Raw genomic sequence first — 70411 nt, forward strand, 5'->3', positions numbered from 1 at the left:
TAAAACATAAATTTTATTGTCAAATATTTTACAAACCAAAATAACTGTAAATAAGATTTTGTGTCATCATTAATACGTGGTAAAACACAAAATAATTCATTGAATCAATGTTGACAAAAATAACATTTCTTGTGTGGCAAACGAAGTTGTGGTGGCCGAAGAAGACGTAGTGGTTACAACCATTAGAGAATAGTGACAACTGACAAACATTACTCATATTGAGCCATTCTCATATGGATTTGAGTCTATGACTATGTGTATGTGTATGCCTATATTCCAATATACTTTCAAAACTATATGATTCAAAATATCATATGTTCTACTTGTTACATTTATATATTAACGCAAAATTGTTTATAAGTAGAAAAAACGTTTCTTGTTCTTTGGTTGAGCGCATAAATCTTAGTCGTTTAGGTTGCATATATCCTAGTCGTTTTCATTAATAATTGAATTGTTCATTTTTTTTTTTGAAATTTACAACTTTTGCTTAACGCATCACAAAAATGGAACCGTATTTTTGGATGATGATAATCTGCGTATATTAAAGAATATTTTTATCCAAATTTTTCTATAATCTACTTTTTTATTAGATAAATGAAATGCTTTGCCTTATTAAATAACAAAAAAGGTTATTAAATATAAAAGTGCTATCTCACAAAATTTTCTCTTGTTTTAGTTTTTTCCATCTATCTTAATTTTATAAGTGAGGATGTTAGGAAAGGGATAATATCAAATACAAAAATTTGCAAAACTAATTCAGATATTCTTCAATTATGATGAGTTTTGTTTATATTCAAATTTGGAAAGTTGTACATCAAACTTGACCAAAAGACTATAATTGATATCATAATAGTAAATTCAAACAAATGGTTAATATAGTGGAAAATTGTTGTACTAGTACATGATGAGTACAACATCTTTTGTTAAAACATATTATAGCTCAAACGGATATAAGCTCAAACATCTTATGCTAAAATAGATCCTAAACTCTAATTTATCTAACAATTTAAGATATTTATGATAATGTGTCGCGATTGATAATGAAAATAAAAGAAGATTCAAACTTGAAAAGGTGATATTACTTTGTAATTTGGCAGCGTCTACTTACTTAACCTCATCGTAAAAACAATGTCAGTCCTTGAATTAGTTCGATTATTGAGTTTTCATTAACAAATGAATTGTTCAATTTTCTAAAAAATATAAATTTATTGTGTCTCTAAAAAGTATTTTTCTCGCATTTTATTTTATAAACAATTTTATCAATAGATAAATAAAATTTGCTTTAGCTAGTTAAATAACAAACAAGGTTATTAAATACAAAAGTAAAACATTACACTTTAAAAAGGGTATATTCTAACTTTATAAGTGAGGATGATAGGAAAGAACAAATATCAAACACAAAAATTTGCAAAACTGAAATTAGATATTCTTCAATTTTATGATGAGTTTTGTTTTCTTTTTGTTAGGAATTTTTATGATAGTTTTGCCAAGCTTCAAAGTAAACGAAAATAAATTGAAAACTGAATGGTAGTAAAATCACTAAAATGTAAAAAATTTAATACAGAAGCTGACTCAGCATCCACGTAAGCGAAACAAAACAAATTTGACATTACCATCAGAGTTGACTCCCGAAATCGTCGTCGGCGACTTTGAACTTTGAAGCAATGGTTGAATCGGAGAGAACGAAACACACATGTCTCCGCCTTGAAATCTCCGGCGCCGATCCAATTTTCATCAAAGGCACTTGGTATCATTCTCGTTTTGATATCTCCGTCACCGATGGCTCCTCTTCCTGGATTTGCAATGGTAATATAAAACCCCTAAATTCATACTGTCACTAAACTTTTCTTGGATTTGATGTTTTTTTTCCGGGTTTTAATCGGAATTGAAGCAACGGAGGAGGAGGTTGCGGAGCGAGCGGTGCAATGGGACCAACCTGTATCGGAGTATTTGGAGCTCGCCGAGCAGTACTTAGGGTTTCAACAGCCTGATTCTGTCTATGGTTTCTCTGATGCTCTTGAGGGATCTAAACGGGTCAGTTCATGAAAAATGTTACTTTCTTTTGATTAGAATCAAGTTAGCATTGGATCTTTTTGGTTTGGTGAAGAAATGGTTTGTTAAATGTTTGAGTAAGTCTGAGGATTTTGTGATGTTGTGTTTTGGTTACAGCTCTCTTGGACGTTTGAGAAAGAAGGGACTAAACTTGAGTGGAGGTGGAAGTGTAAACCATCACATGATAACAAGAAGATCACTGTTGGGGTCTTGGATTTTCTTATGGAGGCTAATATAAGGCTAAGTGTATGACTCTTCTTAACACTTTTGAGGATTTCTTGTTATGTTTGAGAATGAAATAGCTAAGGATTTTTTCGTATTCTGTTTTTGCCAATGAATGTGATGGTGATCTTAGTTCTTATGAATATACTTTATAGGAAGAAGTTGTGAACAAGACGAGATCTTTTGGGAAGATGAAAAGTGAAGCTGAGAGATGTATCACGCAAGGTGAAAAGCTCTGCAAAGAAAAAACAGAGTTTGAGGATGCAACTTATGCAAAGGCATGTACATTATCTAATATCTATCACCTTCTTCTTGTTTAGATTCGAATCGTTGGCTTTTGTAATCTCTTAATTGCTTTATTTTTAGTGATGAGTAGTCTTTGTGAAAGGATATTTTCATGTTTAGTATTTGATATTATACCTTGTCTATGCAGTTCCTTTCTGTGTTGAATGCAAAGAAGGCAAAACTGAGAGCGCTAAGGGACAAAGAAGATTCAGGGAAGGCAGTTGAGGAGGAAGAGTCGACAGACAGAACTGAAAGCTTTGACGACAGTGGACGAAGTGACAATGAGCAGGGCGAGGAAGTAGCCTCAAAGAAGGCAACAAGCAGCAAAGCTCGTGGCCAAAAGAGAGCTGCACGGAGCTAAGAGATTCCCCTGCCTTGAGATTTTAGTTCAGAGTTTCCATTCCAAGTTTTGTCGAGCTCATAGGTAGGAAAAGATAAACATCTTTTCGTTAAAAATTTGCTAGAATCTGTATTGCTTATGAAAGTAAATGCAATTGGCTTGGAGATGAAATGATTACTATAAAAGCTTCAAGCCTCATTTTCTTGTGCCGCCGTGGCCAAAGAGATGCTATTTTGGAGTTAAAAAAGGAGTTACCAGTCCATAGTTCCATACTATGATACGATTCATCATCGTATTACATAAAGAAGAAGAAAACTAATATCTTGAGTAGGAGAAGGACTGTGCCACGTGAGAAGGAAGTAAGACTATCCTCATCATCGTATTACATAAAGAAGAAGAAAACTAATATCTTGAGTAGGAGAAGGACTGTGCCACGTGAGAAGGAAGTAAGACTATCCTCATCGGTGGATTTATGTTGTTTCTTAGTTCATTTCTTAGGGGTAGATAGTATTAATTATTCAAAGCAAAGTTAAGAAATGCAAGATTCGTTTCTAATTTTAGGATTGCAAGAAACGTCTCTTGCTGGACAGGTGTCACAAAATTAGTGGGTCGAGTCTTAATTGAGAGGAAGGGGTTTTTTTTTTTTTTTTTCATCTCTCTTTCACTTTCCTTTTCTCTCTTTTATCTCTCTCTCTCTCTCTCTCGAGACTTTTCGCGATTTCAGCTTGAATCTCTTCTCTCTTCGATTTCAGCTTGATTGCTTCTCTTCCAATTGATTCCCACGGCTGATTGTCCATGGATTCGGCGGCGATTTGGTTCCGGTGAAGCAGGAGACATGTGATTCCGGTGGTGATCGATCCGTCGAAACCCTAATATTTGGGGAAGATTCAAGCAGTTCAATTTGTTCAGGTAATTGTTCTGCATGTCTAGTAATTGTTGATTGTTTATTTGAAAAATGTCTCAATCTTAATTTAATTAAGTCTTTCGTTTGTATGCCTTGCGTATTTTTAACTGTTCGAGCAGTTCGATTTGGGGAAGATTCAAGCAGTTCGATTTAATTAAGTCTTTCGTTTGGGGAAGATTCAAGCAGTTCGATTTGTTCAGGTAATTGTTCTGCATGTCTAGTAATTGCGTATTGTTTATTTGAAACACTAGTAGTCCGAGTTTATTACAATCAATTGTGTAATCAGAAACCAGAAACACTAGTAGTCCGAGTTTGTTTTTTGAGTGTTGTTGTTCATAATCAATCAAAAATTGTTGTTTCATAGTCGGATTGAGTTGGTTGTTGGTTGTTGTGTCTTTAATGGATGTCTTTACACAGTTGGTATTAATTAAGACTCATGTACTTGTAGTTATGCTTTAATGGATGTCATGTCTTTACATAGTTACTAAAACCATTTCTTGTTTCTTGTTTTGTGAGTTTCTTTTAGTTGAGCTCAAACAAGTCACACTTAAGGCGACAAGGAAACAACATTTCAACCAACCGAAAGAGGTAAATATACACCTAACTGGTTTAGCTACAAATTGATTGCTTTGTTTGTTTGGTAGTATCTATTTTGGGGTAGTGAGTTATAGCATGACTGTTTATTTGTGCTCCTATGTGTACTTCTTTGTGACTAGGTTGTCATTATTCTTAATTGGTGGTTGTTCTTTCATTAATGGAAGTGACTAGGTTGTGTATTCATTGTGTGTTTGGTGTCGAGAATTAATTGTAACTCCAATATGCTTCACTTTAAAAACTAAGCTTTTCTTGATCTTAAACCACAAACCCGAACCATAAACCATAAACCATTCTTCTTTTCTACACCTCTCAAGCATAAACCACTCTTCTTTTCTTCTTTGCTACTATGGAGTCAGAGCATGAGCTAAACCAGTCCACAAATTTTGTGGGACTTATGAATAGTCAGCAGGGGGGTGGCTATCCTCAAACCATTTCTTTTGATTCCCTCTACCCAAATATACCTACTCTTTCGTCTCCAGTTCCTCTCTTTAGTTCCCAAGTCAGTTCCGCAGCTTCCCCAAGTGAAGACACAACACCTTCCCCAAGTCAGTTCCGTAGGGAGAGAAGGAAATGGACACCTTCTGATGACCGGATTCTCATTAGCGGGTGGTTAAACACCAGCAAGGATGCTGTGAAAGGCAATGATCAGAAGGGCAAGACCTTATGGAATAGGGTTGCTATGTATTTTTCAGATAGTCCTCTTTCTGATGGCAATGAGAAGATAGGGCCAGTTCAGTGTAAACAGAGATGGGCTAAGATCCAAGATACGGTGGGGAAGTTTTGTGGAACGTATGCTGCTGCGGTGAGGGCTAAAACTAGTGGTCAGAATGAAGATGATATAATGAAGACAGCGTATGATATGTACTTCAACATTTATCAGAAAAAATTCGTTCTTGAGCATTGTTGGTTAGAGTTACGCTACGACCAAAAATGGTGTGAGAGTGTTAATGGTAAAGCACCTAAAGTAACCAACAAGAAAAGACTCTTTGATGATCCTGCACAATCTTTAGCTTCTCAGACCGGCGGTAATATAGATGAGCCAACAAACACAAGGCCTACTGGTAGAGACGCAAGTAAGGCGAAACAGAGGAAGACTCATACAAAAGCGAAGGAAGAGAAGGCTTTGAAGGAGTACCAAGGCATGTGGGAAATCAAGAGGGAAGAATTGCTGCTGAAAGAGAGATTGTCAAAAATGCAAATTCTTGACAGTTTGCTGGCCAAAACTGGACCGCTTACTCCGAAAGAAGAAGCTATGAAAGAGAAGCTGCTTGACTTAGTGGATGCTTAGTATTAGAACAAATCTGGTCGAGTTGAGTCTTGTCTAATTATAAGTTGTTGTGTCTTGTTGAGTCTTGTTGTGTCTTGTTGAGTCTTGTCTAATTATAAGTTGTTGTGTCTTGTTGAGTCTTGTTGTGTCTTGTTGAGTCTTGTCTAATTATAAGTTGTTGTGTAACGGATGTCTAATTATAATTATAAGTTGATGTTTTCTGTGTACTTCTTATCTGTCTATTAGTTTCAAATGAATGTCTAATTTCTTAATTATAATTTGCTTTTGTTTACAGAACAAGGAACACATTGGGCGATATAGCTATAGCCAGCCGTCGTCATCTGACTGTAATGGCTATCTGGTTGACGAAGAATCTAGCCAGCCATCCGAGTCAAGTGCTTACAACTATGCAGACAGTGAACCTGAGTTGGGATTCCCCAAGAAGTGTTATTGTGGTGCTGAACCTATCATTGACACATGTTACTCGAGGAATGATCCAGGAAGAAAGTTCTTCTCTTGTGGGAACAGAGACGATGGCGAGTGTCATATATGGAAGTGGTGGGATGTTGCGGTGATGGAGGAGATGAGAGCAATTGAAACAAACTATGGGAAGGTTGCATCAAAGATAGATACTCTTACTCAATATAAAATTGAGCTGAGCGAGATCAAACACTTGAAGGTTGAAACTGATGAGAAGATCAACAAGCTAGAGAAGCTGGTTGCTGAGTTGAATACGAAGAAGAGAGTGTACATATTCAGTTTGGAATTGGTTCTCGGTGTCTTATTATGTTTGATTGCTGTGTTATGTCTGATTATGTTTAAGTAGGACAGTTTAATTTGATTATGTATGGTGTTGTTTAAGTTTCACTCGTACTGGTTTCGTGTACTTGTTTTTCCCATGTGTATGGTGTTGTTTAAGTTTGTTTGATACTCGGTCAGCTGTTCCCATGTGAAGGATCACATGTACTTGTTTTTTTCCTACACAAGAATACAACAAGGATCACAAGATATATGAGAACAAAAAAAACAAACACAAAAATACAACATATAAACCTACAACCAAGTCTCACAGGAATTGTGAGAAGAGAATCACAAGCTACACAATTTAGTTCTATATATACACAAAACTTCTACTCATTCATATCATTCACATCTCTTCTACTCATTCACATCTCTTCTACTCTTCTAAAGTAATTTAATTTTTTTATTCAATGGGTTCTTCTTCTCATTCACATTTTAATTTTGCAAAGGATGATGATCCACTTTTTGAGTCTTATTTTGCAAATTTTTTTGATAACCATGATATTCATGGACAACATTTTGTGAAAAAGAAAAAGAAACGAGAATTCATTGAAAGAAACCGGGAAGAAGGCCACAACCGTTTGTGGAATGATTATTTCAGTGAATCTCCGACATATCCTCCCCATGTATTCCGACGACGTTTTAGAATGAACAAGCCATTATTCTTGCGTATTGTCGACCGTCTTACTGCAGAAGATCCTTATTTCCGACAAAGAAGAGATGCCACAGGAAGGCTTGGTCTTTCTCCGATCCAAAAATGTACTGCAGCAATTAGGCTACTAGCATATGGTGGCGGGTGTGATATGGTGGACGAATATGTCCGACTTGGTGAAACAACTGCTCGAAAATGTTTGCAACATTTTGTCAGTGGAGTTGTCAATTTCTTTGGCGATGAATATCTAAGAAGACCCACACCAGATGATCTTCAGAGATTACTATATTTTGCAGAAGAACGTGGATTTCCCGGGATGGTTGGAAGCATCGACTGTATGCATTGGGTTTGGAAGAATTGCCCAAAAGCTTGGAAAGGCATGTATACACGAGGATCCGGCAAACCAACAATTGTTTTAGAGGCGGTCGCATCATATGATCTCTGGATATGGCACGCGTTTTTTAGGTCTCCAGGTACTTTTAACGATATTAATGTTCTTGATCGATCTCCCGTCTTTGATGATATACTTTATGGTAAAGCTCCACAAGTTACCTACTACGTTAACGGCAGAGAGTACAATTTGACTTACTATCTGACAGACGGTATTTATCCGAAATGGCCAACGTTTATTCAATCCATACCACTACCACAGACTCCAAAAGCATCTTTATTTGCTGACCGCCAAGAAAGCTATCGAAAAGATGTTGAGCGTGCGTTCGGTGTCCTACAAGCTAGATTCGCGGTCATTAAAAATCCATGTCTTTTATGGGATAAAGACCAAGTGGGATTGATTATGAGGGCGTGTATCATACTCCACAATATGATTGTCGAAAATGAACGAGATGGATACAGTCAAGCTGACGTTTCTGATTTCCCACAAGCAGAGGGTGTGGATCTTTCATATTCTATCAATATGAATTCAAATATTAGCAACGTGCTGAATGGTCAAATAATAATCCGTGATAGAGAAGTGCATGACCAATTGAAACTTGATTTAGTTGAACATTTATGGACTAAATTTGGATATTAAATATGTTTCATGTTTTAATTAAATATGTTTCTATGTTTTATTTCATGGTGTGTTTTATGTTTTTGTTTTTTAATGTTTTGTGTTTTAATTTTAAATGTTGTATGTTATTTTATGTTTTTATTAATAAAATATATTTCTATGATATATAAAATAATTTCAAATATTTTAAGATATTAATTATTATTTTACTATATTTATTACTAAGAGACCCTTAAATTTGGTTCTACCAATAATCAACAAAATTTTCCTTAACTTTTACTAAAGTTTTTTCTATTTTTTTTATTATTAAAAATGTCTTAAAAAACAACTAAGAAACTAAACCAATGAGGATAGTCTAAGTAAAGAACATGATGACGTGGACCAGAAGAGAGGATAGACTCTGATTGTGGAGGAGGCTTGGCCATTACGGGATCAGCTTAAAAGAGCTGTGAAGCTCTTCTTCTTCATTATGCTGAATATTGAATATTGTGAATGTTATCAAGCGATGTGCTTGTGTCTGGAGAGGTGAGCTAGTGATGTGCTAGTCTCTCTCTTATGGTGTGTTGGAAGCTGAGCTAGTGATGTGCTAGTCTCTCTCTGTTCTTATCAGTTAGTTTGTAATCGGTTAGTTGTCCAATTGGAGTTAGCAATATCGTAAATCTATCATTGGTGCGGTGAAACTGTGATCGGAGCTTCAACGCGACGATGAAGACGATGGAACCTGTGATATATGACGATGATGGTTGTATGGATACGCCTATGTTCACCGGAACAGATCCGTCGCTGTGGATTCCAAAAGTGGAGAGGCTTTTCAATCGTGGCTGTTTCTCAGATGATGCGAAACTTGATCTAGTCTTCTTGTTTTTAGGCGGAGTTGCATTGACATGGTTTATGCGAGAGATGAGTAAAGAGAAAATGATGGATTGGAGTGTCTTTAAGCAGAGGTTGTTGGCACAATTTGATCCAGTGAAGAGTTGTTCTTCACAGGTGCCTTCGGCAACTGATTTGATTTCAAATTGTGAATCAGAAGTGGAATCAACCTGTCCAGTTAAGATTTGTTCTTCATCAGAGGCAATTCTGGCGACAAAATCGTTGGGTGGAGGTGAATCTATTGTCACCGATTCATCGATTGTGGAGATTCACTCAAGTTCAGAGAAGGAATCTGATCATGTCTCACCTGATATTGAAGATATTCAGGTCTCTGTTTCTAACTTGGAACCTAGCCTTAGTTTGTGCAGTGAACCGTTGAATGTTTTTGAGGCATGGCCATGTGAAATTGTGTGGGGAAATCAGGAACATCCACAATCTGTTTTTGGAAGTGTCAAGAACAGAAACTATGCACACAAGGTGTTTGATGGATTGTTCCTTAGAAGCCATAGACTTCAGCGAAAGAAGAAACTGAGTTTGTCACCGAAGTCATGGAAATTTAAGTTCAAAAACATGACTGTGCCAAGAAACATGTCACAAATGGCTCTGCTTCAAGTCATTGAATCAAGTACTATCAAGTCTCGATATCATTGTTCTAGTGTTGGCGTTGGATTGGTGAAGAAGAAGGGAACACTTCAGCGCCTGAGACTGAAACATAATGCTCACATGTCAAGGGTACTGCATAAAATGAGGATGATGCATGATCCAGGTGGCATGAAACCACTTCTACATGGTGAGCTACAGATTACTCTAGTGCTACAGGGTGATATGAAGTCCATGTTCTTTTCTATCACGGAATCAAAGAAAAGTTACCGAGATAGTGATGTTCAACCTAGACTACAAGTTAGTCTTGCTGAGATAGAGCTGCAGCAAGGACAAGGTGTCAACATTGCACTTATCAGTACCATGTCCCAATTACATAATTTTTTGGGTTATACTTTGGAGAAGAAGTTTGTGACTTGGTTGCAGGTTGCATATGTGTTGAGCAATATCGGATCTCTGCTTGTGAGGCTGATGGAAAAGAGTTCAAACTCTTGGAAATTTGCATCCTCCCATGAGTCAGAGGGACTACAACAACATAACAATCAGTTTGGACCTAGAGCGTTGGATGATGATACAATTTATATTGCTGAGAAATCAAGTGAAGTCATTATCATGGTCTTGCACAGTTACAGGAAACATAAGTTTGTTAAAACCTGGAAATTCAAGTACAAGGATACATTCGCATCAAGAGATTTCAAATGTTGTTTTGAAGCCACAGAGTTAAGAAGAATACATCAGTTTGAGTGTGGTGCTGTGATGTTAAACTTGATGAACAACTGTAGTTGGGTTTCGGAATTGTGGAGGAGAAATTTGTGCAAGAATTGGTGGTTTAAATTCAAAGCTATCAGCAGCAGTAATAGAGCTCTTGTTTTGTGGGGAATTAAGCAAAAGGAGGTTGCAATAGAGTTTCAGTTTCATAACACACAGCCTGCAGTTTCTCCAATTTGCAGAAGTCACAAAGAAAACATGTTGTTGTGGATACATGTATCCAAGCTTGAGGACAAGCTTGTTCTCAACGAGGGAAGTAATGAGGAGACTGACACATGTTTGGGGAATGGGACGTTGAGGTTTCTCCAATCACATGACTTTTACTCATTACATTTGTGTAACACAAATTATTTTTCCTTGTGGCACCGTTGGAAAAACAAGGAACCTCTGAGTTTGTGGGTGTTGCTATAGGAAACATGCTTTGTGATTGCTGCGAATCATGGGTGTCATTCTTTTTTCTGAGAGAGAAGCTGTTGTCTGGCAAACAGTTTGGCAAACTAATAACATGTTGACAGGGAATCTGCTATCTCAACCGACAATTAGGGAGCTGGAGCATGATTCAGGTTACAAATGGTACAATTCGTTACAAGTCTCTTTACAAGAGAGGGAGTTGGGTGCAGATTATATGATACAAAAACAGAGAAGGGTTCCTAAAACTTGGATGTTCAAGTATAAACAAGAAGCTTGAGGACAAGCTTGTTTTCAAAGGGGGAAGTATTGATACGATTCATCATCGTATTACATAAAGAAGAAGAAAACTAATATCTTGAGTAGGAGAAGGACTGTGCCACGTGAGAAGGAAGTAAGTAAAGAACATGATGACGTGGACCAGAAGAGAGGATAGACTCTGATTGTGGAGGAGGCTTGGCCGTTACGGGATCAGCTTAAGAGCAAATCCATTGGTCATCTTAGTTTGGAGTGTCTCAAAGTTTTTTTTTCTAATATATATATATTATTTTATTATTTAATTAAATTTATTGTCTATGACCAGTAAAAAGAAGACAGCTGGACGTTTTTTTCTCATCCCCATCTCTTGAGTGTCTCTGCAGAGACATTTGATATGAAGATTTAATCTTCTCTCTCCTTATTTTTATTTTTTATAATTATTATTTTCTGATACCCATCCCCACAGTATGTGGGATGGGAATGCTCTAAATGAGCTGTGAAGCTCTTCTTCTTCATTATGTTGAATATTGAATATTGTGAATGTTGTCAAGCGATGTGCTTGTGTCTGGAGAGGTGAGCTAGTGATGTGCTAGTCTCTGTTCTTATCAGTTAGTTTGTAATCGGTTAGTTGTCCAATTGGAGTTAGCGATATCGTAAATCTATCATACTAATGCTTTTACAACTTCTAACACCAACAACTTTTGATTAAAAACCATAAAATAGAAAACTAAAAATAACAAACACTTGACGGAGTACGAATTGAGAATACGCAGCCATTTCGGGAGAGTACAAATTGATATCACCTCTCCCAACATAGCATCACACGTGACACCATCCCAAGAATAGCAGTCAACGCTCTTGTTCCATGAAGTTGTTGGTACATGGAACTCTTTCTGTAGCTCAAAAAGAGCATCTCTTTGGTCGCGGAGGCACAAGGACTGTGTGTGAGAAGCAAGTGTGTTTGGTAAGGGAAGAAGGAAAAAGAAGAAATAGATAGAAATAATACCATCAAAACAATAAGATTGGCTTCGACTCATGATCATATTTTTTGGAAAAGACGATTTGTTTGTTAAACTTGTATGTGATACACATGTCTTGCTTATGCACTTCTCTTTATATAAGGACATCCTCCTTAAGGAGCTTGACTTGGCAAGTCTTCCACTGGAAAATGATGAATAGATTACTTTTGTGGACAGCTATAGAAACGTACAAACGAAAAGACAATTTCAGCAGAAGACAGAAGGAGACACAAACAAATACGTAAGGATTGATTTAGGTTTTTTTGTAATTCATGAAACTTTCTTATTTGCTTATAGCATCAATACACATATAGATGAATGGACCTATCAAACTTTCTTAGTTACTTTTCTGCAAATGCTGTTGTAGTACGTGTTAAATTGATCTCGAAACAGAACACCAACAAAACCTAATTTTGAGTTTATAGATTATAGACAAAGAAAAACAATAAGGTGTTGCAACCAGCATTTAGAGACGCGTGATCATTTGTTCTTCACCTGCGATTATGTTTCCCCAATTTGGGCTGCTCTTGCTAAAGGTTTATTCCACACACGGTATACCACTGATTGGACAGAGGTAGATAGATTTCTTGTCTGTTATGTGTTCCAGGCTGTGCTTCATACTGTCTGGCGTGAGCGGAATGGTAGGCAGCATGGTGAGCCATTTCATTCTGCTGACACTCTTATCGGTTGAGTGGATAAGCAGGTAAAGGATCAGCTCACCATGATTCAACGTTTTGGGGACTATCGTCTATCGCTATGCAGAAGGCTACCAAAGGTGGCTCTTAGCCCGATCTCAGTCTTAGTTTTTGCTTTCATCTCAATTTTTCCAAATCTACAGTTTTCATAGCAAATGTTTAAAACAGTTATTTTTCTTTTGAATATAATTTAACATTAAATTCAAAAAAAAAGAAAAAAAAAAAAAACAAACTGAATTTAGTTTCAGGCCGGCTTCCAAATACATAAGGCTCTCAAAATCATCCAAACAACCCCTATAACAATCATCCAAACACATAAGTCATAACAGTCGTCCGTAAAGAGCCGCGTTTAGAGAACATGGGTAATCGTATTAAAAGACAAGGGGTTTTATACGATGCTTCTCTAAATTGATATTTTACTCTAAGCTAGTTCCTCGAGTGTTTCTTCTTTGTAATTTTCTATTTCCAATAAATATTTGTTGGTGTTATAAGTTGTAATGTTCTTACCATTTATGTTTATGGTTCATGGGATTGTATATGTTTGTGCTATCAATCTTGAACAAAAGTTCGCCAAGTGTTGTTCTCTTTTGCCTCAGATCGAATGTTCTCTATCATTTTGTGTAACATGGTCCATGTTGGTTGCTTATGTTTCTCAGTTATAAATTAAGTCTTAAAAATCTTCATTGTAGTTTATTCAATGCATATATATTATGATTGAGTATTTTGTGGGAATTAGGAGGAACAAAACGGATGTAGGGTCTCTAATTCTGGAATGAAACAACAGAGGAGATTTGGAAAAAGGTTTGTGCAACAGAAGGTTTGAGAAATAAATCATTTACATATGATCTAGTATAATTTGTGAGAACTTTGGTGGAACAATCTTCACCAGTTACTTTATAAAGCCAAATCTTTGTGGGAATTTTTGATCGGCCACAAGAGTATTTTTCACATGAGAGTTATTGTTGCAGCGTGCTATATACGTTATCGTAGGAATCTGTTTGAGTAAATTGTATAAAGAATTTATTTTCGTTTGACGAACTTAACGAGAATTCTCAATTTTAATGGCGTTCATTTTTTTAGAGTTTAGGCAAACAAACAATATTGTAACAAGCAAAAGGCAAAGACGACTATGAAAATGTTCATTTTTGATGAATTCAAGCGTAAGAAGCTCCGAAGTTATATCGGATCTCTTTCTTCATCATCACCTGGTGGTCGTATTTGCTGTCTCTGTTTGGTTACAGCTCTCTTGGAGTTTTGAAAAGCAAAGGACTAAATTTGACTAAATTTGACTGGCAGTGGAAATGTAAACTATTTATAAGACCAGCTCTTGTATTTACTTATGGAGGCTAATTACTATAAGGCTAAGTGTATATAATTCGAAATGCCTACCTAACGTAAGGAGTTTGAGAATGCAACTTATGGGCAAAGGAATTCATTATATATCTGTCACATTCGGTTTTATGCTTGTAATCCATACAAGTTTCACATTTGTAAGCGACCCCTTGTGTTTTAATACAATTACCTATTACAATTATATAAATACTGGCTTGATTTAGATTTTTAAAATTAGAACAAAATTATACGTCGGTCTGGGTTTACAAATAAAGTGATTAGAGTTTAGATTTTACAATTAAGGTGAAATTATATGTCGGTTTGGATTTACAAATGAAGTGGTTAGGGTTTAGATTTTACAATTAAAACGAAATTATATATCAGTTTGGGTTTACAAATAAGGTGGTTAGAGTTTAGATTTTACAATTAGAACGAAATTATATTTTGGTTTGGGTTTACAAATAAGATGGTTAGGGTTTGAATTTTACAACTAAAGTGAAATTATATGTCAGTTTGGGTTTACAAATAAAGTGGTTAGAGTTTAGATTTTACAATTAGAATAAAATTATATGTCGGTTTGGGTTCACAAATAAGGTGGTTAGGGTTTAGGTTTTACAATTAGAACGAAATTATATATCGGTTTGGGTTTATTAAAGAACGAATTTAAATTTTTAATTTTACAATAATGCATACAGATTTTGTTTCTTTATTTTGTAAGAGGGTGATTGAACAGGAGGTGAACCCAAATATTGTTTAAAAAACAAATACATTATTAAATTTAACACTAATTTCTTGAAAAAAGTAGACATATAATCCTGTCAGCATTCAATCTATATAGCAAAAGAAGGAAAAAAATTGACTAAGTGTAATCACATGGCATTTTAGCAATATCGTGTGGTAACATCTCAGAACATTGTATTCTTGTTGTGTAACCTTTTAAATCTTAAAAGCTTTGATTCAACGGTACCTCAGGCTTAAGAAGGTTATATATGAATTACCTCCATTCATTTTGTTAAGATTTAATATTTTAAGTATTATTTTAGTTTTTTTTGTCATTTTTTCAGAGGATTACACAATTGACTGCCTCGATTGCCTTGAATACTACGGGTGGTGCAACATACTCACATGGACAGCTAGAATATTGGAAGAGAGATCTCACGTCTTGCAAAATAAGAGTGGCAAATATAGAATAAACAATTTTCAAAAACCCAAAAAAGTTTACAATTTCTAGATATGCATCATTTTTTATCTTGATAGTTTTAGAAGTTATTAAAATATGAAAATTGATTTGATGATTCATAAATTTGAATTTATATGTATCATGTGTACAGGTGAATTTGTTTATAGTATTTTAATTTGTAATTTATTGTCAATAATATTTTCTAAATATTACAAATTCAATTCTAAAACCAGAAAATTTATAACATTCAAAATTCTAATCTTACGTTTATTAAATTATCTTAATTCATATTTTTTTAATAATTTAAACAATTAAAATATATATTTATCAATTTATAATTATTAATAGATAATAATAAATATCATTATAAAATAATAAAATGTTGTGGTTCCAATATTATTAATTAATAGAGGTTTTACTGTATATGTAGCAGCAATATGACATTTGAAAGCATATATTATACATAATTATACTCTCTTTATTTTATTTTTATTTTCAAATCGGGTTGATGGAATTTCTAAACGTGAGAGGAAACACGATCAAAGACACGTTTCCATTTTGGTTGGGATCTCTACAACACCTAACCGTTCTTGTGCTCTAGTCAAATATATTCTATGGTCCAGTCTATAACCCCTCTGCGTATTTAGGGTTTCCAAGCCTGAGGATCATGGACATATCCAACAACAACTTCGTTGAAACATTGGGGCGGCTAGCAGTGAGACTAGCAGAGTCCACAGACGGTCTGTTGGGGCAGCTAGCAGTGAGGCTAGTGGGATCCGCGGGATAGGTTGTCACAGCAATATCCCACCATCATTGGCAAATATTACAAAGCTCGAGACATTAGACCTATCACGAAATAACTTTTCAGGTGAAATTCCCCGAGGACTCGGAAAACTCTTGTTTCTCTCCACCATCAACTTCTCCCACAATCATCTACAAGGATTGGTGCCACGGAGCACACATTTTGGAAGTCAAAACTGTTCTTCGTTCACGGGTAACCCTGGACTCTATGGCGTCGAAGAAATTTGTGGAGAAAAACATGTCCTGTTCCTACACCACATCAACATGATGAGTCTACGTCAGAATCAGAAGAGCCTATGTTGAGTTGGATAGCAGCCGCGATAGCTTTGGACCTGGTGTGTTTTGCGGATTAGTGAGCGGACACATCTTCACTTCATACAAACACAGGTGGTTTATGGCTGGTTAATCTCAATGGTTTCGTCAAGTTTGTACTACGATAACTTAGTTGGTCAAGTGTTTATAACATTCGAAATTCTAATCTTATTTTTCTTAAATTATCTGAATTCATATTTTTTAAGAATTTAAACAGTTAAATATATATTTATCAATGTATAATTATTAATAGTTAATAATGAATATCACTATATCGTGGTCCAAACTTATTAATTAATAGAGGTTTTACTGTATATGTAGCAGCAATATGACATTTGAAAGCTTATTTTATACATAATTATACTTTTTTTTTTTTTTTTTTTTTTTTTTTTTTAATGCCTTGGGTTATTTTCTTTGTTTAGTTTGTAGAGTTACTATTGTCGTAAGCTACATTTTGGCAAAAGAGGTCAATACTTCCTAACCTGCTTTAATTTTAAGATCTTGGTTTACAAATTGGCATGGAAATGTGGGTTGTATCTCATGCCTACTTACCTATATTAGATGTCACAGTAAGAATTAACCCAGACTGATGCCTTCTCTGATCATTTCATCCTATAAACTCTGCAGATACCTCCATTAACTTTACAAGCTTTTGACATTAAAGTAAATCAAGTTCAACTCATAGCAGTCCTTTCCCTTAAAAAACACCTCATGTCCCCTCCTTGTTGCTAAGCCTCTTATCCGACGACGGGCTCAATACCATTTCCACATCCTTAATCCTATCCAGAGCCTCTACAATGTGATCCCTTCTCCTAGCAAGCTCTTGAACGTCTCTGAAGCCTCTTTCAAATGGCCAGATTTGACGTTTTGTATAAGTCATGGTTGTTGATGATGGAATCAGTCACAATTAGTATATTTAGTTCGGTCAAAGGAGGGTCGAAGTTCTCTTATATTATATTGATGTCGAGACACAAAAGACGGGCTTTAACACGACTTAGACGAGTTACAAAAGTAGGTGAGGATAATAGACGAGCTGTTGTCTCGCCGATTCTCCGAGCGATTGGTTCCAAATCCGTTGACTTCTGCTTGGACGAGCTGAGGTTCTTGTACTTACTGTATTACCTTTCTTCCTTTTTCTCTGACCCCCTTTTTACGCAGGCCGTACGTCTGTATTTATAGAGAGTCGTGTCGGTTCGTCTATGTAAAAGACCATAACACCCTCCCTTCCCTTGGGGGTTTATTATGGGCTTTTCCTGAGCTGGGCCTTTTGTTTGGGGTGTGGATCCACCCCCAACAGTAGTCCCCCCCCTGGCCTTTAGTTCGTAGTCTTTAGGCGAAGAACAACCGTGAAGGAGCGAAGAGTCGCGCGTGAAGGAACAGTTCCCGACTTTTGAGGTCGAATTGTTGTGTGCGGTAATCGACACGCGTGAGATCCGGAAATCATATCGTTATTGGGCGCGTGTCGTAATGATGACCCTTCCAGATCCTTCGTCCTTCTCCTATAAATATCACTTCTCCATTTCTCTCATTATCTTCTTCTCGCGTTTTTCGGCGCTCATCGTTCAGGTATTCTCCCTTCTTCTTATCTCGTCGTTATTTTGCTTTTAGTGTGTCGTACTTTTACTATGAACTCCCCTCGATCTCAATCGTCCGATCCATCCGTCGAGAGCCACCTTCGACGAGCGACGACTTCCGAATCTGATGGCTCTAATAGGTCCGTTCGCCGGGAGGGCCGTTCTCGGAGTCCCTCTGATTCGTCTTCGGCGGGTTCGGACATGGCTCGATTTGAAGAGTTGAGACGTCGTCTCGTCCCAGGGTTGGCGGTTCCAAGCTCGTCGGGTCTGCCTTGCAGGATTCCTTCCCTGATAGACGAGCCATTGATCAATGACCCATCCTTTCCCGAGTTGGACAACGTTCCTTTGCCAACCGCGAACCTCTTCTCTCATATGCCTCCGTCGACGTTGAAACCGGGAGCGGCGGCTGATGCAGTTCGCATTGGGAAATTAAACACCGAACCGAGAATTCTGATACCATAACCATTTCAGCGTCCCTGGGATGCTCCTTCCGGCTTTATTTGCCTTTCGGAGAAGTACTTCACCGAGTGCGGGCTTACCTTCCCTTTGCCGTCTTTCCTGATGACATATTTTGCTCGTCGTGAGGCGGCCATTTCTCAATTTGCCCCGGCGACCTTTCGAAACGCTGTTGGTGTTTCGATTATTGCCGAAGCTGCGGGGGTTAAGCTCACTTGTGACCATTTGGAAGAGTTGACGTGTCTGAACCCGTCGAGCCGAGACAAAACTCCTGGAATTTACTATGTAGCGTCGGGAAGGAAGACGACGCTCGTCGAGGGTGCCAAGGGCAAAACATATAATTGGAAGGGCTCGTACTTCTTTCTTGAAGTCGGTGAGGGGGTTTTGGAGGATCCGTCGATTCCTTGGTTTTCTGGGTGGAACCCTTCACCCGGTAGCCGACCCTTCTTGCCTAGTATATTTTTATTCGCACTATTCTCTGGTTGTGCTTAACCTTTCCCTTTTTTTTTTTTTTTAGTTGTTGTTCCAAGGTGTTTGCTCCCATACCCTTCTTTGTTTCAAGCCGAGATAGACGCGATCAAATTTTTCTCCCCTTACGTTTGGCCAGGTACCGAGTCGAAAAAGGGTCGTTCAAGGAAGACATCTGATCCTCGAAGAAAGACAGGTACACCTTAGTGTAGTTGAACCCGTTTTTTTGCTGCTCCTTGAGTTCTCCAATTAATTTCGTTGCTTTGTGTTGTAGCCGGGACGATGGGTAAGATGAACTTGAGTGTTCCCAACGCGTCTGCTCGTTATCGCCGAGCTCCGGAGCCGTTGCCTCATTCCGCTCCCCGTCATGATGCTCGTCCGGGTGCCAATCCTCCAAGCTCTGGCTCGTCAAAAAGGGTTTCTCCTTCCTCTCGTCAAGTTGTGGACGACCCTTCGAGGATGCGTCCAAGATCCCTTCCCCCGAATCGTCACATTGGTCCAGAGGAGACACTTCCAAGGAAGAAGGTGGTCGGGACTCCTGGTCGCGTCGCCGAGGTGGCGAAAGATTCGCAGAAAAGGAAGGATGGTCCTGAACAAGAGCAGTCTGCCCCATCAAAGAAGTCTAAGTCGGTCGACTTCAGCTGGAATTTTACGCATTCCTCTGGGGCTCGTCCTTTTCCGGATGACTCGAGGTCTTGTGCCGAGTTATTTCGGAAGATCCACTTTGGTGAAGGTCGTCTTCCTGCAGTTGAGAAGATGAAAGAGGCCGACGCGGTTACCGACGTTGCTCAAGCGTCCTTTGAGGTTTGTCGGTTAAACCAACTTGCTTTTAATCTTCCTTTACTCGTTTTTCTTATGATTGTCATTTCCTTTCATTTTGATAGTTTATTGCGCGTATCAATCGTATGGCTTCTCGCTATGAGCGTCGTGTTCGGAACTTGGAAGGGGAGCGTTCTGGGGCGTCGAGTGAGAGGATCGAGCACCTCGAGGCGCAATTGGGGGAGGCGGTGCGGTCCAACCAGAGACTTAGCGACCTTGTGGCCAAACTCGAACATCACCGGAGCGGGTTGATCACAGAACGAGACTCCCTTATGACGAAGCTTGAGGAGTCTGAAGTTGCCTGTAACGGTCTGAAGCTCACCCTTAACTCGGAGACGAGGAGGCTTAGGGATCGACGTGACGAGTATGGGCACCACGAGCGAATCAACGCTTTCCACGAGGTGGCTGGTCGCGTGCAAAGGCTCTTATCGAAGCACAAAAGCTACGCCGAAGCGGTTGAAGCGTCGCGGGAGAAGTTTCTTGAGTATAACCAAGCTGTTGGGAACGTCCAGATGCTCGAAACGCTCGTTGCCGAGGGTCGGATTTCTTTGCTCGATGAGGGGATTAAGGACCAAGTTACGGCCGTGATGAGCCAACTGAAGAGCAAGGTTGAAGAGGTCGATCTGCCGGATATTACCGAAGCTGACTTCGACATGTCTCAGATCTTTGCCGGGCCTCTTCCCCCAATTCCGACTTGGATCGCTTCCCCAATCAGCGGGAATACCGAGGTCTGTAATGACGAGGGTGGGAGTGATGGGTCAGAGAGTGGGGAGATTGGGGGTGAAGAACTGGACGATCAGGAGAAGGTTGACGATCGTCCTTCTGATGGAGCTGAGGTGCAAGCCGACGACCACCCTTCTGATGGAGTCGAGGAGCAAGCTACGGATCGTCCTGCCGAAGAACTTCCACGTCCGTCAACTCCCGGGCATGAGTCGCCGGTTGTTGGCTTAGTTTCGTGATTCTTCTGTTGTCGCCGTGTCGGAGGGTCGGCTCCCGCGTACTATCTTTTGTTTGCCGTATTTTTGGGGTTGGCTCCCACGTACTTTTGTGCGCCGTGTTTAGGGGTCGGCTCCCTTGAAAAACTTTATTCCTGCCCTTGGGGCATTTATTCCTACTCTATTTAATGCCTTATTTTTCGAAACATTGCTTACTGGTCATTGAATGCCTGTTGGGACTTGCGCTTTTCGTTCTATAAATAGTCTTTGCTTTTTACTTCAGTTTAGTCTTGGGGAGTTTCCTTTGTCTTTGTAGGGAGGAGGAAATTATTCCGATGCCAGTGACGACTAGAGCGGCGTGGTTGCGTAGGGCGCGGGAACGACTCGGCGTTAGGTCCGACGAGGTGATACAGTCGGAACTCGGCTACTATAATGCTCGCATCCAGCGGCTAAGAGCTTACATCATCTCCACCCGTCGTTCATTCGAACGCTATTATGATTTCTGTCGCGTTGACGGGACAGTGGAATGTCTCGAAACGCTGATTGACGAAGGATATTTCGTTCCAAAGTGGCGCTGGGATCGGCTGCTGCACGAATGTACCCGGCGCGAGAATCTTTTTGCAGAAGTGGTGATCCCTACACTTGAGCAGGGTGACCTTGATTCCCTGGGTCGAAGGCCGTTTGAAGATCGGGAGGAAATCGAGGCCTGCCGAGCTCGTAACGACGTGCTTCGTCGTTACATTTCGCAACTGGAGAGCACAAGTCACTACTTTAGTGAGAGTAATCGCGTCGAAGGGATCTGTGCGTACCTCGAGGATATGATTGGACGAGGTGCGGCTGTCCCGATGGATCTGCTGAAAGATGTGAAGGACTCGTGCCGTCATTGGCAAACCATAATTGGCGGGTTAGAGTTCATTGAGCCTTCCAGTGCCGACCTTGTAGTTGACTGACTTGTTATCCTTTGTTGTTTTTTTTTTGTTTGTGCCGTAATGGGGTTGGCACCCGCATCAGACCGTTGTATCTTTTTTTTTTAATAAGTCAAATTCTATGCTACTCTTGAGAGTTCTACTTTTTACTTTTCTTTTCTTTTTTTTAAAGTGCGACTTGTGATGGTCGGCTTATCTCTTTTATGTGAGCTAGGCTCGGCTTGATATAACCGGGGGCGACCGTTAATAGTCGGCTTATCCTTTTGTGCGAGTTGCGACTCGGCTTGATATAACCAGGGGCGACCGTTAATAGTCGGCTTACCCTTTTATGCGAGTTGCGACTCGGCTTAAAGTAATACGTCGAAATGTCGGGTCATTACCGGGCCAATGGTAACGACTAAAATAACTTGCAAACGACAACTCACTCTTGTGAGAAAGAAATTTTATATTATTGGCGGCTGTGTCCCGTAGAGTGGGACTGCCTACGTACCCTCCGATCAGGAGGGATCAAGCCGATCGTAGTTCACATTTACATGTGTATTCAAACTATAGAAAGGACGAGCTGGATATAGCCGGGCTCGCTTGGTGATTTTTAGTAGTAGTAGCGCTTGAGGTGCATTGAATTCCAAGATCTCGAGACTGGTTTGCCGCCCATTGTTAAGAGTTCGTACACGCCGGGATGGACGACCTTAGACACTATATATGGACCTTCCCAATTAGCCCCCATTTTTCCGGCGTCTGGCTTGGCAGTGTTTTCGAAGACCTTACGGAGGACGAGATCACCTTCGTCGAAATGCTGATTGTGGACTTTCTTGTTGTAGTATTTGGCCGCGGCGAGCTGATAGTTCTGGATTCGTAGGAGTGCTTTGTCTCGTTCTTCTTCCAACTCGTCGAGTCTATCCATTTGCATCTGACTGTTGAGCGCAGTGTTGTGGACGAGCATTGTTCGCCGGAGGCTGGAACTGCCGACTTCAGCGGGTGCCATTGCTTCCATCCCGTAGGCTAAGGAGAATGGGGTTTGGTTGGTGGAGGTCCTTGGTGTTGTTCGGTAGGACCAAAGTACTCCGTCTAGCTCGTCGGCCCAGGCACCTTTCTTGGCGTCTAGCCTTTTCTTTAGGCCATCGAGTATGGTTTTGTTGGTAGCTTCAGCCTGGCCGTTTCCTTGTGGATACCTCGGCGTTGACTTGCTTAGTTTTAGTCGCCACCTTGCGCAAAAATTTTCGAATTGCAGGGAAATGAACTGCGATCCGTTGTCAGTGACTATTTCATACGGGAGACCGTGGCGACAGATTATATATTTCCAGACAAAGAGTTGGACGTCCCGCTTTTGTATGGAAGTTGGCAGTGGGCCAATAATGTCCATCGCCCAGCGCATGAAAGGGTAAGGAGCTACTCCGGCTCGTAGGAATTCAGTCGGCTGGTGGATAATGGGGGCATGTCGCTGGCATTTTTCACACTTGGCAATGAACCTTTCGCAATCAGATATCATTGTTGGCCAATAGTGACCATGCTTCTTGATTCGTAGCGCTAAGGCTCGGCCACCTGAGTGATTTCCCCCGGCTCCTTCGTGTGTCTCCATCATGACGCGGTCGGTGTCGTCGCCGTGTTTGCAAAGCAAAATGGCTCCTGATGCCGTCCATCGAAGCAAATGATCCTTCATCAAGGTGTAGCGGGCGGCTTTGGCCTTTAATCTCCGTTTAGCCCATTTGTCTGCTGGCACGTCGCCGTCGGCTAGGTATGCTCGGATCTCGACTCGCCAATCTGTCTCGTCGCTGTCAGATGCAGGTTCGCATCCTCGGCCTGACCTCATCGTTCGATAAGTGGTCCTGATTTCGTTGGGCTGGTGGAGTGCGAGGCAAGTCTCGGCATGTGTTTCACCTATGCTCGGCGTATCGATGCTTTCTACTGGGATGATTCGTCGAAGATCGGGATCCGATGTCGACGCGAGTGCTGCCAAAGCATCGGCCGGAGCGTTGTCTCCTCTGGGGATTTTGATGAGCTCGAATTCGTCAAAGCGTTTTGACAAAATCTTAACGACATTAAGGTAGGCGGCCATGGGTTCACTTTTGGTGTCGTATTCGCCGCTGAACTGGTTGGCGACGAGCTGAGAGTCGCAAAAAGCTCGTATCCGCTTGATCTGCATTCCGTTGGTGAGTTTAAGCCCGACGATGAGTTCTTCATACTCGGCGACGTTGTTGGTTGCTTGGAATCGGAGACGGAAAGATTGCTCCAAAATTTCTCTGGTCGGCGAAGTTAGTCGAATCCCAATTCCTGACCCAAGATGGGAGGATGCTCCGTCCACATGCAGGGTCCACCGGTCATCTGACGGGTCAGTGGGTGTTGGTTCGGCTTCCCCAAGTGGTAGCTCGATCAGAAAGTCGGCGAGTACTTGGGATTTTGCAGCCGGACTAGTTCGATACTCGATGTCGTACTCGCTAAGTTCGATTGCCCATTTCGTTAGTCGACCCGATTGGTTCGGGCTGTGCAGTATTGACCGTAAAGGTTGGTTGGACAGGACAGCGACAGTATGCGACTGGAAATATGGTCGGAGCTTTCTTGCGGATGTGACGGCTGCCAGGGCAACCTTCTCGACTGTCGGGTAGCGAGTTTCCGCGTCGTCGAGTGATTTGCTTATGTAAAAGATGGGTCGTTGCTCTCCTCGATCGTCTTTAACGAGTACACCACTGACGGCCGACTCTGAGACCGCAATATAAAGAAATAAGATTTCACCGAGCTCCGGCTTCGCTAAGATCGGTGGGGTCGATAAATAGTTCTTTAGCTCGTTGAATGCGCTGTGACAGGCTTCGGTCCACTCGAACTTGCCCTTGGTTTTGAGAAGCTGGTAAAATGGTAGACACTTGTCGGTCGATCTGGATATAAAACGATTTAGGGCGGCGATCCGTCCGGTTAGTCGTTGAACTTCTCTGGCATTCTTTGGTAGTGGCAAATCGATGATTGCCTTAATTTGCTTTGGGTTCGCCTCGATGCCTCGTCTGGTTACCAGGTACCCAAGGAATTCGCCGGACTTAACTGCAAAGGTGCATTTGGCTGGGTTCAGCTTCATCCCATACTTGTTTAGGGTGTCGAAACATTGTCGGAGATGAGTGATATGATCCTTTGCACGTTGAGATTTGACGAGCATGTCGTCGATATAAACCTCCATAGTCCGGCCGAGTTGCTCGGCGAACATTTTGTTGACTAGCCGTTGGTACGTCGCTCCTTCGTTTTTCAGGCCAAAGGGCATAACTTTATAATAGTAGGTCCCTCTATCCGTGATGAACAACGTTTTTTCCTGGTCGTCCTTGTGCATTAGAATCTGGTTGTAACCAGAGAAGGCATCCATAAAAGTTAATAGTTCGTTGCCGGCGGTTGCCTCGACGAGTTGATCAATTCTTGGCAATGGGAAACTATCTTTTGGACAGGCTTTGTTAAGATCGGTAAAATCGACGCAAACTCGCCACTTTCCATTCTTCTTTTTGACGACCACCGGGTTAGCTAACCACTCGGGATATTTCACTTCTACAATTGACCCGGCGCCAAGGAGTTTGTCAACTTCGTCGTTCACTGCTTGTGATCTTTCGGGACCTAACTTGCGCCGTTTTTGCTTGACCGGCTTATGCGTTGGATCGGCATTGAGTTCATGGGTTGTGACACTTGGATCGATCCCCTTCATATCAGTCACGCTCCATGCAAACGTCGAGATATTGGTTTTGAGGAAAAGTATCAACTCGTTTCGCATGGCGGCTATTATCTCTGTACCGATATTCATGCATCGTTTCTTGTCGTTTTCGTCTAGGTTCACCTCCTCGACCGCGGCAACGCCCTGTTGGACGGCAGTCGGCTTTCCGTCTGTTGGTGACGCGCTATCGTTGCCAACCCGCTGCTTTGATTGCTATAATTTCTTTCCGGTGCGAAGCTTATGCTCGATCAGGAAGCAGGCCCGTGCGGTTTGCTGATTGCCACGCAGTGTGTATATTCCTTTCGAAGTTGGGAACTTAACGCACTGATGATATGTTGACGGGACGGCTTTCATCTTGTGGAGCCATGGGGTTCCAAGGATGACGTTGTAGATTGTCGGCTTGTCGATAACCGCGAACCGGAAGTATCTGGCTATCCCCCCAATGAAGATTGGTAAGGTGATGGTGCCGACGGACATAAGATGATCCCCGTCGAAGCCCGTTAAAGAGTGACATTCTGGCATAATGTCTCGTTCGCCGACTTCCATTTTGGCCAATACGTCTCTGAAGATGACGTTGACCGAGCTTCCAGTGTCGATCAATATTCTCGTCACCTCGCTTTCGCTGATCAAGAGCTCGACGACTAATGGGTCGTTATGCGGTAAATCCAAACCTTCTAGATCTTTTCCGTCGAAAGTGATTGGCATGCTTTCAGCCTCGAACCTTGACAGCCAAGATTTCGTCATTTCAGCTTTCTTAGTATAATCTCTGATCGCTCTGACCGAATCGTTGCATCCGGCTAGCCCGCCCATTATCATGTTGATTCGTCTTATCGTCGGAGGAAGTTGGTCGGGCTTGCGGTCTGTATGCGGTCGTTTTTCGTGACCGCTGTCTTCACGTCATTCGGCGAGTAGGTTTTGAATTTCCATCTCGTCTTCGCTTTGGTCGGCTAGTACCTTTGACTCCTTGACGAATTTTCGAGCGATATTTTCGGGCGCGCTTGGCGTCGCTTCGTCCAGGTCGGGCTGTCTTGCTTCTGTCGGGCTCGATGACTATTGCCCCTTTCTTGTATCGCTCCATCAAGACCTTCTGGAGGTAATGACATTCGTCAGTTGTGTGGGTGGTACTCTGATGGTAGTCGCAATACGGGGTTGCACTATTTTCACCTCCCTCTTTCCGGATATACTTGTTTTCGCCGATCGCAAAGGTTCGGCAAGTTCGATCTTGGTTTTTGATGAAGTGTTGTCGAGGCTCGACGTAATCAACTTTTGGAGCTGCGGCTACAGGCTGTTTGGTTATCGCACTTGCCTCCGAAGAATGCTTCTTAGCATTGATAGCTTTCTCTTCCTCGAGCCCAATGTGTTTCGCAGCTCGGAGTAATGCCTCGGCTACGGTCTCAACATGCGTTAAAGACAGCTTTTCCTTGAACCGAGATTCATACCAGAGCGTATTTCGAAGTGCGACAATTGCGGCAGCGTCCAGAATTGAAATGTTGACGTAGATTTCCTTGAATCGCCCTATAAAGGACCGAAGCGATTCACCCTTGTGCTGAGTTAAGGCATATAAGTCGGCATGGGAATTCTTATCCTCGATCAAAACAGAAAACTGCTTCAAAAATTCGGTTATCAGCTCCCTGATGCTATCGATTGATCCGGGTGGGAGTCTCGAGAACCAGCTCAATGCGGTTCCTGTTAGATGCTCGGCGAAAACTTGACAAGCTCCAGCATCGTATTCCGTCGGGCTGAACTGTAAAGGGCCGAGGGCTACGCCAAAGGTGAGTAAGAAATCTCGCGGGTCGACCGTTCCGTCATAGTGACCCAACCGTGGCTTGACTGCCCGTCTGACCGTTGTTGTAGCGAGTCTTCGAGAGAACGGAGTTCGTTGTGTTGCTTCGAGCATAAGTCCGACTTCGGGTGCCTTGTCCGTTGCTTTTTGAATCATCGCTGCCATTTCTTTCATTTGCTCTTTGATTTCTTTTAGCTCGGCGTCCTTCGTTAGATCAGTCACGTCGTTATTTCGCTCGATAGGGCGCTGGGCAGGATTACGTTCTAATCCGCTGGTTTGCACATACGACCCTGGCGTTGTTCTTACCGAGGTGAAGTTCATTGGGTTGAGCCGAGCGTTGTTGAGATGATTGATTTCATCTTGTGAGTTAAACTGTGCCGCGGTGAGTGCATCCAATCGGCTGTTGGTTCGCTCTTCTTGCTGGTCAAGGCGTGTTAAGATTCCGCGGAACAGTTCGTCTATGCTTGAGACGGGCTGATTGCTGAGCAAAGTAAGCTGCGTTGGGGCCTGTGTTGGTTCTACGGTCGCCGGGGTCGTCAGGTTTGTAGCTATGACAAAAGTCTCCGGGCTTTCCACCGTCACGACCTTTCTTGGAGCGTCTGGCGTGGGGAGGACTGCCTGGTCCGTTTGTTCCATTGCCGGGGTAGTCGTCCCCCCCGACGAGCTTCCTTCCTTGCTCTTTTCCTTGTCAATTATTGTCATCTCGTCTAGTCGGTGTAGGTCCGTTCTTAAATGCTTCAGAGAAATTCGACTTGGCTCCCCCTTCCTGGCGCGCCAAATTGTTGATGATGGAATCAGTCACAATTAGTATATTTAGTTCGGTCAAAGGAGGGTCGAAGTTCTCTTATATTATATTGATGTCGAGACACAAAAGACGGGCTTTAACACGACTTAGACGAGTTACAAAAGTAGGTGAGGATAATAGACGAGCTGTTGTCTCGCCGATTCTCCGAGCGATTGGTTCCAAATCCGTTGACTTCTGCTTGGACGAGCTGAGGTTCTTGTACTTACTGTATTACCTTTCTTCCTTTTTCTCTGACCCCCTTTTTACGCAGGCCGTACGTCTGTATTTATAGAGAGTTGTGTCGGTTCGTCTATGTAAAAGACCATAACACCCTCCCTTCTCTTGGGGGTTTATTATGGGCTTTTCCTGAGCTGGGCCTTTTGTTTGGGGTGTGGATCCACCCCCAACAATGGTGTTGTGTTGTAAGTATAAAATCAGCTCTAGAAAACATGTGAGTCCACCTTGTTTTCTTTCAGGCTCAACATCTCAAACGATTAGTCACACCATTTCTTGAAATAAAAGCTTCTCTGCTTTCGGAAAAAGTTGTACATTATATTTGAGGAACAACAATGTTGTAACACTTAGTCAAGCCGCATCACCTTTGCTATAAACGTCAACGAGAGTCCCAGACGTTTTGTGACAGGATGGAGGGAATTTAATTAATACACGCTCTCGGTAAGTCAGGCGTTTCGTTACACAAAGATTTGACATGGCTCTGCGAGGTGGTGATATTCTATATACGTATTTAATAATTAACTTAGTTCATATGTATTCTAAGAATTAATGTGTTATATTTTTGTATTTAACTTCTCCATCAAGCTAACCAATGCTGATCACAATTCACAAGGATCCTAGTGGCACAATGTGTTGTCAATAACTTTTTCTCGCAACAAATACTTTGGCTTTAGTTTTTCTTTATTTATACAAACTAGAGGATGATTATTAAACGTTTTAAGAAAATTAATTAAAACACCTGAGCTAGGTTTTGAGTTTGTTTCAGTACCTTGGAACAATAAAGCCATCAATTTGACAATGGGACACGAAGGGAGTGGTGCAAATACACAATAGAAACCCAAATTAATTTTTCTAAGAAAGAGATTGCAACGTATCATTGACCTTTCAAAGCTTCCACAATCCTTGCCGAAGGAATCTCCTTTCTAATCAGATACGGGAAGGTTCCTCAACAATCAACAACATTATCTACATGAGTCTCATCAGGGTCCGGTCCGTAATAGCTCCCATCAAACTTGCATTCCCTTATAAAAAAGCCTTATCATGTCTTTAACTTCACCCTCACTTGTTCTTCACATCAAGCCTCTAATAAAACAGAGCATTTAAGGAATGTACATGGAGCTCTCTCTCTCTCTCTCTCCGTAGCAGTCATTGCTTGCTCGTGTCTCCTCCTTTAAAAATAACCTCGTCTCCTTGTTGCTAAGCCTCTCTCATCCCACAGGCTCAATTCTATTTCTCTGTCTCCATGTCCAAAAAAAAAAAACTCTTTTCTAGTAGCAAGAAACATTATACTTTTAAAGAGGATATATTATATAACAAATAAAACGTGAATGTTAGGAAACTATATGGTTAAAGTGTCGCCGGAGAATCTCTCATACATTGCCGGAGATGAGAGTTTACCATATAAAATAAAAGTTACGTTATGAACTCAATTATGGTCACGCCAGTGGCGTTATATAGGTACGTTATCAGCACCAGACATTTAAAAAAAAAAAAAAAAAAAAAATTGTAGCGCATTGTTTTCTTGGTGTTCTTGATGTGTTAGAGCCTATTTTAGATATGAGCACATTATTGCGATATCAATCATATCAAGAGGGCTTTTTTGGATAGGTAAGTACTTCGATTTGATGATATAATTGAGCATCAATCTCTTTTGTTTTTAGAACTGGCTTAGTTCATATGTGAGGTTGGTTTAGTCTGTGAACAAAGTCAGTACTTCTCTCGTGCTTCACTGGATTACATTGCAAAATCTGGAAAGCAGCCTGATATTTTTTAAAATCCAATAAACACTTTTTTCAGTTGGTTGATGATATATCCTTACCAAAAAAAAACCTTACCAAAAAAAAAAAAGTTGGTTGATGATATATTATGCAACAAATAAAATATAGTAGTTGCCAAACAATTTATCGTATATCCAAAGTAATAACAATGATATCGCTCGACGCTAAGGAAACAATTAAAAAAAAACAAAAAAAAAAAGATTTTGGATATGGGCCTTTTGGTCCTCGGCCCATTTTTTAAACTTGAAAGAGTGTAAAAAAAGAAAGAAAAGCAGTTACAGCGTGAAGACAAAATAGTTGTACTTTCGATTCCTTAAAAAAAAAAAAAAAAAAAAAAAAAGGTAAGTTGAGTTCTGTTTTACTTTTTACTCTGTAGAGAAGTACAGAGTACCTAACTTATTAGGGCCGCCGGTTGTCATTGTTGACAGAAGAGATCTGTGAACAAAAACAGAAGAGATGTGTATCAGGCTTGGGAGAGAGGTACGGATATATAACCTCACCACCAGGCAGCTCTTGAGCTTGCCCATTGTAAAGTCCAACATGTTGGAAGGTGATTCTCGTATGTGGAACTATTTTGGGCACGATCCTATTAGTGAATACAAAGTGCTGAGCATAGTTTGGTCGGTCAGCAAGGGATGGAGGAGAGTGAGGTCCGAGACTCAGGTTTTTGTTCTTGGAGCTGGAGCTTCATGGAGAAACCGTCGGACATATCCCTGCAGGATCCATTGGTCTATAAGTTGTAAAAGCACTGGTATGGTGATCAAAAAGGCCTTGAAATTTCACATTGGATTTTTTTATATTACTATTGAGGAAATGAGGCTTGAAGCTTTTATAGTAATCACTTCATCTCCAAGCCTATTGCATTTACTTTTATAAGCAATACAGATTCTAGCAATTTTTTCAACGAAAAGATGTTTATCTTTTCCTACCTATGAGCTCGACAAAACTTGGAATGGAAACTCTGACCTAAAATCTCAAGGCAGGGGAATCTCTTAGCTCCGTGCAGCTCTCCTTTGGCCACGAGCTTTGCTGCTTGTTGCCTTCTTTGAGGCTACTTCCCCGCTCTGCTCATTGTCACTTCTTCCACTGTCGTCAAAGCTTTCAGTTTTGTCTGTCGACTCTTCCTCCTCAACTGCCTTCCCTGAATCTTCTTTGTCCCTTAATGCTCTCATTTTTTTTTTGCCTTCTTTGCATTCAATACAGAAAGGAACTGCATAGACAAGGTATAATATCAAATACTAAACATGATAATATCCTTTCACAAAGACTACTCATCCCTAATAATAAAGCAATGAAGATAAAAGCCAACGATTCTAATCTAAACAAGAAGAAGGTGACAGATATTTCGATAATACATGCCTTTGCATCCTCAAACTCTGTTTTTTCTTTGCAGAGCTTTTCACCTTGCGCTAGACATCTCTCAGCTTCACTCTTCATCTTCTCAAAAGATCTCGTCTTGTTCACAACTTCTTCCTGTGGAGTATAATCATAAGAACTAAGATCACCATCACATTCATAGGCAAAACAGAACATGACAAAATCTTAGCCATTTCATTCTCAAACATCACAAGAAATCCTCAAAAGTATCAGAACATATAGAGTTAAGAGTCATACACTTAGTCTTATATTAGCCTCCATAAGAAAATCCAAGACCCCAACAGTGATCTTCTTGTTATCATGTGATGGTTTACACTTCCACCCCCACTCAAGTTTAGTCCCTTCCTTCTCAAATGTCCAAGAGAGCTTTAACCAACAGTGATCTTCTTGTTTTGTTTCGCTTACGTGGATGCTGAATCAGCTTCTGTATTAATTTTTTTTTTTAAACTCTCGTTCGTTACATATGATAAGAACACGAGGGGTGTCAATAAGAGGTTTATGTTCTATGCCATATTTCTGTGAGAGACTAAAACATTTGTAGAGAGATAGCAAATTTTCCCAATAGAGATTAACTTTCTGGTTTGCAGTAAAGCTCGCCTTGGCACTATTTGTGTAGGTCACTGATACTAACTTACCATTTGATCTTGGCATCGATGTACTTTTCAGAAAAGGTTCAAATTTAATGTCTTTGCGTTTGCTTCTTATTTCTAAATTGAGATCTAGTTTCCTTATCTACGAATCTCATCTAAACTCCTTATAAGAAAGTTTGAATGCTTTTTTTTTTTCTTATTAACTCACAGTTTTGTTCCTTTGATCAGAATTGTGTGAGGATGTTGAAGCAAAAGTAGGATGCAATGAAGGTTCGACCAAAACAGATAGACTCTCGTTTATGCCCAATCCAAAGAAGAAAAACATGGGCCAAATGCCTATAGACAAGTCAACAACAAGAGGAAGATGATAAGCCTTCATCAAGCTCTGCTCACTCCGTATGAACGCGTGAATTAATAAGAAAAAAGCATTCAATCTTCATCTCTTCTTCCTTTCGTATTCTTTGTTTTCACTTATAATTACTACACAATTTTTTTTTTTTTTTTTGTCTGATAAGATATGAGGGAAGGATGTGGAAGCACTGGCTGAAGCAAGTATAGGGTCAAGGTTCGACCAAAACAGAGCTAACATATATAACAAAAAAGACCTCGAGAGACTCTCGTTTATTTGCGGAGGCTTTCAAGATTTCTATTTAGTTGTAGTGACAATATTGTAATTGCATATGGGCTTTGTTTGAACGTATGATTTAATAATTGGAGAAATCGGGAGAGTTTTCTATATTAATCTCGAAACATGGGAAAGATTAGTGGTTTTGATTATTTATTACAACTAGAATTTATTGGTAGTATACCGCGAGACAATATTTTTAATTTTAAAAATTTAAAATTTATATTACATTTATTTGTTATTTTCTTATTGTTTTATTAATTTTTAGATTATATAGTTATAAATATTAATTGGATTTTAAAAATATAAAATTTTACAGGTATTTGGTATAAGTATTCAAAAGTATAGAATTTTTGTAGTGTTTTCAAGGTTTTAACCCGTGTGGTATATGTATATAATACATTTATCTCCCGGTACACATCTAAAAGTATTTTTTAAAAGAAAACAATTCCACTTAACTCCTTATATGAGATTAATGCCAACCTGTCTCACCAAAATCAAAATAAGTTTTGCGTAAAAAAAAAACAAAATAAGTTTTTTTATCAAGTTTGATTATGTTAATTGTTTTACCAAATTAGCATATTTTTATAGTTTATAATTTTCCTTGGCAATATATATATTTTATGATAATTAATAAAATTTTAATTTTTTTGGTAATTTCTCAAAAGATAAAAAAATAAACCAAATTATATGGAGGATTTTCAACATATTTAACGTGACATTTTATAGAATAATTATTATCATTATTTTAGTCAATTCTTAAACACAAAACAAAAGAAAAAAAATAAAGTAAAAAGAATTCAAAAACGTTTTTAAGAAGAATTATTGATAAAAATCAAAAACTAAACAAATACCATTCAAGATTATTTTGCAAGAACTATAATCTATACCAAAAATAAAAACTAAAAATAAAAACTAAAAACCATAAAACAAAAAATCAAATAAAAACTGCAAAATAGTTGATATGTACAATTTTTTTCACATTAAAGAGTATATAGACATATGGAAATAATTATTATAAAAAACGCTTAAATAAATAAGGAAGGGAAAGTGGATTCATAATTGAGTGCTTTGAATAGTTGAGGAGATTCTAGCATCCATAAAAATAGTTTTGGAGATTTAATGGGTTAACACTTTAATGGGTAGCGTTGTTTTTGGAAAAATCGGAATGTATAGATGTTGCTAAGATTTTATGGCAATAAATGTAACAAATGTTGGTTAATTTAAGAAAGTTTAGTATTTGAGTTTCTCTGCAATGTTATTTATGGAATTGTTTTAGGGGTTAATGTTGTAAAAAAATAAATAAATAAGTAAAACTTAAAGGGCATAAACCAAAATGTACTTCAAAAATGTTAATATAGATAGTAGTGGTACTGTAGCTTCGAGTCATCCTATATGTCGATATTCATTTCATGACGGAGGTGTCAAACCTTTCTCTGGCAAGATGCCAGCTCCCTCTTCCAGTGCTCCATTTGTCCAGCAGAGCATTCCCCACCACCTCCAGAGTTGAGGGCGATAGACGCTTGAAGGGCTTCAATACGGCTGGTCTTCCTAACCATGGTCTGTTGAATGTCTTTCCTGCCAATGACATTGATGGTCTTCCTACGGTTCATGAGCTGTAAAAATGCCTGAAGGTGAGAAGCAAGACAAGCGGATATTGATGTAGCAACAACGCATAATAGATGTTGATGTAGCCAGGGGATATTGATGCTTGAAGGTGATGCATGCATATTGTTTTAACTATGCGAACAGAAAGAATAATATCATTAAAAAGAGAAAGATGGGTCTGTACCTCTCTTTCATGGTGCATCTGTGCCATGTAACCTGCAGGCATGACAGCAACCTCTTCAGCAACCTCTTTAGCAATCTCTTCAGCAACCTCTTCCGCAACCTCTTTAGCAATCTCTTCAGCAACCTCTTCCCCAACAACTGATTCATGCTAAAAAATTTCAAAATATAGCAGAGATTCGAGTGTGAAGTGACTCAACAACAACCGAACAAAACAAGTACCAAATACTGACACTAATGACAAGCAATTCACAGAAGAAACAAAGAGCAATTCAAAAAAACACAAAGGATTCATGCTCAAAAATTTCAAAATAAAACAGAGATTCGAGTGTGAAGTGACTCAACAACAACCGAACAAAAAGTTCCAAATACTAACACTAATGACAAGCGATTCACAGAAGAAACAAAGAGCAATTCAAAATAAACAAAGGATTTCAAATACTGATTCATGCTCGACATAGAGATCGCATACCAACCGTTTGATAAAATGACTGAAACAGAATCAGATCATAAACGTCACCAAATCATTTACAGAGTATAAATCGAAATCCAAATCAGAGGTATATGAATCGACACAAAGAAAAACTTATATCTAAACAGTTTGAGTAGGAATTGAAGTGATAATCGAGTTCAGATACCAGATTATTTACAAAGTATAAATCAAAATCCAAATCAGAGGTTTATGAATCGGCTTAAGGAAAAACTTAGATCTAAAACAGTTCGAGTAGGAATTGAAGTGATAATCGAGGTCAGATCTTACTGGTTTCACTCGCTCGCTTCAGATGAAACGTCGACTTCATCAATTTCATCTTCATCAAATTCTTCTCCATCAACGAGCAGCATCGGGACTTGCTCTTCAACTATGTGATCCAGCAAACAGAAGAAGATGATGAGAAAAAACACAGAAACAAAAACAAAAACACAGTAAAACGGAAGCGAGCTTACTTGGGAGCACGAGTGTCACAACCCGCTCCCAAACCCTTTGGGACTACACTAGTGTTCTTACTAAAAGGTTATTTTAAACACATCTATATAATAAAAATACTAAGTTACTCATATTTCCAGAAAATCCTTACTGAATTAAAATAAAAACCTTAATGCAATATCTCAATAGTCTTGTTAAAAAGAAAAGAAAAGAACGTCATAAATAAAAAGAAATCCGAACGTAAAAAGAAAGATAGAGAATAACCGGTGAAAATATTAAACCTAACGTTCCCAAAAACACACCACAAAGCGAGACGAACTTGTGCAACTACTCGAGATTCTCACCGTGACCTGAAGAGAAAAGATTGGGGAGTGAGTAATTAATTACTCAGTGAGGTGGTCAACACTGCCCACCGAAACATAACCTTACAAATATACTTTCACACAACTTCCAAACACTAGCATAAAATCAGACAACAAGCATATAGCTTTCACTTACGTGAAAGACTACAACGTTCCACAACAAAATATTTTTCATAATATATTTAAGTATTTTACTTTGATTATAGGTTTGGCCATTAACACTTTTTATGGCTCCCAAACCCCCTTTTCTTAGAAGACCACGGCCCATAGCTCGATTCTTCCCCTGCTCGTCAGCAGTTTATGACCCATAATGAACCCGTCGGTTCATTACAGTCCAACATTCTCAGTCCCGTTTGTAATTATTTTCTTAATAATTTACTCACCACAAGGACTAGTCATTACAAACAATTATATGTTGCTTTTGTAATAAGGAAGCTTTTATGCAATATTTTAGTAACTCACCCTATATATAATACAAGAAAAGATGTTAAAAAGATACGAAGAAAACATATAATTGTTTGTAATGACTAGACTAACACCTTGTACCTATACTATCCTGAAACTAGTGTTGAGAAAAAACGTAATTACGGCTAATGCCATTAGGAAAAAAAAAAACATTGGAAGTTGGGACTAAGTCTACCGATCCTTTGATGGTAGATTTATACACGTGGACTGATTAAAGGTGTACGTCAGATATTTTTGGTACACTTAGTTGTAGTCTTGGTACACTTATCGGTCACTGTAGATGGTACACTTAGTTGTAGTGTTGGTACACTTATCGGTGGACGTACATGAAATCGATTCGTTAGATTAAGTTGGTAGAGGAATTTCCCTTTGATGATAGACTTTTGTTTTAAGCGCGTGTAGCGGCAAACGTAACAGGCTGGGAAGATATTTATGGTAGACTAATGGCATGTTGCGACAGATTTATGCGACAGCCTTCTCTCCTTACAGATATTTTTGGTATACTTTGTTTGTTTTTTGAAATAGTTTTCGTAGTGTTGTGGTAGGCTTCTTGTCCGTGGTAGATGTAGTAAGCAAGATTGACAGCTGTAAAGTCTTACCAGAATAACACGAATTTGTTTGAGCTGTCAAAGACAGTCTAGCGTTGCGATAGACTTATTGGAAGAAGATCTAAACACCTTTACTGTTCTTCCGATCTATGGTGTTCATGTAATAAAGTTTGTAGCAGATTCATCAATCGTGTTCTGTTTGTCTGCCGGAGCAAACGTCTTTTTCCTACTCAGTTTCTTTAATCTTTGATCTCGGTTCATCCATGGAAGAGCAAGATATCGTATTGGCGTGTGGGAGGTGGAGGGTAGACAAAAAGCGCTGGTTGTTTGATGTTGATACTAGGAAAGGGTGCAGGATTATAGTTGCCGATAAAGAAACAAAGTTTGAAGACTTTACTGCTATGGTGTACGATGACTTTGGTTTCTGTGAAAGAACTTCCGCGATAAAGTTGAGCTATATGTTAGATAGATATAAAAAAAGCGGATGTTATATGCCACCGGTGATTGTTTCGAATGGTCGGCAGTTTCAAAACTTTCTCAAACAGCATAGGAGTGAACTCATCCGGCTATGCGTTGAGATCGAAGCTAAATCTGGTGAAACCTTGTTCGAGGAAGTTAAACCGAAAACCCCAGAACCAACACCCAAGACCCCTGAAGTCGTTGTAGATGATTTCGTAGGCGTGGCAGAGGAAATGGGAGAGAAAGATGATGAGTACGAGAGTCGGAAGGAAGACGGTGAAGATAATGTAGGAAATGATCTAGATGAAGATGAAGCAGATGACGAGGAGAACAGTAGATTTGATTACTGTGACGACAGCGATGGTGCAAGTTCAGGGGATGAAGACTATCTGCTGTACTCCAACTTCGCCCCGGATGAAGCAGAGGAATCATTGGACGACGGACCTGGGGGTGGGTCTTGTATAGAGGAAAATGTGTGTAACACAGAATCAAATAACCGTACCCGCAAGACTAACTCTGCAACTGATGCAATTGAGAAGGAGGTTCGCAAAATAGAAAACGGAGGTGGTGATATTGCTGTGGGGGATAAGTTTGATAGCAAAGAAACATTGGTGGCAAGGTTGAGGGTGCTGAGTGTATTAGATAAATATGATTACAATGTTCGATATTCAACGCCCGTTTTGTTAATCGTTGAGTGTTGGGTAAAAGGTTGTAAATGGAGAATACGGGCTTCAACCATGGGTGATTCGCCGGTGTTTCATATTCGCAGATATTGTCGTGAACATACTTGCTCTGTTACGGAACGATATGGCCGTAGCCGTAATGCTAAACCACCAATCCTAGCTCAATTATACAAGGATTATGTTGGTGGTGTGGGAAGTTCTGTTGTGCCAAATCTTGTTGGGGATGGGCTCAACCTACGATATGGTGTACAGGTTGGCTACTGGAATACTTGAATATGTTTGTTTTATGGTTGGCTCTGTGAGTGTACTTGTTTATAGGGTGTACAAACAGATCGTAGCTTAAGTTTGTTGAGTTTGTCAGAAATTAGTTGATTCTATGGCCTGCACTGCACATATATATAATTCGATCTAGTTGATAGTGTTTAGTGCTGATGTCTTTTACTGACCATTTTCATATAATAGCTTGGCTACTGGAAGGCACATCGTACACTTATAAAGGCACAGGAGTATGTTAGGGGTACACCTGAAAGTGGATACGCTGAATTACCGGCATATTTATACAGGCTGAGGTCCTCTAATCCGGGGACCCTTACTAGACTGGTCGTTGATGCAGAAGACAGATTCAAGTATGTTTTCATTGCGATTGCTGGATGCATTAAGGGTTTCAGGTATATGCGGAAAGTTGTAGTTGTAGATGGAACCTTTTTGAAAGGTGAATTCAAAGGGACTCTTCTGATAGCAACAACACAAGATGGGAATTTTAATATTTTCCCTCTGGCGTATGCGGTTGTTGATACAGAGAACGACGTGTCGTGGGAATGGTTGTTTACTCAATTAAGTAGTGTAATTCCTGATGATGAAGAGCTTGCACTGATATCTGACCGGCATAAATCTATTGTACCCCCTGGCAAGTCGAGGAATCTGCACTTATCATCTTCACAAGAATATTATCCTGAGATTTAGTGGGAGCGAAACATTCCGGCTGGTAAAAAAAGCAGCTGCAGCGTACCGTGTAGTTGATTTCGAAGAAATCTTCCAGCAAATTCAAGAAGCGAATCCGCAACTGCAAGCTTACTTGGTTCGTGCAGATGTAACCAAGTGGAGCAGGGCGCACTTTCCTGATGATAGGTACAACTTCACCACGAGCAACATTGCAGAATCGCTAAACAAAGTACTGAATCCTGCCAGAGCCTATCCCATTGTAGAGTTACTAGAAGCTGTTCGGAATATGTTGACACGTTGGTTTGCTACAAGGAGAAAACAAGCTGCCGCAATGCCAACTTTACTAACCAAAGGAGTGGAGAACCTGTTACACGTGTGACATTCATTAACATATCCATCGATATATATGTTAACGAAAGGCCTGAAAAATGTTAGTGGATATGTTTTGTTGTTTTGGTTATATGAACTTACGCTTTGATTTACTCATAGGCACGTATTGAACAGTCAAGGCGTCTAAAGGTTCAAGAAATTGATGAAGATCGATTTGAAGTAAGTGGTGGTAACTCAACGCATGTTGTCAATCTGAGGTATAAGAGGTGTTCATGTAGGCGTTTTGATCTAGAGAGGATGCCATGCGTACATGCTATCGCAGCCGCATATACGGCCAACGTATCAGTTATAAACCAGCACCATCCATACTTCCGCAGAGACAGCCTCTGCAGTGGGTATGCGGAGGCGATAATGCCGATAGATACATCCTGCATCGTTCCTACTGATATTACACCGTCCAGATGTAAACCGCCTTTTGTTAGGAATCCTCCAGGAAGGCCAAAGATGACGAGGAGGAAGTCTTTTGTCGAGGTTGCGTTGGAGACGAAGCGGCCCCGCAAACAGCATGCTTGTTCTCAGTGTCAACAGGTTGGCCACAACCGTACAACATGCCCAGCCAATACGTAGTGCATGGGCGACAATAGACGTGTTATCTTTAATTGGCGTGAGGATAATACTCTTTTTTCGTAAGTGCCAACATAGCTTTTTGTAACATGGTTATGATGGCCCTTTTTAATTTCTAAGCCCACATTTTTGTTTAACTATAATTGTTGGAGAAATTGTTGCCGGCTGCCCTAAATGGGCCTATTACTCGTGTGGGCTTTTTAGAAATCTCAAGCAAACGGTTTTCTGTTTGAATAAGAAGCTTTTTAAAGCGAAATATATCTGTTTGTGGCCTTTATATGGTCCATTAGAGAGGACATAATTCGATGGTTGGATAGTGTTGACATGATCACTTATCGTAGATAACTATTGTTATGTACGTACATATATTGCGGAGTACTTAATTTTATATTTTGTTGACAAAACATAACCATATATTATCCATAATCAGCGTAACATTGGGTTCATTCAAAAGTACAAACACACCGGGGAAAAAAAAGTTAATAAATTGCATAGATCTGTGCCGGTTCTTTAAATAAATATGGTACACTCCCTGAGTTCTCCCTTTCGCCCATATGGTTCCTTTATTCTCAAGGTACTGCATTCTCCCCTACGTGCTCCATTATATGTTCTATATAGTAACGTCCAGCGATTTCAGATCTGCGGTAAATATAGAAAGTGTATTAACGTATTTGATAGTAGCAACAAATACAATTAGGTCTTTTCGTAGGAAAAAAAGAGCTTACATCTCCTTGTGATGTTCCATTCCCTCGAAATCTGGTTTTATATAGAACAGCGAAGAGGCGGTTGTGTTGACGAGGCAAGGAGCACCTTCAGAACATTTACAAAATTAGTTGTATATGGTTTCACAAGGCTGGTTTCCTTATCTGATCTATCAAATCGAACATACCTTCGTAGCTTCCAACCTTCCAGAACCGCAAAATACAAAAGACAGGTTCGGATGTAAAAGTAAGATGACACCCGAGTGCTTCCCAAGCATTTATGAAGCGAGCAGCATAATCATCTAGGGCACGACACTTGAGGGTTTCATTCCTACGATTTTCTTAGGTTAATATTGAACGGGTATACGAAATAACTTTAAATGTAAATGTATTGAAAAGGTAGCACAAATCTCCTTTACCTCCCATTCAGTAGGGTGAGGACAACTTCATTGGCCGCATTTGCCCCCTCGAGTAATCTTCTGTCTTCCACCCCAACTACACACCCACAGACATCTGAAACCGGGGTAGACACATACTTTAAATGTTACGACCTATGTATTTTGATATGAAATTGTCTACTAACCTATTTATTTAGTATGAGGCCTAAAAACTAGTGATAATCACAAATATATCAATTAGCAAACGTTTTTTAACGTTGTTTCAAACGATTTGTGTAATTGAAAATTGAAGATAAGCGTACCGAATGATATGGGATGGGTAATTCTCCCTCGAGATATATCACCCAAATCTTCGAAACGGAAGTAGTGTTTTTGATTCACCGGTGAGAGCAGGCCCATCGTCGACTCATCAGTAAATTTGATTTGGAAAGGGTGTTGGCTGGATGACCTTGAAATTCCTAATTTCATACCTATCACCATCATAGATATACTTCCTCATTTTCTTATAGGTCCATGGTAAAAACGCCACCTCGATTGTGTTACCCTACAAAATTGCATATCAATTGTGTAGAAGACCACTGCGTTGGTTAACAACTTCGTGCAAATATTTTACAAAGCAAAGTGGACTAACCCGTGTATCAACAAGGAGCAGAACCCGCTTCCAAAAGAACTCAGTAACATACCACGAATTCAAGACCTTTGCTTGGATAATCCAATTTGTTTTTCCTGGTCTAAGATCAGCGATGGCATCAACTCTAAACTCCATGGTTTTTTCTGATAAGATCCTGTTACTCGTGTCTACCCTGGGTTTGGAAAGGAGACAGGGTGATGCTATTTAAATAAAACAAAACGTCGCGACTCTTTGCTTTCTTTGTTTTTCTTCGGGTTTATATTTCAAATTTACTTTAATTCGTAGTTTACATATTAAAAAACCATAATTTAATTGCCGGTCGAGCAACATTGGAGGCCCAATGCGAAAAGAAATTGTATTGTTTACTTTAAAATTGTTTTTCTCAGTAAGGCCGATGTAACTTTTGAAATTTTTAAATGGGTCCTCAACTCAAACTCTAAAAATTGAGGCCTTCTGATGTTTGTTCGAATGGGCTTATTAAATTTGACCGAATGTTGTTTGAGTTTAAGAAATAAACAACAAATCCATACCGAATGGGCTTATTAAAATTGAGGCCCGATACCTTGAAATCATAGGGATGTGAACACTTCCCGACTTCACCAACCGAATGCACAGTAGTAACAAAACAATACATTTCTCGTACCAAACGTAAGGACCCATGTACCCACACACACTTTGTTGTACATACACAATTGGCAGATATATCTATTGTGTATAGTTCTTTTGCAAGATAGAACAGTTACAAAAGGAAAGGAAACAACATCAAGTGGTACATGCTTAAAAATAAGTAGAAGAGAAAACCATTGAAACAAAAGGCCGGATTCAGTCCGCGTAAAGCCTATGACGTAGATATTAGTACTGCGTTTATAACAGAAGGCATTTAGATGAAACGTTTAGGGCGAAACATCTAAAGAGATAATATAACTAAAGGATCTCGGATATAGATTTCGCCAACCACCAAAGGCCGCAATTGTTGCACACCATGTCATAGTCTCGATAGTTGAGAGAGTACAGACCATGCTCCAATAAACACAATTTAGCACATTCTGGAGAAGGGATCATAGGGGCAATCGGATAGACGAATGTATCCTTGTACGTGTTTTCTCGCGCCGTCTGATATCTACCCAGCAACATGAACAACTCCCTGCCCAAAATCCTTGTTTGAGTTGTATTTAGTTGGTAGTGGTATTCCAAAAACAGGTAAAGATAATGACCCGCCATGTCGAGGTTCCCATGTAACATAGAAAAAAAACCACATGCTAGTGTGGCATCATCTCTTGCGGGTACGTTACGAGTTAGAAGTGCAATACCTCCCTCAATGTCGCTTTCCTCGGCAACAACCCGGAGACCTTCGTAATAGATTGCCTTTTTGTTCCCAGCGTGAAGGCATTTTTCGAAGATACGCCGGTGCATCCCTTCCTCTTTTATTCTACGATTTCGATGATGTAATTTTTGGAACCAAGAAGGATGGCAAGTAATGCTGGAGATGTTAGCATCCTTGAGAACTTGAGGCCTAAGCGCTGTTTTGACTCCTCGAGGTCCTGCCTTGACTATTGGAGCTAGGTAGTTCAAACCATCAACTGCGAGAAACCCGAAGATGATAATCAACATCTCATCTGGTAGATGAGGCATTTTTTGAGACGCAGACGCCATCTTGCTGTGATTTTTCAGTAGGAACTACAACTTGTACAGAAGGGTGTTTGAAGAACACAAAGTTCAGGTTGCACTCAGTGGGACTGGTAATTATAATTTATAGAACGCTAACAAGATATGTATTTAGCTAACACCCTACCCGTTTATTGTTGTAATGCAACGTGACAAACGTCACTTACTACTGTTTAATTAAAACTCGCTGAGATATAAATCACATCACGCTGAGATAACACGACTTGGGGGGTAGGAGTTGTCACTTCGTCCAACCTACTGCTGTCATGTCTACCCTAAGTAGAGCCTAGCGGAATTTAAGAGAAATAATTGTCTAAGTAGTGTATAACGCATTTGACATCCATTATTATGGTGGCGCCACGTATATACTAATTCGAAATAGAAGAATCTGCGTCAGCGGATATATTTATAATTAATTTGCATACAGGGGGTTTTGCTCACCCAAACAATAATTGCATAAATGGAGATAATGCCTGAACTATTCCTTCCCATTCTACGAACACGCAAATTGCAACTCCTAATACGTACAAGGCCTAAAGTATATACTATTGTACGTACACTAAACGTACATTCTCTTGAACGTAGACTGAAATTATAAACGTAGTTATTACACTAATATCTTTCAGGTTGTGTACGTCTTAGTATTATATATAAGTGGTTTTGCAATGGGTAGGTACGAGTTTTAGGCACCCAACCTCTTAGTTTTCGTAAACAACATATTAAGTAGCGATAGATTCCGCGTTCTTATGAAGGATACAACCTAGGTGTTACATGAACCAAAATGGTAGTACAACAGGGAGACATTGTAAACGGATTTAGTTGCCGTAGAAGGATTCTAGAAGATATAAGAACTGCGTTGAAAACATGATATTCGTTACATATTACGTTTAGGGCGAAACATCTAAAGAGATAATATAACTACAGGATCTCGGACATAGCTTTCGCCAACCACCAGAGGCCGCAATTTCTGCAGCCAATGTCATAATCTTCATACCATTTGTTTTTGAAACCATGCTTCAATAAACACAATCGACCACATTCCGGAGAAGGGATAAAGGGAGCAATAGGATAGACGAATGTGTTCCTGTATGTGTCTACTCGCGCCGTCTGATATCTACACAGCAACCGGAACACCCCCTTGGCCAGAAACCTTGCTCGTTCCGATTTAAGTGGGTAGTGATGTGAATCAAACAGTTGAAGAAAATGTCTAGCCATCTCGCAGTTCCCATCTAACATAGAAAAAAACCCACAAGCGAGTGTCGCTATAGGTTCCGCGGGAACGTTACGAGTTAGGAGTGCGATATATTGCTTAATGTCTTCCACCTCGGCAACAACCCGGAAACCTTCGAAAAAAATTGCCTGTTTGTTGCCAGCATCTAGGCATTTATTGAAGATACGCCTGTGGATCCCTTCATTTTGGACTCTACCATTTGGGTGATGTGGTGCTTGAAACATCGTCGGATCCCAGCATAAGGTGAAGATGTTAGCATCCTTTAAAACTTGGGGAGAGAGCGCCGTTTCTTCACCTCGATGACCTGCCTTCAGTATTGGAGCGAGGTACTCCAAACCATCAACTGCGAGAAAGCCGAGGATTTTAATAAATATTTCATCGGGTATATCAGGCATTTTTCGAGTTGCAGTCGTCATTTTCACTTGAATTTTCTAAAACAATGTTTCGTATGTGTTGCAACTAGTGGAGGGTACTCTAAATAAAGAGAAAGTTCTAGTTTGGAGTTGCAGGGTTTTTAATAATTATGGCAATGAACGACGACATGTATAAGTGCGCCTTTTAAGTTTTTTTTTTTAAATCCGCGTGATGTTACCAATCAAGACATATTCTGTAGTTTTAGTTTTTTTTGGAAAAGCAAAATTACTGTTGCGGTTTCCAAAACAGTTAACACATGAACCGCATATACTTGGAGCCCATGAACCGCATATACTTTACCCAACTACCATTTACCTAGCGGTTTCATAAATTCCGCACTGAACAAAGCAATAATTTGATTTTTCTTTTTTGTTTAATACTAATACAAGTTACAATTCCGCACATAATTCGACATAGAGAGAGGTCAAACTATAGCCTAAATACGTAGTAATCATTGTTCCATACGAACCATGTGTGAATATATTATTTGTTCACACCCTTAGTTCACACTGTGATCAGATTTTGTAACTTAGTAATGATTACAAACACATCATGTTAAACGTACTCATCAAGACACATCGATGAGATATAAGTCACATCCCTCTACTTACTTGTTAAACAACTCTTCTACGTCTTCCCATTCAGACTTTTGCGGGTATCAGTTGTCACATCGCAGTTGCCAACAGGTGTCATGTCTGACAATAGACGTTAAGCTGAGCGGGTAGTGAATAATCGAGATTGAGATAGTAGATTATAGTAGTAGACTTCAAATCCGTTATATGGTTATGACACGTGTATACTAATAGGGGATGTGGGGGATTATATATGGTTATGATGTAAAGAGGCCTAAAATATTCCAACCGGCCCATTAAGATTCTCAAAACGACACTCCATCTATATTGTTAGTGGATGTTTATAAACTCTTAATAATTAGTGGTTTGATGTTACCTCGCCATCTTGTCACGCAGTTATATCAAGTATCATTTATATCCATACCAAATACTTCCCCAACCATATCAAACGATTGTATTATAAAATCGTTTGCATTACAATGTGCACATAATACTTTCACTACAAATATGACCAACCCAAATCTTCCTGATGATCTGTTGGCGCGAATAGCTAAACTAATGGCAGCAAAACACTGGTGGTACATGCAGTCACTCCTACGTTCGGGAAATAGAGGCAAAACTATAGTTTACCGTCGCGACGTCTTGAAAGAGGCAAACATCTTCAACATGTGCAGTGACCCCGATGATATCATGTTTGGTGGTCGACACCGGAAGTTTTTTAAAAGGTGCCTTGATGCGGATAATCCAACGGCCATATATTATGAAGGCCTTCGTCTTGCAACAAAAGATGGGGACATTGAAGGGGCCGTAAATTTACTCCTGCGTAACGTACCAACACATGCCGACGCTACTCTTGCGTCTGCCATGTTGTGCATCTGTAAAGGGTCCGGAGTCCAGGCGGGTCATTTGCTTCAGCTGTTTTCTATAAAACACTACCCACTTGACTCCGAAGAGGTTGGAGATATGTGTGAAGAACTCATCACTGAGCTTATTCACTATGGAGCATCACACAATACAACTTATGGTGTGTTTTTTGACTACCCTGATGATGGGGAAATAACAACTCCTTCGTGCGCACTAAAATGCGCGCTCTCAATGAGGAAGGAAGACGTACTCAATATGGTGGGCCCTTACAAGCATCGTTGCAGGAAATGCACAATCTGGTGGTGCGCTCGCCGAATTAGTCAAATGCTTTGGTAGTTTTATAACGAAACATGTTTGCATTTAAAGGTAACCACGAACTTTGTTAGATGTGATAACTGGCTATTAGTTTTAGTAAAACTAATAGTTTATCGAATATCTTATTCTGTACGATACATGGCTAAGACCTACATCAACAGTTACATGCACGTGTAGCTCGAATTGAATATTACCCTTTCATACTTAAAATTGAAACCACTATATTTAATATATAATATAGGGAAATTAAAAATGTGTTTGTATCTAATAGTAGTCGTATTTAATGCAATGACATGTTGCTATTTTTAATGCAATGGCCAACTGATTTGACGTCCATATAAGTGAATTTTAATCCATATGACTTGAAGGGTTGTAGATGTTAAATATCAGTTATGTAATTTCACTTATATACGTACACGAGTACCAAAGAACAAACATAGCTTGTTGAATACTTTTGGCGTGGCTAATAAACATAAAGTAATCATTACATTTTTATATAAATATATTCCTATACAATTAGTACATTTTACTGTTAAATACCATCGAATTAATTACCTGTTATAGTAAAAATAAAATTACCACTGTTCTCACTATATATAGATGTGTGTACGTAAGAAGATGTTTTATTCCCTACACACAGCAAATACCATCCACAGCCCATTACGTCTCCAACAAAATAAAAAAACAAAAACAAAAACAATGAACACCCCTCCGAACGAGATATTCCTGGCCATCAAGCTGCCAAACCCTACAAGCCTCCTTGTCAATTTTATTCCCGTATCTGTCACTCCTATCCCCGTATTGGTCGAGGCGCTGAACACTGTCGACCTCCAAACTGTTCAACTTCGTCCATTCATCACGTGGCCACAGTTCATCACTATGGAGTCTAAGTTCAGGCCCTACTTTGAGCTTCTCCTATACAGGGGCCACATCGTAGCGAACTATCTTGAGGGCGTCATGCTAGCTTCAAACTCCCCCACCTTTGCTGAAGGTATGGCAAAGCTACGCTATTTTGCACCAACGGATCCGTATACGAATTTCGCTTATGTGCTGTTCGCAACGTTTACGGGCCAAGTGACGGAGGCCGAGGCGTTTGGCAATATTTTCTGGTTCATGGTCCCTCACATGAACACCACCGTTGAAGTCGCTGGCCTGGTTATGTATCATGTTGCGAACCTCCATCTTGGTGGTCCCCTTTTTGAAGTGAGATCGTCGCCTTCTCTCCTCCACCGCCGTAGGTGTACTTGCAGTAGCTACCTCACCGGGTGTAAGTCCTGTTTTTTCTACTGGTATGCACAGGAGTTGCGCCCGTTCTTTTAAGATCCTCTTTTCATGTTTTTATTTTTTTTGCGGATTAACCTTAGTGACGACGTTTTCAACTAGGTTAATGTATAAATATTATGTACTTGATGGTTGCTTTTTTCTTTTTGGAACCTCGAACCGTTATTCGGTGTATGCCAGAGTTTATTTTATAATCAACGTATGTATTCTATTTAGTGTTATCCCGCCATCGTACGCGGTGCCACACCTATGTATTTGTGTACGTACAACGTAACAGGGCATCGTACATAAATACATAGTTGTACACGGTTCCAAACTAGTTCTATTGTCTGTGACGTGTACGTACACATGGACTAGTCCCGTTCATATCGTCTTGTTTTATTTAATAACATACCCTACAAATTATCAATGTACGTACCACCGCTCATATAAGTTCACATGTACGTACCAGACGTATACAACAGCACATTAAAACAAAAAAAAATAAACTTTAAAGAGCAGCCATTGGAGATTATAGAACTAAAGGATTTCACATATAGATTTCGCCAACCACCAAAGTCCGCAATTAGTACACAAGATGTCGTAGTCTCGAAAGTTTATAGAGAAGAAACCGGATTGGATACAACAAATGGCGGCACAGTCCGGGTTAGGGATGAGGTGAGTAGATGGATAGACGAATGTATCCTTGTACGTGTTTTGAATTGCCACCTGGTATGTAAACAACAAGCGAAACACAGACTTGCCTACAAAGCTGACCCCATTCGATTTGAGAGGAAAGTGATGTGCATCAAATAAATGAAGAAAATGAACCGCCATCTGTTCGCTTCCATATAAAATAGAAAAGATACCACATGCCAGTGTTGCCTCAGCGTCTGCGGGAACGTTACGAGATAGAACAGAAATGCCTCGCTTGATGTCTCTCTCCTCCGCAACAATCCGGAGGCCCTCGTAGTAGATTGCAACTTCGTTTCCAGCTTTGAAGCATTTTTTGAATATACGCCTATGAATCCCTTTATCTTGAGGGCCACCATTTGGGTCGTCTGACCTTTGGATCAATAACGGATCCCAACAGATGTTGTAGATGTTTGCATCCTTTAGAACATAGGGGTCGAGCACCGTCTTCAGTCCTCGCCGACCCGACTTCAATATTGGAGCAAGGTGCGACAGCCCATCTACTGCGAGAAGCCTAAAGATTTCGAGTAAAATATCATCAGGGAGATATGGGAGCTTATTGTGTGCTTTCGGCATTTTTTCTTTTTTTTTGAGATTTCGTTATCGGAGCTATTATATATGCTTCAACAATAAAGGAGGTAGGTTGTGAAATTTGTATATAAACTGTACAATATAATTACTCTGCGTGTCCTTTTAGCACAATGCGTATTGAAGAATAAGTTACAGAGAGTAATTAGTTGGGAAAAGGTGTACGTAATGCTTACGCAACATCATACTGGTTCACACGATAAAGGTTTTTCTCTCGTCGTCTCGGTAACCAAAAATATATACTGTACTCGTTGGGCAAAGTTTATAATTATTACTTGCTTAAAAAGTGATCAGTAAACACTATGATGAGATAATAGTCATTTCAAAATATAAGTAAGACTGATTTTACACAAAAGAAGATGTCAAATCCCTGCATGTACTTGTCGCATTTAATGCTATAGCTATTGGCTGTTCCGGACGTCAAAGTGGAAAGTTGTGTAGTTCGTATATAATTTGTCTCAAATCCGGTTTGTAGAAAAAGACATGTTTCCGTACTAGCATATTTTACAAATAAAATTACACGAGTTCTCTAACTTTATAAATCAAATATGTGGCTGTTCAAGATAGATATTATTTTTAACTGCAGTTTATTTGTCTTTTTGTGGTTAATGCATGAGAAAGACATGCATAAATTGTATACCTTTTTATTATGCTCTTCACCCTTAATCTAGAAAAGCTAAATATTTGATCTACCTTTACTCTGCTTGTAAATCTGAAACCGCTAATAACCGAATATTATTTAAAACAAGCCCGATTAAACCATCTCTTGAAGTGTTTATCACAATTATGGTACAGGGTTTCGAATTGAGGGAAACATAATTTTGGTCTATCGATGCTTGTTAACATTTATGAGTTTAATGGTTAAGGTGTGGGCTTTGCGATATCCTCTTTCGTTTTGGTCGGGATCTCGTTATTAATTTATGATTCCCGGTTATTTGTTAGTCTTGTAAATATACAAACTATACATATGTACGTATACTACATTGGGAAGGTACGTACATTTAGGGTCTTATTAAACGGACACCATGAAAAGTTGAAAAGCCGCGCTGTTTCGAGATTTCGCTCTCCGTAAATATTTAAATTGCTCTCAACCTTCGTCAAATTCTAACACAGTTTAAAGTAAGAGATATCCAAAATCTGAGATCACCATGAGCTTCAGAATCGATCGTATTGCTGAACTGGACCGTGAGAGAAGGAATTGGTGTTGGTGTATCCACGCCAAGGTGTTGAACGCTTGGTCGATTCACGAATGCTTTATAAAACGAGTTCTCCTCCTTGTGGACGAAGAGGTTACTTGAACAAGTCTTTCTTAATTCGCTAAATCCAACAGTTTTTGATGTATAACAATTTATATGTTATGAAGGGTTCCACAATCGAAGTGGCGTTTCTACAGGGTGAATACCCAAATATCCCGCCAAACCCTGAAATCGGTTCCTGGTACGATATTCGGGAGTTTAAATTAATCAATCCAACTCTCAAGGAGAGGAATACTCATCACCCATACCAAATCAAGTTTACGCATGAGTCAACCATGGATGTGATCCAACCTTTGAATCACAAAAATTACTTCCGCTTCGAGGATATCGATGATATAACTCGTGGCAGAGTTACTCATCCCGTTTCTTTCGGTATGTTTTATCTATAATTTCTTTAATATGTATATATTAATGTCCGTGGAATTATGAACTTGCGATGGTTGCTGAGATTCATTTAGTGGTCGTTTGGTCAGTTGAGGACGTTACTTTTAAGTGTATCATTTGCAAAAGTACAAAATAAACGTTACATCCCCATTTTATTTTCCCCCCCTTAGATGTTTGTGGGTGCATCGTAAATGTGGACGTCATAAGAAGACGTTACGATGGCAGGTGTATTGAAGTTGTCTTCACTCTCCTGAATGGCAGGTTAAGTACCTATTATGCTATAGACATAGTAATATACATATATATATTGGAACTTCATAGGTTTAAATTTGAAAGCAACTGTGCGTTAATGCAGGAATGAAAGTGTCAAATGTCGTCTCACAGACTTCTATGCCCATCAATTCCTCTCTGATTGGGAATCAAAGGGATGTCATGTTCTTCACAAATCCGAGCCAGTGTTTTGTGTCTTCCGGTTCTTTAAGGTTGGGAGTTATGAAGGTACGTCAGATGAAATTGATATTATGATAGAAGCAAGTACATGTAATTTGTCTAGCAACTCAATTACGTAATTGTGTGTAGGCGTACCATGTCTTGTACACACCGAAGCGTCTTCTAAATTCTTCATTCGAGCAGATTTCAAAGGACTTGGCCATCACAAGGAGATGTAAGTTGATATTATATTAATAATTGGTATGAAAGCGTATGTGTTCTTATCTGTTCAGACTCTCACATGTACATTTAATTTTTTAAACTTATAGAAGTGAGTTTGCTGCACAACACTACATTAACAATGTGATGGGACACGATGGGACAACAATTGAAACAATTGCCCAGGAAGCAGAAAGCTCCGGAACCCATACAGAATCTGCACGGACGTTCGTCAGACTGTCCGCGGAATGAGGACAGAAAAACAAACGAGAAATAGAAATCAAATGTTGTTTTCTATTTCAAATATTGGTTTAATTTCCTGAGAATATGTACAATGGTTGTATTATTAAAACGTACTCTATCCTATTTATTTAATATTCGAATAATTGTTGAAATTGAGATAGAAAATAATAGGGAGAGTTTTGAATATTAAAATTGTTATTATTAGTAGCTATTTTCACAAAAATATTAGTAAATGTTTATTTCTTTTTGGACATTAAATAAAGTAAAAGAAATGACGGAATGCTTGTACTATCTCCTAATAATAAGACGAATGTTTGTATTGTCTTATCAGAAAGATAATTTATTCCCCACACCATAGTTGATGTACGTTGGAAGTCATAATATATTGTGATAGTCGTCTACGTACAGAAGCTTAAATAATCGTACAATCAATACTAGTGAATAGCAATCCTCTGGATTGATCTACTTGAGAGGAAGTGATGATAATTACGTAACTGGATACACATCAAATAAACATAATGATGAGAAAACTATCATATCTAAAGCAACAATAAATACGACTCTCTTCGAAGTTGTCACATCAGAGAACCTACAAAAGTCATAGTCTAGGATTAGGGTTAGCTGATGGTTGAGTTATAGGCGATATTTAACGAATACAAATATAATGAATTTGAAATCCGATAACACGAAAGTGACACGTGGTTCGCACTACTTATATGTTTTAGTAATTATAATCGAGTAGGCGTGCATGAGAGCTCATAAACCTAAAATGGGTTCCTTCGTAATTAAGTAGTTAACAAAAGGGTAATTTAAAATGACGTCAATAAAGAAAGTAGTATAAATTTCCAGGATTTTCGCCAAACTCCCCAACCACCTCTCACATCGTAGGTTATATTAGTGGGCAGGCGGCAGTTTCCGTCTATTTGGTTCTGCACATATTGCTATTAGTTTACTGAACTCCCAAAAAATGGCGTCTGCTAGCCGTAAGAAGATTGATCTGCCAGACGAGATGTTGATAAAAATAGCCAAGCATCTCGTAATTGATGGGTTCTGGCGCCTTGGCCCATTATTAAAGGCTGGTCGGCGAGGAGTGGATGCGGTGCTTGCCCCAGAAGTTCTGAAGGTTGCCAGCATCTACCACATCTGTGAACATCCTTCTTCATTCCAAACGACAAGGAATCCAAATGGTGAACACCAGGAAGAAGGGATTCACAGGCGTATTTTCGAAAAATGCTTGAAAGCAGGGAACAGCATAGCAATCTACAACGAGGGCCTACGGATCGTTGCCGAGGAGCGAGACATTCAGGGCGGTATCGCACTACTAAAAAACAACGTCCCCGAAGATGCCGAGTCCACTCTTGCATGTGGAATTTTCTCTATGTGATATGGGGAAGAGCAGATGGCGGTTCGTTTTCTTCACCAATTTGATGCACATCACTATCCACTCCAATCAGAGGGAGTACGGCTTATCGGGGAAGATCTGTTCCAACGGTTGAGTATGTTTAAGACGGCGCGTAAAAAGACGTACAAAGATTCTTTTGTATATCCATCCAGTTCGTTGATCCCTTTCCCGGACTGTGCCATGAGTAGTTGTTTGAGATGGGGCAGGTTATCGACCGACACACGTTATTATGACATCATCTATGTAAATTGCGGAGTGTGGTGGGTGGCCAAATCTATTTGTGAAATCCTCTAGGTGTATCGTCGGTTCCCTTCTGTGTTGCGTTTCATCTCCCCACGTATGTTTTATTAGATAATTAAATTACTATGTAATGAAGATGTTAATTAACATGGATGACAATCGTTGTCGTTTTGGGCGTTTTGCTCGTTTTAATCCGAAAATGTCTAGTAGATGTCGTATTGCTCCTTATATTCCTAAATAAATATCAACAGTGCAGTGAAGACGACGTGTACTTAGTTTCACCGGGCAAACACACCAACAAATATCAACACTGCCGCCCAAACATATTTTTACCATTAACAAACATAAGAAAAAAAGAAAAAGTACAGCTTTACAAGGCCTCGAACTCGTGACACTGAAGGACACTCATGGCCAATCCTACCACTATACCACCGCACCGTTTTTGATATTTAATCCCCTATAATCGGTAATAGAATCTGTAGCATAAAGCCCTTGGTATATCGGCACTGTAACAAGCTTACGACGCCGTTCGCAACTATTGGAAAACGACACAACCTGGAAAACTTCATGTTGTTTTTCAATACAAAAAATGACACGATACAGAAAGTTCTATCAAAGGCCAACCGAATATAATAGATATATTATAAGATTCAGGGAAATTAGGGTTCATTGAACTGATTTGGGGGAAACAGAGAGAGCCGCTGCCGTAGATGTTGGATTAGATTTTGAGAGTTGGATATTCGGATAATAGTTTAAAGTTCCTCTTTTCTTTATTTTCACTCCTTCAATTACGTTATCAGTTTCGTTCTTAATGTCTGCTTTGCCAAACACGAGTCCAGTCGAGTATGACGATGCGGAGTATGGGATCCCGGCTGTTTGTTACTGTGGTGAAACGCCAAACCTACAACCTTCTTTTACAAGGACAAACCCAGGGAGGCTTCACTACACTTGTAGAAATAGAGAGGTAAGTGATTTACAGTTTCGCCGAGGTTGATTAAAGATCAGATTTATTTGCATAATTTAACTTTCGTGTAAAACAATATTTTTAAATTAATGCAGGATGGGGACTATCACATTTTTAAATGGTGGGATGGTGCTATGATGGAGGAACTGAAAACAGTGAAGGAAGATATTCTAAAGTTAACTAGTTTGAATTTGCGTGAAGCGCTTCAGGCACAAAAAGAGGACATTGCTAACATCTTAAATATGCACAAGGAAAATCAGATGGAGTTGGAAAGGATGAAGAAGTTGATTGCATACAAGAGTGATGGATTAATTATGAAATTAAAACTGACCAATGTGTTTGTTGCGACTTTGTTTATAGTAGCAACAATGACCTATTTCTTAATGTAGTTATGTCGTTTTATTAGAGTAGTATTTTGGGTTGTGGGTTAATTGTTTGAAATCAAGTTATAAACGTTATATTTGGTTTAGTGACATATTTTGTCGTCTAAAAAAAAGACTGTTTGGAACCTTGTCGTGTTAATATTATCGACCAAACCCTTCCAATTAAACATAAACATTTGTACACGTTTGTACACATACGTCTAACATTAAAGGTTGGCAGTATTAGGAAGATGCTTACCAAATTAAAATAAATATATATAATTAACCATGCGTATAACACACAAACATTTTACATCAAAATATTCCTATCTACGTTAGATAGATTGTTTGGATGTAGGTAATAAAGATAATATAAAGAGTTCAGCAACGTGGTTTAGAAGTTTATAATGTAAGCAACATTGACAAATGGAAACATAGGCTACAAATCGTCTTCACTCCGCTCGCGCTGGTCGAAGTATTCCAACCGGAGTTTGAAATCTCTAACCTCAGGGAAGGGTGGTTCAAATATCACTTTAGAAACACCCGGTTGACTAACCAATTCCATCCCTCCTGCGGTGTGGAAAAATAAGGAAAAAGGGTAACCAAAATTAGTATTATGAAGTAATCTTATATTGAAAAGGTGATTGAATTATTTTAAATACGTTTGCCTAATCCGTACCTCCATCCTTAAACTTGGGCCTCCAGAATCGCAAGACTACAACTGGTTTGCCTCCGCATAGCCAAAAATTGCGGGTGAAATCATCGACCATTTCATCATAAGCCACACATTGCAAGTGATGCCCCCTACCCAAAGAGACACCTTACGTTAATAGGACGGTATATCTTTAAAGTGTGTGAAAGCTAATAATCGCCAAAACGACTCACTTGAGATTCGTCAATGAAAACCGTTTCAACCGGGTCCTCTCGGCAAAACGTGGAGCAGTTGGATCGTCCACCAATATTCTTTGTTCGACGTGAGTTACTTGCCCCATCGTCTCTATGGTTTCATTTCATTAGAATTAGGGTATTGGATTTGATATTAAAAAACGTAACAACACAATGCAACGTTACCTAAGCAGCAGTTCTGGGTCCAAGGAGGCCATCGTTCATAAATTTGGTCGAAGGGGACGTAGTCGATGTAGTGATTGGTCGACAAGCAACGAATGTTGTCCACAACCGTCCTAGCAGTGAATATGATCCGGTAGTTGGAAGCCACGACCTTCACAGCGGATGTGTCGTCAGTGACGACGAAATTAGAGAAGGTTTTCCACAAACCCTCCTCAATCCCCGCAGAGAACTGGGGCAACAGGTCCTCGGTGATTGTTGCCTGCATCTTATCGCCCTAAGAATACGAAAAAAGTTCAACCATGATCTACATGAATCATTTAATATTAAGTGCATATAATATGATGATGAGACGAGTCACTTACGAACACATCCGAAACAACCATTTCGAAGGTGACGATGTTCGCTTCTCTCTTTCTCCACTTGCGGATGATCTTAACAGAAACCTTCCAATCAGAACGCCACGTCTGGAGATCGGATAGCCTGTCGAAATGCACCATGACTTTGTTGCACTTATGTTTACTTAGTGATGTGATATTTTGGTTTTTGAGAGACGAATACATACTTCACCGGGTGTGTATTTGTCTTCTTATATAATCCGCGAAGAAACACAAATGGATGTATCATATTGTGGTTTTTCAAACGTCGTGACTGCAATCCATATAGATACATAGCATTTAGATAATTAACACGTGTAACAGCCGGTTAAGCGAAGACGATACATCGCATGCACCACTTAATTATGACCCTATATTCGACGTTATATATATAGCCGGAAAATATATTGGTTCATTTAACAAACCAATTCAATGTAAAACTTTATAAAATATCAAGGAATAGATCTCATCTGGTATAAACTGACAGATAAAGGCTGATATATAGTGCAAATGAACCAATAACGTTGAAAAACAGTATATTATGAATAAAAATAATTAAAGACAAGCTCAGCCATTGCACTGTGTATAAATAAAAAATTAATTTTAAATAGTTTAGTAGTAGAGGCAAAATCTTCTTTCTTGCTAATAGACGGAAAACTGACGCCTCGCTGCGACAGCGGAATCTTCTGTCCGATAGGGTTGTTTTACCTCCCAATTTCTTGAATCAAGGTGTTTAGATCTGGGATAAGTACTACAAAACGACACTCCCTACAAGTCGGCGACGGAACATTTAAGGAAGAAGAGATTACAGAGGTCGGGTGAAATCAGAAAAAGGCGAGTAGTTTCGATCCCTCTATCATCACCGGTGTTGAATCAGAAGGTAAGTGTTTGTCTTGACTTCCTACTTTAAATTAGAAGAGGGATTGTTCCCCCAAATTCTATATTACGTTGGAAGAGTATATAGCAAATACAATTAAGTATCGATTTGAGTAGCCCAGGATGGATCCCGAGGCTGTAGAGATCGTTCCTCAATTGAGCTTGGATCTACCGAGGAGGTTATTTGCTCTTGACCGTTACCCTCTCAAAACCAAGATAAATGCGTATTCAAAACCGGAATATCTTTCTACAATATCGAGGGTGCTGAGTGGAACAAAGGAAATGGAAAACTTGTTAGAGTCTCCATTTGGGCAGCTTTTTCGTATCCCTGCTAACAAGATCTCGTTCTCCGGTAAACTTGTTCATGGATTTGTTTGCCGTCAATTGGTGACCAAAAAGCGGCATGAGATGTGGATTGTGTTTGGTGGCAATCCAATCAAGTTTGGTTTACAGGAATTTGCAGAGTTGACAGGACTCGAATGTAGGAATTATCCTAAAAAGAGAGATGTGGAAAGAGCTACAAAAACGGATAAAGGATGTAAGACTGTTTGGGAGGTTCTATTCGGGGAAAACATGGAACTAACGATCTCCGAGTTGGTAAAAAGGTTGGAGACTGAGGAAATGGAATCGTGGCAGAAACTAGCTTTAGCGCTGATTATAATAGTTGATGGAGTTCTAACATGCGCCACGCAACCAGTAAAACCAGATCCGAAGACAGTGGAGATGACCAAGAATATTGATTTTTTTTAAAAATATCCATGGGGAAGGTTGTCATTTGAACGGACGCTGGAGACTATAACAGGATTTAAATGTCCAGCAGACGTAGACAGCTTAGTAAAAACTTTCAAGCAACAATCAGTTGCTGTTCATGGATTTCCTCTAGCACTCCAGCTGCTGGCTTTCCAATCTGTCCCTGCAATTTCAAGATTAGTACCATCTGACGTTCAGGATCAGGCGTTTAATCAAAGATCGATCCACAATCTGGCTAAACTGCGGCCAATCAAGACAGCAGACATCTTCGCATGCGAGGCTGCTAAAGAGGTATGTACTTATCCCTTGTCTATCAGATATAATACGTTAACGACCTGAATCTATAAGTTCCGTAAAATGTATATATTTTTGTAATCATATTATAGGTGATTATTAGACGGATGGTTGGTAGTGGGGATCATTGTGATAGTCGAGAATTGGCGTGGCGTGACGAAGAGGAAGACCATCAAGTTGACAACATTGAAAATCTTATTAAAGCAGGCCACAAATGGGATGAGGGAATATGGATGGGAGGTGATGATAGGTGTCCAAAACAGACACGTCCCGAAGAGAAAGGTATTAAAAACATTTATACATTACAAAGGGATACACTATAAAGTTAATTTTTAAAAAAATTAATGGTTAATTAGTGATATAGTTACAGTTGACTGTCGGAAGAGGAAAAGAGCAGACACCGCAACAATTGACAATAAGAAAGAGAAGAGCACGAGAACTGATGCGCGACCGGGGGGTACGCACGTTGTTCATGAACGTTTGGACGATGACCAATTTGAAAGGTTTAAGGCGGAACTATACCGGTTCTACAGGAAACAAGAAGCTCTGATGAAGGAAAATCAGGCAAACATGGAGATTTTCGTACGTACAGAGATCCGCAAGGAGATAAGAGCTGCACTATTAGAGGTTAAAAGAAACGAACATGGGGAACCTTCTGACGCTTGGCATACAGTTTCAGAGAAGAAGTATTCAAAAAAAAAGAGAGGGAAAACTATAAAGTTTAGAAGAATGAGTTCAGTAATGGTTATGAAAAAAAAGAGAGAGAAGGTCAGAAACAGGGGATGCGCTGCCACTGCTAAGGTTGATAAGACAAATAGCTTAAGGGTAGTAATTTTCTCACTACTTACATATATTAATTTATGTTGCTATCGTGGTGTGCACAGGGTGATCGGAATAATGATGGTTCGAAGGATGCCATAGATGGTCAACACACTGTAAGTGGTGACTCTTTAGTTGGAGGCCAGGTAATGGACAACAAGATCCTCTTTAGAATACGTCTCAATCAACGTAATGGGGGTGTTTATGCTTATGCACCTATCATATACGCTTTATATATTTGACCGTAGGATAAAACCCGTACTCATATTAATGAGTGGGTCACCGATAATAACGACTGTGGCCTGAACGAACCATCCCCGGACAATGGAGTTAATGAATGTCGCAAAGATTGTGATGCGGGGGACATTGCTGTTGAGTTATCACCAACTAAAATCGTATCCGATGTAAGTATTTGACACGGAATGGAGATTACAACACTAAATTTGTAATAAAGCATTGTCCACCTTTAATTGAACAGATATTGCTGCAGCTGAATACTAAAATGGAACCTGATCTGCACTGTAACAAAATGGTAGGTCAGGAAGTAACCATAAAAGGGATAACCATCTGTGGGTTTCATATATATTCGGTTATTTGTTTATCTCCTCTAATCTACACGTGTGCAAAATTTTGCTTCTAGCAACGGACCTACTACGAACACGCGTCTTAAAAGTTTCATTATTTTGAATAGGAGGATGGGAAAGAACTGCATCAAGAAGGCGGGAAACTCGAGTTCGAGTGGTTTAACAGTAACGGAGGGGACATAAGACGTCAGGAAGGTGAGTCAGATGAGGGTTGTAACAAAACCGAAATACCTGTAGAAAATGAAACTGCAGTTGACGGTGAACAAGAGGCAAGTGTCTAACTTTGATGATTTTGAGTATTTGTGACATTTGTGTACGTAAGTATGAATCTATGTACGTACACCTTATTAGGCCGAAGTCCAAGCACTACAAATTGAAAGCGATGGCATGGAGGGCTGTAACAAAACTGATGGACATGTACAAATAGAAACAACAGTTAACCTCCAATTGTGCAAACTTATTTTTTTATTTCGAATATTTGCCATATTTATAGTGTCTACTAGGATGGTCAAGTGTACGTCACAACTAATGTATGTACGTGCATCTTATTAGGCAGGAGACCAAGCAATACCCAACGAAAGCGATGTCGAAGAGGGCTGTAAAGAGACTAGAGGTCAACCAGATCATAGTCCCGGGGAGGAATGTATTCCCGGTGAGTCAGACAATTTAGTGCCGCAGACGGTTATTATTGTGGATGAAACAGGACGGGCTGAGATATTGATAATGGAGATACATGCGAGTCAACCATCCAAAGCCATAGTGATAAAAGCAGGGTCGGTTTCATACGACCCTATGGAAGATGTTGCTGATGGAAAATTCGCCAAATTCACCGAGTTGATAAAACAAGATAATGTGTAAGTGTAGTATATATTACTCCGATGACATATTGATATCCTCAATCATTGATATAGGGTATCCATAATTAAAAAATTGCACAGGGTACACACCTTTTTCGGATTCCGCAAGGCAGATATCCTATTCTTCTCTACTCTTATATCGTCCCAAAAATGGGTCCATAGTCAGGTACATATTTTAAACTTTAACTACACGATTTTGGTGTGTTCATGGTTTCTTGTTGGATTTAAATCCCACAACGGGTTTGCATTTAACTGCATCTGCAGCACATGGAGATGATTGCCCTAACGCTGAGGCACAAAAACGGAGAAGAAATGATAAAACAAAGGACCGTAGTTTTGGACGACGTTCTGTTTTACGAGTTGACAAGAAGGTTCCAAGCATTCAACAGGAGCACAGCGAAACGGAATTTCAGATGGGACGAAGTACTCATCAACACCGTCAATGGGGAAAGGATGCACCATGAACCAAGGTTGAAGTGGGTTACAGATGTCGACGTTATATATGCTCCAATGAACTGGAAATCTAAGCATTGGGTAGGAGTGGGCATAAATCTTATAACGAGACATGTTTCCATTTACGATCCTTTGATGACCTCCACCAGAGAAACCCTTGTAATGTCCCGGATCAAGCCGGTGTGTGAGATGATACCGTACCTACTTCAGAGGGTTATCGATGTCAACTACCCTCTCGATCCATTTACCTCTGAAAGGGTTAGCCTAGTAGGACAAAACTTGAGGACGGGAGATTTTGGACCTTTTACTATGAAGTTTTTAGAACTGTTGAGCATGGGTAAACCGATCACTGATTGCTTGAAGATCTGCGACAACAATATTGACAATTTCCGAAAGAAGTTCGCGATGGACGTCTACGAAGCTGGTATTGGTCCGATAAATTAAGTAGCGAATAAACATTCTTCCTGGTTGTACTTATTACTTTCACGCAGGTGGTCCATATGATCCGTAACAGTCTCTTAGGATGATTATGGTTCGCTGACTTTGAATACAATTTAATTGCCTCGCTCATCATATCATAGGATTGCCAGTAGGGACAAGTTAGTGTGCTCATAATGGATAGAAACTAAGCACCAACCATCCACCTAAAAATAAAGTCTATAACGGTAGAAAAACGATTGTACGTACACTGATGAATACACGTACGTGTGTACACAGATCATAAATATACGTACGTCTGTACACAGACCATAATAAGGCTGTTCCTTAGTTGATGGTACGTACACATCTGATAAAGGCCTAACATATACTAATACTGGTTAGAAAGACGTCATAATGATACATATCTACACCCTCCAATATACAAAAAACACTACACCTGAAGAGGGTTTACAAACAACCGATAGGAGCTATTTGAGTGACCAGACCTCGGAAAATCTAAGAACGACATCCTCAAATCCCACATGTTACCAAAATAATGACCAAACACGCATTTTCTATTAGCAACACGCGTAAAATCAATCTTCAATTTTGCAAAATCATACTGCTCCGGTAATGTACATGGAACCTCTTCAACTTTTTGATCCCGAGTTGAACTCAGCTTCTGGATAATCTACTGTCTCCGACGTAGCATCTAGTTGGAGAAAGCAGTCTCGGTCTGGGACCTCATCAAACACGTCTGCAGCAAGTTTCATCCTAATAGAAGGCATGGCCGCATCACATAGGCCTGTGTAATTTACTCCAAGAGCTATACACTCTAAGCACTTCAACGTGTACACACCACAGTCACCTTGTTGATAGTTCTGTGGGAGTGTTTTCACCCGGTAGTAACTAAATGCCGCCGTCCCGATATGCTCATCTTTGTACCTCCGGTTATATGCTTGTATCAAGCGTGGAATCATTTTTGCGAACGGTTTGCACTTCTTTTGTAGACTCTCGTCGGTTCTACCGCTGTTTATGCTATCGTAAACTCTTAGCCTCCGCTGGACTAAGTCAGCTTCGATGGCTACCCAATGGTTGTTATCGAGGTTGTATGGGAAGAGCAGGGTGTCTACATCGTCAACCCACACTTTGTTTGTCATTCCGTATTTTGGCAGCCTTCCCACGTACGTCTCAAAACAACCTTCTCCAAAAACCCATTGATTAGAGGCTTCCATTTTAGGGAATTCGAGTGCCCACATACTAACAAACAAAGGATCGAGAAAAGCAATACAATCTGTTTTATATGGGGATGGCGTTTGCGTCCCCCTAATACGGAACATATGCATACATGTAACCATGTGCTGCAACACGAGTGACATCTATCAGGCATTAGTATACCATAGTTAACTGCGTCAAATGTTATGCTACGAAGCTTACCGCATCCCATAACCAGCCGAATGTTGTAGTTGCCCACAATTGTTTAGGGGTCAGGAGGCGAAAATAAAATTCGGCATTTCCAGTAGAAGGTACTTTAGCCCTGAATACCAAAATTAACAAATCAGTTATAGATCGTAGTCCTCAAATCCGAATATAGACACTAATTATATACAACTCTAAATGAAGACTTACAAATCATCAGTTAGGAAGGACATCAGCTTTGCAATTTTCTCAGGACTTGCCTCACTAAAAGGATCGTACACTGCGGGAGATAGGACTACAATGTTGCTTTCACGTCGGGTCATTAATGCAGCTCGCATTGATTCGTCATTAGGGTTGGTGTCCACTGGATCTACTAATAGAAGATCAAGCTCTCTTGATGGAGGAAACACCTTTTGTAACAAATATGCAAAATACATGGCTTTCTCCTTATCTTTCACTGTATGAGACGATGCACGACTCCTGGTCTCATTGGTTAAATCCACAACAGATTCGCACTTTCGATCCGACGAGCGAGGGTTACCACCACTTACCGGATGGATAACATTAATAGGAACGGGTTGAGCACCTGCTCCATCAACTTTGTCATTATACTTTGCTCTTTTATCGCCTTCCTCTGTCTCCCAACTCTGTACTCTTTTGACACGCTGTACACTGTCTACCATCTGCTTTGGAATTCGCTCTACACTGTCCTCTGGTTCGATTTTAATACTCTCAGACCACATTACCTTATCCTTAATGGCTAACAGATTCCTAACACAACTAGCAACTTTATAACCATCCTTGTCCGAATGCTTTATCTGATATAGCCATGACTTGAAACAAAAGACATGTATTTGACGTTATTTACAAGACATTTGGAATATAATATGACGCTGTTAAACTAGAGACAAAGTATACAATTTGAAATTGTGTGTACGAAAAAAATCATATATCAAAATAATTACAAAATTAATTATACAACTTCACAAAACTGAAATTGATATTGTTTCCTCGAATATATAAATACAATGACTTCATACTGAACAATAGATATATAATAACAATTTTATCAATACGGTACGCAGATCATACCTCCTCTATTTTTTGTTCGTCATTTCTTAATGTAAGAGGTCCTTGCGTATGCGCTCCTCCATCCGTTGTGTTGATAACAACTTTCTTCAATAGTTGAACGTCACTCTCAAAGTTACCCATCCTACTCTCCATACCTTGAAGTTTGAACAAAACTTCCGCTATTGCTCTAGAAAACGATATCTGAATATTATCCATTTTCGCCCCTAGTGTTTCAACCATAGTAAATAACCTTCCACTACCATCTTCACCCTGCACACCTGAATGCTTATCTCCAGACGCCTTCTCTGCTGAACATTTGTCCCCAACACTTTCTTTCTGCTCCTTCGCATTATTGGGGACATAACGGATGCTGGTTGGGGCTGTTTCAAGGAAATCATCGTCACTTACCCCTGCAACATGTTGCCTCCTCTCCCTCTTCTTCGTATGTTCCCCCTTCCTTTTTTTTACACAATCCCATTCTCTTTCATCTACTTCGCCATTGATCACGTCTAACAGCAGATTATCCAGTTTCTTCTTCAAACCTTCTCCTACACCATACACACAATACTGTCCTGGCCAATCTGAATATATAAACTCCAAAGGTTTAGGTACTAAATGCTTCACCTGAAGCTGCATTTCAGATACCATAACTTTTAATAATCTATCACAAAGAAAAAATGCAGACAAATAATGTATACGTAAATTGAAGGCATACCTCCCCATTATTAAGGAGTTTGCTCCCGGATATGAAGGCTTCGATATCCTTCCTTGGCCTCCCTCCTCTCCACCTTAACAGAGGCAAATCTACACCTTCTCTTACATTCCCGTAGCTAGCCCCCAGCACCTTCACACTCTCAAATGCCCATATCAGCAATACATGGACACATCCATGGAGGGTATAAGCATTGTTAGGTAACCCAAGGACTTTGATGGAATCAACTAAAATCTTGAATCCAACCCTACCCCATTGAAAACTCTCAAATGCTTCTTCATTCAACACCCGTTTAGCGTATTCCAGAGGAATCCGACTGTTCCTTGATAAACCAAGCACTCCAACATGAACAAGATACAACCGAGCTATCTGCGTCTTCATTTCATCAGACCACCCACGGCAGCTTCTCAAACCCTCAACTAGCTCCTCCCAGTTGGGTCCATTAAAAGCTTTCACCTTTAAAGCCGCCCATAAAGGTGTATGATCAACTTCAAACTCTGTTTCATCAATCTTCTCACAATTCAAACCACTAATTTCTTCATATTCATATAGAGAGAACCTCAACGGCTTTCCTCCAACCAAAAACCATACCTCCGAAGGAATGTTTATTGCCAATTGATTGGACAATAGATAATGGATGGTCTTCCCACAAAACAGGTAGTCAGATTCGGCTAGATCCAATAGAACTCCCAGCTGCAAATTCTTTCTTATTTTGTCATACACCTCATCACCAACAAAGCCTTTCAAACCACCAAGATTGGACAAACTACAATCGTGGTGCATGCTTCTCATCGGTAGTGGAAAATTACCAACCCCATACAACCTACTTGGATACCTCTTGCTTGACCCCATATCTACGACAGAAGCTTTAGTTTAGTTATTAATTCAATATCACAAAACATTTGTTGCTTAGATTAGCAACAAAGCAACATGAAGTCACACAAATATCTTCCGAAAAACAGAGCTCAACAACATACAAAAAACTAACATACAATATACAAGGCCTACTATGTAATACTCGGGTATAAGAAAACATTAAGCAATAGAGACTAAACCACGATATAGAAATTTACCTCTGAGCAAATCGCTTTATTTCCCTCCTCCTCTACTTCAAACCACCTCGCCGTCAACTCGCCGTCAGTGGTCCTCCAGCCAAACGTCCTCCACACAGATTCTTTTCACGCCGCAAGCTATCTAAAAATAGCTGATCTCAACCCAACAATCGTAAGACAAACAACACAAAGATTCAAGAGATCGACTTAGGTTTATGATCTTTTTATTTTCCCCTTTTACGATCTTCGTTTTAAAAGAGAATGGCATAAATCATAATAAAACACACAACTCAGATATAGAAGTAATTTGCAAACTTTTATGTGTTATTCTAGTAAAACAGAAATCTCAATGTGTTAGTCTAGTAATAAACCTACTTTTATGCAATATTCTAAGTAATTTCCCTTATATATATGATTAACAAGAGTTACGAACCGTACGTGCTCTTGGGTTACGTACTAGTACTACGTATCACTTTTTACATGCATTAAGAATATTTTTGTATTTTTTTAACATCCCATTCATCCATCCATTCAACCATGATTTCAGACTCTGTATTTTCTAACCGCCGTAGTGTTCTTCTTATTGCCAACTCTCTGCAAATTTTGTAGGGACTTGAAGGTACTCAATACTCTTGACATGCCATAACTTTGATAAGGCAAGCCTTTTTGTTTTTCATTCCCTTGATACTTATACATTCTAGTCTACATTGGCAAGATAGACTAAGAACTGCTTGTGCTTTTAACTTTTAAGGGTCTTCTGCCTCCTGAAAAACTCATTGGTTAACGTTGGTTAAAAAATCATAAATATGTAAAAGTCCTATTTTTGCGGATTTGACTATTGCCATAATTTTTTTTTTTTTTTTTGGTCTATACAACATTATTTTAGTTGTGTCTAACGACGATGAAACCGTTACAATAACGATATGTTTCTATGATACCCGTGAAACTAGTATGGAATATCGTTCGATCGTAATGTTTTATTTTTTTGGTCAACACGATCGTAATGTTAATGTGACAATTCAGTCAAGTCTAACAAGGAAATCTTTGGTTATATGTATCATTAGAGTATCATTCATCATGACTCGATCGTCAGAAAATTAAATATCACAACCAAAACATACTGCATACCAAATGTTTCGACAGATGTCGCCTCTCTCCGGTAGCTTCCTCACTTGGGAAACTTTGTTGGCTTGGACAAGATTAAAAACAGAGTCTTCTTCTTCAATCTTGAAGAAATTGGATGCACATATTGATCATACATGGACGCAGAGAAACAACGTAACTGCCTTCATAATAGAGTTTTATATTTCTCTTTCAACTATTTTCAATTGATAGGGAGAATTTGAATACTGTTACAACTAGCTACAAGGAGTTGGAAATCTCTTCGTAACTTGATGGCTCTTGCCTCTTAGGATTAGGTAAAAGTAAGTGCTCAAACACTACACTTTTTACCCTACAATATTATGAAGAGAAATTAAAGATGTATTCATTGTATTGTATTGGAACAATCTTCATGATACATGTATACAATTATAGAAGATTTCATTTCTATTGAAACCCATCACTGATAAAATTTTAAAAACTTAATTTTTATTCATCTGTTTATTGATAAAATTACTTCACTCATCAACATTACTCTTATTAGGGTAACTATAAGGCAAATATTTCTGTGAGGTTGTTAACCGATCTGAGTAAAACGAATCGAATGACTTAGTCTGAAACTTAGCAAACCTAAATTGAAATTAGAAACTGAAAGAGAAAGAAGAAAGAACGACACAAGAGATTTAGCGAGTTCACGCTCCTTAACCGGAAACGCTACGTCTCGCGGGAGATAGTACTCCGGAATCCACTAGATCCTTTGTGGTAACTGTTCTCGATTACAAGACTCTCAAGCTTTCTCTCACTTCTCTCTCTCACTCTCTACCAGATCACTCTAACCTCTGTAACAAACTCTTCGAGTTCTCTCTAATGAAGAAGATAAAGATCAGAGAGAGTTATAATAGAAAAGACTAAACTGCCCTTGTTGACTTTGGCATCTCAGTCTTCCATCTCACGCGTGAGTCACGTGCTTCACCTGAAAGCTACTTGAGCTAATACTCTCCTTCCCCGAGAGTCTCTTCCACACTTAGATACATCCTTGAAGACAACATTAGAGCCACAACTTACAATTTATTTTAGAATCTGACCACCAATGCCCTAAAAGCTTCATTTTTTCCGCAACCTTCTTCCTCCCTCCTCCAAAACATCTTCGATCACTGTCCTCGTTTTCCTCTTTTCTTGAGAACGTATAGCTCCTAAGGTACATTTGTCTACAAGATATGCCCTAAATCGCTATGGTACGACCCTGGCTACTGCCGTGGCTGATTGACTGTATGAACTCCGCTTCTGCAGCTAGCCACTTGTGAAATTTGGCTAAAGTTGTACTCGGCTAGACCCAAATGGCATCATTTGCGACGTTTACACAGTCAATTATGCATTTGGAAGCCATGGCGGCCGAATCTTCTTTCTTTCTCTCTTTGTTAATTTTGACTACCGTCCTTAGCACACTTGAGTACCTACCTGAATTTGCATTTTAATATAATGGTTCAAGATTAGTTTGAACTTTGTGTGTATAGTAACCCTTGCTTGCTCTATCTCTGAGTGAGTTCCTTTTGTTATGAAACAACCTGACCCGTTTTTTTTTAATAAATATAATATATATATTTAAGCATCCCATACTACAATATATATAATTAAACAATATACAATATACTGCTTCATTATACTACTTAATGAAGCATATAGGTTCTTATAGGTACCGCAGACGCGTTCTGCTCGAAGCCGATCATCGAATCTCCGTTTCCAATTACCTCCAATCCTTCCAAACTCACCCAAAAGCTTCATGAACCTATTAGAACCATAACACAACCACCACACGCAAGAACAACACCACAAAACACAACCAATCAAGCAAACAAAGGATTCTCAGGCTTAGATAAGCCATGGTCATGCACTCACCTCTTTGCAGGAAGATTCTGACCAAAAGATGATGAATCCAACACCTTAGAAAGCTTCCCCTTCGTCCTTAGCTCTAGCTCTCCACTCCACAGGAACAGATCTCACCCCACAAGCCTAGAAATCCCACAATCTCTCCCAAAAACCTCAAGAACAATTTCTCTCCTTTTTTCTCCGTCTCAAACGGCGTAACACCACTAATAACACGACCTAGGTCGTTCTCCCACTTAAATATGATGGTTCAATGGTTTTTCCTAAACCAAACCGACCCAAAACGACAAATTAACCAATCTGGTCGAACCAGAAAAGCTGGTGTCGATCGACACTAGCATGGTGTCGATCGACACCCATCCCCAAAATCCCCAATTTTGGTTCATGGATGTTACAATTCTCCCCCTCTAACAAAAGATTCGTCCTTAAATCTGAACACACCGCCACTCATCCGTAAAACTCATCAAACCCTCCTCGCAACGGTTCGCACTATCCAACCATATGGTTTGCTGCATCCAGGACACCACTAGTCCACACAATCCTGACCCCACCGGTTAGCAAAGTCCTGAGCCCACTGGTCAATCCAAACCATACTCTCCCAATCATCACAACTCTGGTCCCCCCGACCATCATACACCTGACCCTCCCAGTTAACACACAGAAACCCCGAGATTGACCCCCCATCAACCCCGAGATACGCATCTGATAACAACATGAAATCCGAGATTGAAACCCCATCAATCCCCTAACTCCGCACTTGATCAAAATAGGAAAACCCGAGATTGAACCCCCATCAATCTCCTAAATCTGCACCCGATCACAACCTGAAACCTGAGATTGAACCCTCATCAATCTCCAAAATCTACATCCGGCCACAATAGAAAATCTGAGATTGAACCCCCATCAATCTCCTTAATCCACTTCCAGTTACAATGGAAAATCTGAGATTGAACCCCCATCAATCTCCTTAATCCACTTCTGGTTATAATGCTTATCCCCACGTCCTTGACACTTTTGTCACCAACTCATCTGCTCTTAGGTCGCAACCATCAAGCCATACCGATCACACTCTCATACCCCCCGTCTTCGAGCATACTCTCAGACCCCCTGTCTTCGAGCACACTCTAAAACCCCCCATCTTCGAGCCATACCGTCTCCCCCTAGGGTAGTCACCCTCGAGATCTCGGTATAAGGAGAACCCCCATCTCCTCAGGAGAACCTCTATCTTCTCTGCCATCCTCAGGATCGCAGTCTCTCGAGCTATCGGTATCTAGGTAACCCCCCATCCCCTCAGGAGAACTCCCATCTCCTCATGAGTTGTTCAGGACCCCCCGGTCCTCTAGCAAACAGTCATAACGTCTATAAGCTTTATTTAACCGGGACCACCCCCCGTGATCCGCATAGAACATCTCAATGTCCTACCAATACCATAATCTCTCCCAGTAAGTCACCACTGTCATAGCCACCCCTAGGCCTCACTCCAAACATCTCAAACACTTTGGGTGTCCCCCCGCACCCTTTCCAAAAATGGTCAAGTTCTACCTCCCGAAAAACTTTCCATTTTTAGAAACTTTCCATTTATGGAAACTTTCCAATTTTAGAAGTCCAGTGCAAATTTCTTTCCACAAGACACACAAGTCATCAATCCAAAAGAACTTCATTTGCAAAACATCCACTCCCACCAATTACCGCCAACGGTATTTTCCGATACCGGCGTGATCCACCACTTTCCAACAACTTTCAATAGCCAACTGCACCTCCCGCACATAAGCTAAAAACACTACACAAATAACATCACACAAAATTACTTACCGTGGAATCTCATTGAAAGCTCGAAGAGGATGATACAAGAACTCCATACCATAAACAAATTGGCTAACTACTCATAATCAATACCATCACACAACATCATGCATCAAGCAAAAGGAAAATAATTTACCCAATTAAATTTCTAACCGCTATAACCATCTATTTAACCATCCTAGAACCGTAAAGGCTCTGATACCAAACTAAAACCACCCGACCCGTTTTTTTTATAATAAATACAATATATATAATTAAGCATCTCATACTGCTTAATTAACCAACCCAAACCACAAATCATCATTAAACCAGCAATAACCATTAAGCACAGCGGAAACATACAAATAATACAAAACCAATACATCATCAATACAATAACACTCCTAACCAATCTATCCAACAACCTAGCATAACTCTATCCAAGGTTCAAACATAAACAATGTAACCACCAACACACAAACGAGACCCTAGATTATCCTCCTCCTCATCGCCATGATTCCACGTCACATACCTGCAC

General features: G+C 39.7%; 7 protein-coding genes, 1 long non-coding RNA gene and 2 pseudogenes across 14 annotated transcripts; 6 read left to right on the forward strand and 4 right to left on the reverse strand.

Moving 5' to 3' along the window:
* Positions 1-1599: 1599 nt before the first annotated feature.
* Positions 1600-3808, forward strand: LOC104746787 (DNA repair protein XRCC4). 2 transcript variants are annotated; one of them, XR_015581297.1, is made up of 6 exons: positions 1624-1806; positions 1892-2034; positions 2170-2298; positions 2430-2552; positions 2708-2983; positions 3652-3808. XR_015581297.1 is itself a non-coding variant. In XM_087486679.1 (5 exons), the coding sequence occupies exons 1-5, from the start codon at positions 1665-1667 to the stop codon at positions 2918-2920; spliced, it is 750 nt and encodes a 249-aa protein (XP_087342805.1). In that variant the 5' UTR covers positions 1600-1664; the 3' UTR covers positions 2921-3070. The 2 variants fall into 2 exon arrangements, 1 of the variants encoding a protein (XP_087342805.1); XM_087486679.1 differs by lacking the exon at positions 3652-3808 and having other exon boundaries at positions 1600-1806; positions 2708-3070.
* Positions 3695-6597, forward strand: LOC147926601 (uncharacterized). The gene is made up of 4 exons (XM_087487114.1): positions 3695-3720; positions 3963-4003; positions 4330-4391; positions 5963-6597. Exons 1-4 carry the CDS (start codon positions 3695-3697, stop codon positions 6491-6493), a joined length of 660 nt encoding a protein of 219 aa, XP_087343240.1. The 3' UTR covers positions 6494-6597.
* A 1894-nt stretch (positions 6598-8491) lies between these two features.
* On the forward strand, positions 8492-11587 carry LOC147926602 (uncharacterized). Its single transcript, XM_087486725.1, has one exon. It carries the CDS (start codon positions 8835-8837, stop codon positions 10776-10778), a length of 1944 nt encoding a protein of 647 aa, XP_087342851.1. The 5' UTR covers positions 8492-8834; the 3' UTR covers positions 10779-11587.
* Positions 11588-17997: 6410 nt separating this feature from the next.
* Positions 17998-20648, forward strand: LOC147926603 (uncharacterized). The gene is made up of 5 exons (XM_087487115.1): positions 17998-18360; positions 18418-18835; positions 18920-19066; positions 19145-19674; positions 19755-20648. The coding sequence occupies exons 1-5, from the start codon at positions 17998-18000 to the stop codon at positions 20646-20648; spliced, it is 2352 nt and encodes a 783-aa protein (XP_087343241.1).
* A 9583-nt stretch (positions 20649-30231) lies between these two features.
* On the forward strand, positions 30232-32594 carry LOC147926604 (uncharacterized). 3 transcript variants are annotated; one of them, XR_015581301.1, is made up of 3 exons: positions 30239-30559; positions 32004-32171; positions 32291-32594. It is a non-coding gene; the product is annotated as an uncharacterized LOC147926604 (long non-coding RNA). The 3 variants fall into 3 exon arrangements; XR_015581302.1 differs by lacking the exon at positions 30239-30559 and adding an exon at positions 31675-31856; XR_015581300.1 differs by lacking the exon at positions 32291-32594 and having other exon boundaries at positions 30232-30559; positions 32004-32276.
* On the reverse strand, positions 30619-31595 carry LOC147926605 (DNA repair protein XRCC4-like; annotated as a pseudogene). Its single transcript, XR_015581299.1, has 3 exons — positions 31423-31595; positions 31168-31281; positions 30619-31018 (listed from the first exon to the last, which is right to left on the reverse strand). The product of XR_015581299.1 is annotated as a DNA repair protein XRCC4-like (transcript).
* Positions 32595-33618: 1024 nt separating the features above from the next.
* Positions 33619-35279, reverse strand: LOC104746789 (uncharacterized). 3 transcript variants are annotated; one of them, XR_015581298.1, is made up of 4 exons: positions 35144-35279; positions 34949-35048; positions 34193-34339; positions 33619-34016 (listed from the first exon to the last, which is right to left on the reverse strand). XR_015581298.1 is itself a non-coding variant. In XM_010468317.3 (4 exons), the coding sequence occupies exons 2-4, from the start codon at positions 35016-35018 to the stop codon at positions 33825-33827; spliced, it is 399 nt and encodes a 132-aa protein (XP_010466619.1). In that variant the 5' UTR covers positions 35019-35048; positions 35144-35279; the 3' UTR covers positions 33619-33824. The 3 variants fall into 3 exon arrangements, 2 of the variants coding, with proteins under 2 accessions (XP_010466619.1, XP_087342806.1); XM_010468317.3 differs by having other exon boundaries at positions 34193-34329; XM_087486680.1 differs by having other exon boundaries at positions 33619-34028; positions 34193-34329.
* A 19517-nt stretch (positions 35280-54796) lies between these two features.
* LOC147926606 (uncharacterized) lies at positions 54797-55922 on the reverse strand. The gene is made up of 5 exons (XM_087487116.1): positions 55788-55922; positions 55429-55699; positions 55243-55354; positions 55037-55161; positions 54797-54927 (listed from the first exon to the last, which is right to left on the reverse strand). Exons 1-5 carry the CDS (start codon positions 55920-55922, stop codon positions 54797-54799), a joined length of 774 nt encoding a protein of 257 aa, XP_087343242.1.
* An 876-nt stretch (positions 55923-56798) lies between these two features.
* LOC147926607 (uncharacterized) lies at positions 56799-57764 on the forward strand (annotated as a pseudogene).
* A 6408-nt stretch (positions 57765-64172) lies between these two features.
* LOC147926608 (uncharacterized) lies at positions 64173-64906 on the reverse strand. The gene is made up of 3 exons (XM_087487117.1): positions 64646-64906; positions 64306-64564; positions 64173-64186 (listed from the first exon to the last, which is right to left on the reverse strand). The coding sequence occupies exons 1-3, from the start codon at positions 64904-64906 to the stop codon at positions 64173-64175; spliced, it is 534 nt and encodes a 177-aa protein (XP_087343243.1).
* Between the last annotated feature and the right edge of the window lie 5505 nt (positions 64907-70411).

The sequence above is a fragment of the Camelina sativa genome, chromosome 15 (genome assembly GCF_030686135.1).
Source record: "Camelina sativa cultivar CO46 ecotype springtype chromosome 15, ASM3068613v1".
Classification (NCBI taxonomy): Eukaryota; Viridiplantae; Streptophyta; class Magnoliopsida; order Brassicales; family Brassicaceae; genus Camelina; species Camelina sativa.

Bases quoted from the DNA above. Each gene is read 5' to 3' on its own strand.
- LOC104746787 (XM_087486679.1), top strand. From the start codon at position 1,665: ATGGTTGAATCGGAGAGAACGAAACACACATGTCTCCGCCTTGAAATC. The intron at 2,035-2,169 runs GTCAGTTCATGA...TTTTGGTTACAG, and splicing joins CTCTTGAGGGATCTAAACGG to CTCTCTTGGACGTTTGAGAA. The intron at 2,299-2,429 runs GTATGACTCTTC...TATACTTTATAG, and splicing joins AGGCTAATATAAGGCTAAGT to GAAGAAGTTGTGAACAAGAC.
- LOC147926601 (XM_087487114.1), top strand. From the start codon at position 3,695: ATGGATTCGGCGGCGATTTGGTTCCG. The intron at 4,004-4,329 runs GTAATTGTTCTG...AGTTTCTTTTAG, and splicing joins AAGCAGTTCGATTTGTTCAG to TTGAGCTCAAACAAGTCACA. The intron at 4,392-5,962 runs GTAAATATACAC...TTTTGTTTACAG, and splicing joins ATTTCAACCAACCGAAAGAG to AACAAGGAACACATTGGGCG.
- LOC147926602 (XM_087486725.1), top strand. From the start codon at position 8,835: ATGAAGACGATGGAACCTGTGATATATGACGATGATGGTTGTATGGAT.
- LOC147926603 (XM_087487115.1), top strand. From the start codon at position 17,998: ATGAACTCCCCTCGATCTCAATCGTCCGATCCATCCGTCGAGAGCCAC. The intron at 18,361-18,417 runs GTTCGCATTGGG...TAACCATTTCAG, and splicing joins CGGGAGCGGCGGCTGATGCA to CGTCCCTGGGATGCTCCTTC. The intron at 19,675-19,754 runs GTTTGTCGGTTA...TCATTTTGATAG, and splicing joins TTGCTCAAGCGTCCTTTGAG to TTTATTGCGCGTATCAATCG.
- LOC104746789 (XM_087486680.1), bottom strand. From the start codon at position 35,018: ATGGAGAAGAATTTGATGAAGATGAAATTGATGAAGTCGACGTTTCAT. The intron at 34,330-34,948 runs GTAAGATCTGAC...AGCATGAATCAG, and splicing joins GAAGCGAGCGAGTGAAACCA to TTGTTGGGGAAGAGGTTGCT. The intron at 34,029-34,192 runs GTACAGACCCAT...TCTCACCTTCAG, and splicing joins AGATGCACCATGAAAGAGAG to GCATTTTTACAGCTCATGAA.
- LOC147926606 (XM_087487116.1), bottom strand. From the start codon at position 55,922: ATGGTGCATTTCGACAGGCTATCCGATCTCCAGACGTGGCGTTCTGAT. The intron at 55,355-55,428 runs GTAACGTTGCAT...ATGAAACCATAG, and splicing joins GACCCAGAACTGCTGCTTAG to AGACGATGGGGCAAGTAACT. The intron at 55,162-55,242 runs GTGAGTCGTTTT...CTCTTTGGGTAG, and splicing joins TTTTCATTGACGAATCTCAA to GGGGCATCACTTGCAATGTG.
- LOC147926608 (XM_087487117.1), bottom strand. From the start codon at position 64,906: ATGGGGTCAAGCAAGAGGTATCCAAGTAGGTTGTATGGGGTTGGTAAT. The intron at 64,565-64,645 runs GTATGGTTTTTG...AATTGTGAGAAG, and splicing joins CAATAAACATTCCTTCGGAG to ATTGATGAAACAGAGTTTGA.